This window comes from Microtus pennsylvanicus, chromosome X (genome assembly GCF_037038515.1).
Source record: "Microtus pennsylvanicus isolate mMicPen1 chromosome X, mMicPen1.hap1, whole genome shotgun sequence".
NCBI classification, from domain to species: domain Eukaryota; kingdom Metazoa; phylum Chordata; class Mammalia; order Rodentia; family Cricetidae; genus Microtus; species Microtus pennsylvanicus.
Window position 1 is genome coordinate 27,064,070 of NC_134601.1, and position 68,233 is coordinate 27,132,302.

General features: G+C 44.1%; 4 protein-coding genes across 6 annotated transcripts in view; 1 reads left to right on the forward strand and 3 right to left on the reverse strand.

The window, feature by feature from the left end:
* Positions 1-9,411: 9,411 nt before the first annotated feature.
* Positions 9,412-13,231, reverse strand: Timm8a (translocase of inner mitochondrial membrane 8A). Its single transcript, XM_075958797.1, has 2 exons — positions 13,024-13,231; positions 9,412-10,410 (listed from the first exon to the last, which is right to left on the reverse strand). The coding sequence occupies exons 1-2, from the start codon at positions 13,153-13,155 to the stop codon at positions 10,249-10,251; spliced, it is 294 nt and encodes a 97-aa protein (XP_075814912.1). The 5' UTR covers positions 13,156-13,231; the 3' UTR covers positions 9,412-10,248.
* A 707-nt stretch (positions 13,232-13,938) lies between these two features.
* On the reverse strand, positions 13,939-59,772 carry Btk (Bruton tyrosine kinase). Of its 2 annotated transcripts, none has more exons than XM_075957828.1 (19): positions 59,650-59,772; positions 51,158-51,328; positions 50,132-50,230; positions 44,648-44,716; positions 41,346-41,427; positions 32,190-32,318; positions 31,718-31,785; positions 29,448-29,635; positions 28,997-29,059; positions 27,928-27,982; positions 26,971-27,050; positions 26,668-26,795; positions 25,155-25,229; positions 24,098-24,269; positions 23,541-23,757; positions 21,213-21,277; positions 18,241-18,359; positions 17,197-17,354; positions 13,939-14,410 (listed from the first exon to the last, which is right to left on the reverse strand). In XM_075957828.1, exons 2-19 carry the CDS (start codon positions 51,296-51,298, stop codon positions 14,339-14,341), a joined length of 1,980 nt encoding a protein of 659 aa, XP_075813943.1. In that variant the 5' UTR covers positions 51,299-51,328; positions 59,650-59,772; the 3' UTR covers positions 13,939-14,338. The 2 variants fall into 2 exon arrangements, with proteins under 2 accessions (XP_075813943.1, XP_075813944.1); XM_075957829.1 differs by having other exon boundaries at positions 14,194-14,410; positions 51,158-51,323; positions 59,650-59,732.
* Positions 59,773-63,563: 3,791 nt separating this feature from the next.
* On the forward strand, positions 63,564-66,824 carry Rpl36a (ribosomal protein L36a). Its single transcript, XM_075958921.1, has 5 exons — positions 63,564-63,701; positions 64,077-64,182; positions 64,478-64,545; positions 65,916-66,038; positions 66,764-66,824. Exons 1-5 carry the CDS (start codon positions 63,591-63,593, stop codon positions 66,782-66,784), a joined length of 429 nt encoding a protein of 142 aa, XP_075815036.1. The 5' UTR covers positions 63,564-63,590; the 3' UTR covers positions 66,785-66,824.
* Positions 66,825-68,118: 1,294 nt separating this feature from the next.
* Gla (galactosidase alpha) overlaps positions 68,119-68,233 on the reverse strand; it is a 9,057-nt gene continuing 8,942 nt past the window's right edge. For both annotated transcript variants that reach the window (XM_075958918.1, XM_075958919.1), the window contains exon 7: positions 68,119-68,233. This exon is cut by the window's right edge and continues 254 nt beyond it. In XM_075958918.1, coding sequence (XP_075815033.1) covers positions 68,224-68,233 — 10 coding nt within the window. In that variant the 3' untranslated portion in view covers positions 68,119-68,223.

Sequence of the window (68,233 nt, forward strand, 5' to 3'; positions counted from 1 at the left end):
AAAGAAAATATGTATTTATTTATTATGTATACAATATTCTGTCTGTGTGTATGCCTGCACCAGACCTCATTACAGATGGTTGTGAGCCACCATGTGGTGCTGGGAATTGAACTCAGGACCTTTGGAAGAGCAGGCAATGCTCTTTACCCCTGAGCCATCTCTCTAGCCCAAACCTGGATATATCTTAATTTGGCTTGTTTTGATTTGGCTTGATTAGGATTTTGCATTGGCAGAGAGCTCGTGTTAGGAAAAATTCCTAACAATATATATGACATTTATTAAAAGTAATTAAAAATATTCAAAAATATTATTGCTTCACTGTCTTAAATCTTCCAATATCTTTCCATTGATTGTAGGAAAAACTCCAAAGTATATTCATTTTATGTGTATGGATATTTTGCCTGCATATATGTTTGTACACCCCCTGTGTACCTTGTGCCCAGCAAAGATGTCAGATCTGGTACTGAAATTATAGATGGTTGTGGGCCACCATGTGAGTGCTGGGAATTGAATTCAGGTCCTCTGGAAGAATAACTGGTGGTTTTTAACCACTGAGAAATCTCCCCAGCATTTCAAGATACCCTTTTTAAAGGTTTATCTTGGCTCACAGTTCCAGGAGACATGGTCTGTCATGCAGAAAAGGCAGAAAAGATCTGGCCACATTGCATCCACAATCAGGAAGCAGAGACCAGTGACTCCAAACTCAAAATTCTTTTTAAAAAAATATTTATTTATTATGTATACAATGTTCTGTCTGTGTGTATGCCTGCAGGCCAGAAGAGGGCACCAGACCTCATTACAGATAGTTGTGAGCCACCATGTGGTGCTGGGAATTGAACTCAGGACCTTTGGAAGAGCAGGCAATGCTCTTAACCTCTGAGCCATCTCTCCAGCCCCCAAACTCAAAATTCTTAACATAATACATTCCATTGGCTCTGGTACTTCATCAGTTAATTAGCTATTAAAGTGACTCTTTAAAGGGGGAGGGAGTGGTTAAAAGGTTTCCTGCTCTTCCAGAGCACCTGAGTTCTCAGCACCCACATCAGGGGACTGTGTAGGCATCCAGAGGCTTGGATATCCTCTTCTGACCTCTACAGGCCCACAGCCACATGTGGCCTACAGACACACAGACACACAAAGAAAAAATAGAAAATAAGGGCTGGAGCACTGGCTGTTCTTCCAGAGGACCTGAATTCAATTCCCAGCACCCACATGGTGGCTCACAACCATCTATAATTTCAGTACCAGATCTGACACCTTTGCTGGGCACAAGGTACACAGGGGGTGTACAGAGATCTGGTGCCCTCTTCTGGCATGCAGGCATGTATGCAGGCAGAATACTGTATACATAATAAGTAAATAAATCTTTTTTTAAAAAACAAAAAAAACTAAGACATACCCTCATGTAGCCTCACACTCACTATGTAACCAAAGATGAATTTGAACTTCTCATTATTCTTCTTTCATCTACTGAATGTTGGGATTGGAGACACATGCTGCCACAGCAGGCTTTAAAATGATTTCTTATTTTTCTCTTTTTCTCCCAAGCGATTACTTTGCCAGCATTATCAGAGATGCTCAGTTCTGGGAAAAAGCTACAATGGACTTTCAATAAAATTTGTCATTGAGCCACTGAGATGGCTGAGCTTACTGCCAAACTTGACGACATGAGTTCAATCCCTGGGAACTACATAGTGGAAGAAGAGAGATGAATTTTGTGTTCTCTGATCTACACTCACATACATACACACACTGTAAACGGAGACTGCACTTTCACTTCCCAGCTGCCTAGATTTGAATAATCACACAGAAACTATACTAATTACAACACTGTTTGGCCAATGGCACAGGCATATTCTTAGCTAGCTCTTACACTGTAAATTACCCCATTTTGATTAATCTATGTATCGCCACAAGGTTGTGGCTTACCAGTAATGTTCTGGCATCTTTCTCCTTCAGCAGTTACATGGCATCTGCATGACTCCATCTTCTTTCTCCCTGCATTCAGTTTAGTTTTTCCGCCTAGGTATATTCTGCCCTGCCATAGTCCAAAGCAGCTTCCTTATTAACCAATGGTAATAATACATATTCATAGCATACAGAGGAGAATCCCATATCTCACACACACAGACACACACACACACACACACACACACACCTCCCCTCTCCACATAATAAATAAATAAATAAATAAATAAATAAATTTAAAGTGTTCAGTTCTGAGCAACAGTAATAATAGTTAGCATTTATAGTATGCCAAATGCTTTTCATGTTATCTCATTTTACAGCCCTCTGAAGTAGGTTTAATAGATGAAAAAATGATGATAAAAGAGGGCTGGGTGAGAAGCTAGAAATGACTCAGAGGTTAAGAGCACTGACTACTCTCTTCCAAAGGTCCTGAGTTCAATTCACAGCAACCTCATGTTGGCTCACAACCATCCTTAATGAGATCTGGTGCCCTCTTCTGGCATGCAAGGAGACATGTAGGCAGAACATTGTATATGTAGTAAATCAATCAATCAATCAATCAATAAATAAATCTTTAAAAAGAGGGCTGAGAGATAACTCACTGGGTAAACTGCTTGCCCCACAATCATGAGGACCTGAGTTTGGATTCCTAGCATGAGCATAAGATGCCAAGCATGGAGGCATGTGCCAATTACCCCAATGCTGGGGAATGGAGATGTGCAGATCCCAGGGACTTGTTAGCCTCCCAGTCTAGCCAATATGGTGCTCCAGATTCAGACTCTGCTGTAGCAACAGGCCACTTATTGGTTCCCGGCTGCTCAGCCCCAAAATAATCACACAGAAACTGTATTATTTAAATCACTGCTTGGCTCATTAGCTCTAGCTTCTAATTGACTCTTTTTTTTTTTTTGATTTTTCGAGACAGGGTTTCTCCATAGCTTTTTTGGTTCCTGTCCTGGAACTAGCTCTTCTAGATCAGGCTGGCCTCGAACTCACACAGATCCGCCTGCCTCTGCCTCCCGAGTGCTGGTATTAAAGGCGTGTGCCACCACTGCCCAGCTTCTAATTGGCTCTTACATCTTAACTTTTACATCTTAATTTAATCCATCTCCATTAATCTGTGTATCACCATGTGGCAGTGGCTTAGTGGGTAAAGTTTTCAGTGTCTGTCTCAGGCAGAGGATCCATGGCATCTCCTCACTTTACCTTCCTCCTCCCAGCATTCAGTCCATTTCTGCCCACCTACCTAAGTTCTGCCCTATCAACAGGCCAAGGCAGTTTCTTTATTCATTAACCTATAAAAGAAACACATAGACAGAAGGACCTCCCATACCACTCTATATCTAAAAATAAGGTAGAGAATGATATGGAAAGATAATGTCAATCTCTGGCCTCCATCTGTGTACACAGGAAAGGGTATGTGTAGTGCGCGCACGCGCACACACACACACACACACACACACACAAAGTTGGGCTAATAATATAGCTAATGTAATGATGTAACAATTCTAATGATTGTTAGAATGCTTGCCCAGTACACAGAAAGTTCTGGGTTCCATCTCCAGCACCATATGAGCCCAGTTTTCATTTGTGAGTTTTTAAAAATTATTATTAATAGTAGTGGTGATGATAGTAGTAGGTCTGTGTCTGTGTGCATATGTGACAGAGAGTGCAGGTACACGTGCCATGATATCTTAGTGTTCTGTTGCTCTCAAGAGACACCATGGCCAAGGCAACTCTTATAAAAGGAAACATTTAACTGGGGGCTCGCTTATAGTTTCAGAGGTTTAGGCCATTATCATCATGGCAAGAAGCATGGTAGCACACTGGCAGACATGGTGCTGGAGAAGTAGCTGAGAGTTCTCCATCAGGATCTGCAGATAGCAGGAAGGAGACTCTGGGCTTGGAATGAGCTTTTTAAAACCTCAAATCCCATCCACTATGAAACACATACTTCTTCCAACAAGGCCACATCTCCTAATCCTTTTAAATAGCGTCATTCCCTGATTACCAAATATTCAAATCTATGAGCCTATGGAGGAAATTCTCATTCAAACCTCCGCACATGGCATGTGTGTGAAGTTTTGAGGACAACTTTTGGTAGTCTATTCTCTCCTTCCACCATTTAAGTCCTGGGGATGAAATTCAGGTCGTTAGGATTGGTGACAAGCACTCCTAATTTTACCTGCTGAGTCATCTCAGCAGACCTTATTTGGGCTTTTGGGCCGTGTTTCAGAGCCTTGCTTTGCCATATCCTGTTGTCCCTTCTATATATCTCTGTACAGCAGACTGCCATGATTATGCTGCATAGGCTTTACGTCTGTGAGACTGATTTTTGCAAGATGTAGGTTTATATATACAAGTCTATTTTTAATCAGTCCAAACATGAATTGTTCATGTGTTCAAATGATGCTCATTGATTAAGGTGCTAAGGAACCAACTACCAACCAAACTGCTTCAGCTTTCTTATGAATCAAAAGAGCAATTCAATTCCTTTATCACAGGAGCTGTCTTTTTGGTCCTGGGTATAGTAGTCAGTTCTGCTTTATTCATCCTCAGTGAGGCCTTCCTATAACCAGAGTAACTAACCTAACCCCTTCGAATATTCTTTTTTTTAAAGATTTACTTACTATGTATACAGTGTTCTACCTGCATGTATGCCTGCAGTCCACAAGAGGGCACTAGATCTCATTACAGATGGCTGTAAGTCACCATGTGGTGGCTGGGAATTGAACTCAGGACCTCTGGAAGAGCAGCCAGTGCTCTTAACCTCTGAGCCATCTCTCCAGTCCCCCTTTGGATATTCCTATCTGTTCTTTAGAGTCCCACTTTTTGTTAGGTGACAAGAGTTGGACACCATCTTGAAAGTACTGACTATTTTAAAAAGCTAATTAGGAGCACAGCACTAACCTGGATGTGCTTGATTTGGCATGGGAGCTTTGTAAGCATTTAAATGAACTGTCTAAATTGGGGCTTGGATATATTCAGCACATCTGTAGGTCCTTCCTATGTTGTCCTTTTCCTAACTCAAGCAGTAACAACCTACAGTCTTAGAAATTTTATTGGTGGCGGGCGATGGTGGCGCACGCCTTTAATCCCAGCACTCGGGAGGCAGAGGCAGGCGGATCTCTGTGAGTTCGAGGCCAGCCTGGTCTACAGAGCTAGTTCCAGGACAGGCTCCAAAGCCGCAGAGAAACCCTGTCTCGAAAAAGCAAAAAAAAAAAAAGAAAGAAAGAAATTTTATTGGTATTATCTATGGTTTTCTTTATGTATTTTTAGCCTCTTTTTTTCTATGCCTTTGGAGATGTTCCTTTTAGTTCATACCTGTTGGCATTTTGAGAATATGGCAATCTGGGACTTTTTGTTTTGTTTTTCAAGAGAGGGGTTCTCTGTATATCCTTGGCTGTTCTGAAACTTGTTCTGAAAACCTTAGGTTGACCTCAAACTCACAGAGCTCCACTTGCCTCTCCCTCTCTCCCTCCAACTGCCGGAATAAAAGGCATGGGCCACCATTGCCTGGCTGGGTAATATAGTAATCTGCTTTTTTTTTTACTTTAATAAAATGCCTCTAGCAGGCTAACTCTATAAATGTATATAAAGACGTATATAAAGATTTAAAGTGAGTGTTCAAACACATTGGCTGTGGCAAGGGCTCCCCTAGAAGCTCTGTCACTTTATGGCAGCTGTCAAAAATGGGAGCATGGATGGGGTGAAGAGATCAAAATGCCAAATAAGAAGGCAAATAGCAATCCAGGTCAGGTTTGTTCTAGTAGTTCAGTCTCTGAGGATCAGTAAGTAGCCGGTGAATGGTACCTTAACCCTACCCAAGGTCAACTTCACCAAAGACTTAATGACCTGCCCTCAGGTCCTACCTCTATTTTTTTCCCACAAGAGGGCGCCAGAGCTCAGGACGGATGGCTGCAAGCCACCGTGCGTTCAGCGGGAATCAAACTCGGACCCTCTGGCAGGAAGGGCGATCAGGCCACGAACCGCTGAGCCATCTCTCCGGACATACCTCTATTTTTTATATGAGTGTTTTGTCTACATGTATGTCTATGCATCACATGCATGCCTGGTGCCCACAAAGGCTAGAGGAAGGAGCTGGATCCCCTGCAGCTGGGGTTACAAACAGTTGTAAATCACGGTGTGGGTGATGGGAACTGAACCCTGGGAAGGTCTCTTCAAGAGCAGCAAATGCTCTTACCACTGAGCCATCTCTCCAGCCTTAAGGTCCCAGTTCTTAAATAGCCCTTTCATTACCACCACACTGGGCCAAGCTTTCAGTACCTGAATGCATGCTGAATACTATCTAACCCATACACTTGGGATGGTTAATCTGAATACCCGTATGCCTACATAGACGAATGATGTAAAATATGAGACATTGCTCCACCAGCCTTTGATTCTATTATGTGCCAATAAACAGGCCTGAAGGAAGTTCTAAGGGAACTGTGCCAGAATAACTGCTCCCTAGGCCAAGATTGTTTCAGTAGTATATCAGAGGAAAGTTTGGTATTGTGATTCTTATTTTTTGTTTTGTTTAAAGAAAGGGCTATCAATTGTTTCCTGTAAAGACTTTCCATGGGTTGACTTGTTACATTTTAGACTTCAAACTCCTTCTAAAGATGCTTGTTCTCATTTTGAAGTCCTGGTTTCCCTTCTACCATTGCTAATATTAGTTGATGGACTCGGCAGTGGATTTTAGACAGAACACTTAGGGTCTCTAAGGCAATGGGTCAGGCTCCAGTCAGTGTCTGGGCAGACAAGGCAACAGCACAGCTCCCAAGTAGGTAGTAGCATCCACATTAGAGCAGCCTGGCCTTTGTTATTACATATTAGACTTCTAAGATTCATTTTAGATTTTCCTGTCACATTTACTAAGTTAAGCCTTTTATTTCACAGTTCAGTCTTGAGTTTTCTAATGTAAACGTATCTGAAATCAAGGTTTGGAATTTCAGGACTAACAGTATTCCACTTTTAATCAAGGCGTGAAAACACATTCCTGAGACTGCCCAAACTCCCAGTGGTTGCTCATAATTACTAGAAGCAGGGGCATATGTCATGCTTTTTCTTCCCCATTATCTTGTATCTAGTGGTGCTTAACTCAGCAACGGTGCCAAAGCATAATGTATGCAGCTGGCAGAACCTTCCTCATTGTATTCACTGATTACGTGGTAAGATTGGAAGAGAAGACATGTAACTTTGTACATACATACAATGAGAATACTGCTAAGTGAGAAACCAGAAGGAATAACGATATAACACAATATTTTAAGAATGGAGAATAATTCTAGGCATAATAGTACATGTCTTTAATTCCAGCTCTTGGGAGGCAGAAGCAGGAGGATCTCTTTGAATTTGAGGCCAGTCTGGTCTATCTAGTGAGTTCCAGGACAGCCAAGACAAAGAGAAATTCTGTCTCAAAAGACAAAAATAGAAAAACAAAGAGCAAATAAAAATAAAGAACACTCTATGCCACTTGTTTTAACACATATAAAAGGTATGTGTGTCAGATACCTGAGAGCTTGAACTCTGCTCAACATGAAAATGGCATTATTTTTAGTAGTACTACTGCACCAAGCAAAAAGTTATATGACACCAAACATGTTAAAAAAAAGTCACTCACCGGGCGGTGGTGGCACACACCTTTAATCCTAGCAATTGGGAAGCAGAGGTAGGCGGATCACTGTGAGTTCAAGGCCAGCCTGGTCTACAAGAACTAGTTTCAGGACAGGCTCCAAAGCTACAAAGAAACCCTGTCTCGGGGGGAAAAAAAAAGTCACTCAAACGGCTTCCATCATGCCAGGTAAAAGCCAAAAGGTCCCAAACTGTCTTACCTTTCTCAATGGCTTGTTTCAACCTACTGGACTTTATAGTTTTATCTCGTGGCATATAGCTTCTACCCTGAGGCACCTGGACTGTTAGCTCTCCCCAGAATTCTCCCTGATACTCATAAGGCTTGCTTACTTGGTTCTTTTAGGTCTCAACTATTTGTTAGAAAATAATAAAGCTCCATAAACATTTCCTATCACCCTTATTGCACTTTTTCTTTTTTCAACTTCTTCTTAGAATTATTTTCATGTGCATGAAGACCTGCCTGGATGTCTGTATGTGTAGCATATGTGACTGGTGCACTAGAAGTCAGAAGACAGCCTTGGGGGAGGGTTGTGAATCATAAGGGTAATGAGAATTGAACCCAAGTCCTCTGCAAGCGCACAATGTGTGGGACTGGAGAGATGGCTCAGAGGTTAAGAGCACTGGCTGCTCTTCCAGAGGTCCTGAGTTTGTAGGGATAAGTCCCGCCCCTTGGGGGGCGTGTTCGCCTCAGGCTAATGTCTGCCTATAAATTTGGCAAGCGTGCTCCCAGCTGTCGCTTCTGCTTTCCTGCTCTCTGCGGGAACGGTGGTTCTGTAAGTCTATTTCTACATTAAAGCTATAGATATATATATTTTTTTACAATCTGTCTGTATTCGTTTACACCGTTACATTTTGGCGCCCAACGTGTCATATTTGTCATGCGTGCCGTATTTGTCATGCATGTCATATTTGTCATGCGTGTCAAACCCACGCTGGGCACCATTTGTAGTAATATGAGCGGCGGGGCTGCGTCCCCAACACCCCAGCCGCCTGCTCGGCTAGCTTATGCCCTAAAATAATTACATGGACACTGTATTCTTTTAATCACTGCTTGGCCCTTTAGCTCTAGCCCTTACTGGCTAATTCTGATATCCCGATCAACCCATCTCTAATAATCTGTGAGCACCGGTCTTACCGGGAAGATTCTAGCCTAAGTCCATCCTGGTCGGAGCTGGGGCATAGCGTCTCTCTGAGGCATCTGCTCCGGAGAGGAGAGCTGTGGAGTCTGAGCTCACTTCCTCTTTCTCCCAGCGTTTTGTTCTGTTTACTCCACCTACCTATGTTCTAACCAATAAAATGGGCCAAGGCAGTTCCTTTATTAGCCAATGACCTTCCTCCATCATGAGTTCAATTCCCAGCAACCACATGGTGGCTCACAGTAAAGAGATCTGGTGCCCTCTTCTGCTCTGTGCTCTCATGGAGGCAGAATGTTGTATACACAATAAATAAATCTTTAAAAAAAAAAGAGCACAATGTGCTCTCTAAACCACCTAGCAATCTCTCCAGTCCCATGCGGCTTCCTAATGGAGCTTATTACACCAAAATCTTTATGCCTATGAAGAAATGCTAGAGGTAGTATTAAGCAGTTTTCCTTTAAGTCTACACTCCAGTCTATGAGGGGAATTCACTCTAAGCTCTTCTCTCAGGGCCCTAGGTATTAGCTAAGTCTTCTAATCATATCTTAAAGTACTCTCTTCTCAAAAACTTCAGGGACCTCTAGAAGAGACTTAACTACATTTCTGTCTTGAAATGCGCCCACATGAAATCTGAGTTGCAGATAAAAACCCAAAATAGAAAGCCTCTCCATCACAAGTTGATCTTGCAGAGCTTTTATTTCAGTGACCAAAAGAATGCAGTTAATGAATTTATGACTAACGTCAGGCATGCACATCTACCTGAAACCGTTTCATTTTTGACTGGCCTAAATTGTTATCATTTTTTAGGCACATCTGTGAATGTTCTGTATCCTGCTATACAGAGTAAACTAACTTCCTCCTGCTCCAGTCTGGTAGTAAGAATTATACTCAGGAGCTAGAGTCCTTTTTAACTAACTAAAGCCCTCTGGATTCTCAGGCTGCCACTACCTTGAGATCGTGTTTACATTCAGGATTGAAGTAAACCACGGTATGGGGAGAAAGACAACCTAAAAGGCTGGATTGTATGAACACCCAGAGAATTGTTTTCAGCTCCGACAGTCAAACTTGAACTATAAGAAAGCTTGCGGTTAACAGTGTCAGGTTGTTTCCTCGCTGCTGCTCTTTCTGATGCAAAGAAATGAATCCATACAAATTGAGAGTTACCCTATGTGGTCCCACTATCAAATTATAGAAAGCACTTCCACTATGAAAATTATATAAAGCAGTTAAGGGACCTTGAGAAAGCAGAGTCCCATATACAGTAAAATGCATCTTGTAATTTCATTTATCTCTCAATTATTTTCACAGATTAGCTTTAAAAAACACAACCAAATACACATGACTCTCAACTCCTATACATAAAAATTGGTCTTTGTTCAATCTCAGGTGACAAGATGTCCCAAGAAACTTGGGAGCCAATCCCCCCCACCCCAGAACCATTTCTTCAGTTATCCCATCAACAGCTTTTCGTTTCTTGAACTACTTTTCCACAGAGGTAATGCTGAGATCAGTCAGAAAGGCTTTCTGAGAAGACTGGCTTGGACTTCTGGGTCTGTTCCAGTCGATTTAAGATGAATTGGCTTGTATCAATGAAGCGCTCAACACAGTTCACAAAACAGGCCTCAGCCCGACTGTCCAACTTTGGCCCAGGTTTATCCATGCACTTCTCCTGTTCAGAATAAGACACAGAATCACAAAGGGCACTTACAAATAAGCCTTTTGCTTGTCCAAATAATTTCATCTAAATTATCTTATTTGCTAATTTGGACCCCAATTTTTCTCTTACCCGTGACACCTAGATTTAAAATCGCATAGTATGTGTGTATCTATACATGTGTGATGTAACTAAGGAAAAGACCACGAGGAAAGAAATTGTGAGGGAGGCAAGAAAAACACATGAAAAGAACAGATATGATGAAGCCCATGACTTTTTAAGCAAAAAATGAATATAAAAAATTTCACATTTGGCATCTTACCAATTGGACACAAGCTTCTATTACATTTTTCAACAAGCCAATGGAAAACACCATTCTCCATCCTCATTTTTACCAGTGGAATCTCTGGCAGTATTTGCTCAAAAGTCAAGGAGCCAGAATATGGCACATCTTGAATATAACAGAGAAAAATGGCAAGCAAAATAACCTTTTCCAGGTGGTAGCATGCACCTTATCTCAGCAGCTGGGAGGCAGAGACATCTCTGAGTTTGATGCCGGCCAGAGCTACACAGAGAAACCCTGTCTGGAAAAAATAAAACAACAACAAAAACTACTTAGGTGCCCTAAAACCAATCAACAAAGAAAATCTATGAATGAACATTTTTTAGCCTTGTTTATTTAAGACAGAGTAGTTTGTCTTTTGAGACAGGGTCCCAAGCTGGCCTGGAACTTGAGATCCTTTGTTTTTCATCTTTGCTTCCCAAGTTCTGGGACTGTACCATCTACCCAACACGCATCAAAGGCTCTTGAATCCCCTCGGGAGGAGTGAAAAACTGGAGTTTTGTAAAGGCCCTATAGTTCACAGATTAAAAAAAAAAAAACAAAACACTGACAATGGGCGGTGGTGGTGCATGCCTTTAATCCCAGTACTCGGGAGGCAGAGGCAGGTGGATCTCTGTGAGTTCGAGGCTAGCATGGTCTACAGAGCTAGTTCCAGGACAAACTCCAAAGCTACAGAGAAACCGTGTCTCAAAAAAAAAAAGAAAAAAGAAAAGAAAAAAAGAAAAACATGGACAATTTCATACATATGACACCCATGTATATAATTTGACCATATTTCCCCATTATCTTCTCAACCCCCTCTACTTCCCAACTCCTCATTCCCAATAAGTCCTCTTCCTACTATATGCCCTTTCTTTAGGATCCATTAGATTTTGGGTTGCCTGCAAGAGCATATAAGGGTCTTCTACTGGAGCATGAGAAACTTCAGGGACTATATCATTTATTGAAGAAAAATGAATTCTCCTCTCCTGGTTCATTATTCTTAAAGTAGTTATTAACCACACCACTTTCCACCCAAACCTAAGGCATCAGAGACTTTTTCTAAAAAAAGAAAAAGCTGGGCATAGTGGTGCACGCCTTTAATCCCAGCACTCGGGAGGCATAGACTTGATCTCTGAGTTCGAGGCCAGCCTGGTCTACAAAGTGAGTTCCAGGACAGCCAATGCTGTTACACAGAGAAACCTTGTCTCTATCTTGGTGGCAAATACCTTTAATTCTACCAACCAGGAGGCAGAAGCAGAACGATCTCTATATATGCCAGGCCAGCCAGGAGTGAATAGCAAAGCCCTGTCTTAAAGGAAACAATTTAAAAACCGAAGCAAAAAAAGCTGGAGGAGGCAGGAAGCCCATTTTGAAGGTCATTTTCGGCTATTCTCAGCTATCCATTCAGTATGAAACTAGCTTGGAATACATGAAAACTTGTCTCAAGAAAAAAAAAAAAGAAAACAAAGAATTGAAGCCCTCTGATCCAAGGCAAACCAGAATTAATCCAGTATTTCTAAAGAGCATAGTCCAGCAACACATAAGTTTACAGGACCAAGCAAATCAATGCAGTATAGTTAGAAGCTTTTAGAGTAAATTTCCTTCATGCTTTATACACAAGACTTAGAGTCTCTCTAATTCCAAAGAATTTCCCTGGCCTCTAAATTCTTTAAGTTTTTATATCACAGGAGGGCAGTGTGCTTGTCCTTGGCAACCAGAACGCTTTGATCTCAGCTACAAAGGAATGCCTTCTGCCCCTCTGCCAAAGTCCCCTCACCGAGACGATTCAATTTCTCAACCTTCAGACCTTAATCTTAGTATTACACAACAACTCACAGTGAAGGCAAATAAATGTGTATGCTGGGAGAGATTATGCCGCTTTCATACTTAATGAGCTAGAGCCGCTTTTCTTTTCATCAGGAGGGGTTATGACTGGGTAACCCAGGCAAATTCCCGAGGAGTCCAGAAATAACTGTCACGGACTCTCTGGGATTCGGGCTCCCTAAAATTCCAGGACTGGGGCTTTGATTAGTCTTAGTGGCCGGCATTACTGCCTCAACCTCAGGTGCCTCTAACACCTCCTAGTGCTGGGTGGGACAGCGGTGTAATCCCTTGACTCCCAACCCTTTGCACCTACGGTCTCCCAAAGTAGTCACCCTGGTCCCTTCCGACCTGGCCTAAGGAAACCAGAGTGCAGTCCGGACCACCCACTCTGGAGTTCCCGACAACCCAGCAAGTCCCGTGGGGCAAGGACACAGGGAAAAGTAGGCACAGCGTCCAGATCCGAGCCCGGGGATCCTCACCCAGCAAAGTTCCGTCATCTGGTGCACCAGCTGCTGGAAGCGCTGTTTCTGCGTCTCCACCTCGATGAAATGCTGCAACTGCGGGTCCACGGTGCCCAATCCCGCGCCCGAAGAAGACGACGAGGAGTCCATCCCGGCGCGACCACGCGGGCCGAAGCGAGCACAGAACCGACTCGCCGACCTTCACGTGTCTGGGTGACGGAACCGGAACCACAACCTCCCCCCCCCCCGCCCCACGCCCTCCCGCGCGCGCGCCGCCCCGCCCCGCCCCGCCCCGCCCCGCCTCAGGAACCGCCCTGTGAGCGCACTGCGTCTGCGCGGGGCCCGCGGCCAGGCCGGTCCCGGAGGGATACCGCGCTGCGCTGGCTTGGCGGGCAGGATCCGCTCCCCGCCACACCCCAACCGCAGCGCTCGGCTGTGGCCTGGAGCGCCATGGGAGCGGATAGCCAAAAAGAAAAGAGCAGTGTAGAGGAAACGAGGAAATTACTTCACACCACGTGGTCCAGCAAAGGGCCAGCCCTAAAACTCCGCCCTGCCCGCTTCCAAATTGGCCCGCGCTTTCTCAGCCTTGGCTTTGCCCCCAGCAGAACTCTTCTGCGAATTAACTGGCTGTCTTGGGCCCCTGGGTCCAGTTCTGTGGTGGGGTTTTCGTCTTGATGTAGGGAAATGAGGCGCTGGCTGAGTTTGTCCCTAACGCTGATTCGGTCAAATGATAATCGTATGTCCACTGTGTGCCAAGCACGGAGGAAGACTTGTGCATTCGTCTACAATTAAGAGGCAGGCTTTAATAAGAGAGAGAAGTGAAATGTGTCGAATTCTAGATTAGGAATACGCCGCGCTAATAATATGGTTTTCTGCAATTCTCAAACAGAGAGCTTCAGGGCGGCTGTGTAATGAATTAAAATAGGAGATACCTTCACTCTTTCTAGTAATTTTATTTTATCAAAACAACCCCTCCCATTTAATGGCACCATTCCAGTCTGTCCTGCCTCCAAACTCTTAAACTTACCCAACAAGCTGTTAGACAACTAGTGGAGCTATTTACATCTTTCCCTCCCCCAGAATGTTCCCATCCCAAATCCAGTCTGTTAGGAGTCTTGAAGTTATGGTCAATACCAGGCACAGAAATCCCTTGGCTTTTGCTCAGAAGCGTTATGCCAGGGACTGGAAGAAGAAAGGCGTTCCTAGATGTCTAGGGGCCTTTATGCATTCAGTAGGAGCATGGAAGGCTAGAGCCCGGGAGCCTGGGAGCCCTCAGAAAAAGTGGAATTAGGGCTTGAAGGAGAGAGGAGATCCACGAAGCTTATCAGCCAGTTCAGGATTCTTCATCCATGACATCTAGAATGTTACTCAAGAGAACTTTGAAACTAGGACGTTCATCTGCTTTCTAAAACCAAAGAAAACAGACAGTGTTACAGTGTAGAATCCAGAATCCCCAAGGAACCTGTATTAATCACAAAGCATTAAGCTGATTAAGCATATCCTAAATACCTAACTGCATACCTTCTTGCTACCATGAAAAGCAGAAAAATAAAAAAGCAGGTCTCCAAAATGTGCTTGTATGCTTTTCATCTCAAGTTATTTTTCATAATTTACTTTTATGTGCATTGGTGTTTTGCCTGCACGTATGTCTGTGTGAAAGTGTTAGATCCCTTGGAACTAGAGTTATAGACAGTTTGAGTTGCCATGTGGGTGCTGGGAATTGAACCTGGGTCCTCTGAAAGAGCAGCCAGTGCTCTTAACCACTGAGGCATCTCTCCAACCCATCCCTTGCATCTCTTTCCAGAAATCAGACATAGACTTCCCATCCCCACTTCCACCTGGTTGTTATACAAACAGTTCTAGAATTGCTCTTTATTTGCTTGTTTTCCAGACAGGGTTTTTCTGTGTAGTCCTGGATGTCCTGGAACTCACTCTGTAGCTCAAGTTGACCTCAAACTCACAGGGATCCTCCTGCCTCTGTCTCCTGAGAGCTTGGATTAAAGGGGTGCACCATCCACCACCACTGATCAAAACTGTGGACACATTCATTGCAAATTTATACACACTATCTCATTATTTCAGAGCTTGGAATGAAGATGGCTATTGAGTATGCTTCACTGGTTGGCAGAACAGAATTCCTACAGGCAAGGAAAATGTTTAGTTTCCAAATGTACTTCCTGTCATCGCCAAGCTAAACGGACAAAAGACTTAACTTTGCAAAGGCCTGAAATGGACCCTGAACAGCCAAGGGTTTTTGTTAGTCTGACTTTAAGATTACAGCTCTTTTGGAGATCCATGGTCAGATTAAACGCTGGAAAGAGACCAAGTTGGCCTCGAACTCACAGAGATCCATTTACCTCTGCCTCCCAAGTGCTGGGATTAAAGGCATGTGCCACCACACTTGGTTAAGATTTGGTCTTTTTTAAAAAAGAAAATTTGTTTTAGTTTTTTGTTGTTTATTTTGAGATAGGATGTCACTCCATATCTCAGGTTGCCCTGGAAGGCAATATATAGCCCAGGCTAGCCTAAAATCATGGAAAACCTTTCACCCTCAGATTCCTGAGTGTTGGGACTACTTTAACCTTCTTGCCTGGAAGTATTTGATAATTCAGGAAGGATTCATGACAGAATGGCTTCCGTCTGTCAGAACCAAAGGGTCATCAATTTCTTAGTATTCAAATCGTGGTTTTCAGAAATAGACAAGTATCAGAAGTTCTGGGGAACACAAAAGGCTCACTGAGTTCCACCGCAGATGTACTTAGCCAGACTTTCTGGAAAAGAAGCCCAGTAATTTCTGTTTTTGAAAATGCCTTAAGAGGCTGGACATGGTGGCACATGCCTTTAATCCTGACACTTGGGAGGAAAAGATAGGTGGATCTCTGTGAGTTCAAGAATGGTCTGGTCTACATAGTGAGTTCCAGGACAGCCAGGGCTATGTAGAGAGACTCAATCTCAAAAAAAAAAAAATCTTTAAAAAATCCTTAGGAGTACGGCATAAAAGTATATGCCTGTGACCTCAGTGTCTGGATGGTAGAGGCAGGAGAACCAGAAGTTGAAAGTCAACCTTGGCTACATAATGAATCTGAGGCCAGCCTGACAATTCGAGACCTTGTCTCAAACAAACCTCTGAACCACACACCTGGCTTGTGAGGTGCTGGAGACCAAAGGAAAGCTTCATTCATGCTAAGTAAACACTCTACCAATTGAGGCACATTCCCCAACCCCAGCAAAGCATTTTTAGAATAGTGAAACCTGACCTTATTTCTAAAATACTACAAGTGCACCGCCTCCAAATCTATAAGATGTCATTTTTTTTAAAATGACCTAGAAAGTTGTCACAGGCATTTAGAGCACCGAGTGCTCTTCCAGTGGACCCAAGCTTGATTCCCAGCACCTACATGGTGGCTCCCAACTGTCCAGAACTCCAGTTCCAGGACATCTGATGCCCTCCTCTGGCTTCTATGGGTACCAGGCATGAATGTGGTACATAGACATACATACAAGCAAACACACACATACATGTAAAATAATAATTTAAAAATATTTTAGAATCAAAACCCAAAAATCAAAGCAGACAAACAAAAGCTATTTTAGGTCGTCCCTTCTGAGAGACAGGGTTTTTTTTAATGATTTATTTAACTTAATTTTATGTGCATTGGTTTATTTATTTATCTCGTGGAACTGCGTTTTCAGACAGTTGTGAGCTGCCATGTCGGTGCTGGGAATTGAACCTGGGTCCTCTGGAAGAACAGTCAGTGCTCTTAACAGCTGAGCCATCTCCCCAACTCTGAGACAGGGTTTTAAATGTCTCACTTAGACCCTCAACCAGAAAAGGTCGGCAGCTAGTAAAGTAGAAGAAGGGCCAAAACTCCTAGGTGAGGCCCAGATGATGATTATAGAAACTGTAACCCCCACTGTCTCTCCTGAGTGCCTTTTGGGAGACGGCATGGTCCTACAAACTTCCTGCTCTTAAAGCTGATATAGGTATTAGGGTGTGGTCTGCTCGTGATACTCTAGCGAGGTTTAGGGTAGGCACAGAGAAGCCATCAGAAGACTAGGACACAGGGCAGAGCGAGAAAGCGTGTGGAGCTACGTCTGTACCCAGGCGACAAGTGACCATGGAGAGAGGAGACTGGCCAGCTAACTGAGACATTAAGGGAAGAGTTTAAGCGGGGACACTACAACACTTACCTCATGCCAGCAACTGTACATGATGGTATATACCCTTTCTGATGCCAGATGAGGCCGGTAGAGGCGTAAGCCTTGAGCAATATGTTCTGCTGTCTCACTGTTAGTAAATCTCTCATACGGCATCTTCCCCAGGGAGTAAATTTCCCACATCAAAACCCCTAGAAGATAAAAAGGAGAAGTGTATTCAGTCTTGTTGGGATATTTGGGCCCTAATCCTTCTGGATGAACCCTAAAGATTAGAATAAGTCGATTTCCTCCTCTGTGAATTTTGCATCTTTTCAGACATCTGCCATGGTGCTGGCTGCACTCTGGCTATGGGGAGTTGCACTATGCTAGACTATTAGTCACTCTAGAAGAGAGACTGGGACTTGTTTGTGTTGGTGGCTTCAGGGTCTGGCAGGGTGCCTGGTACATAATCAGTATTCAGAAGCCTTTGAATAATGAATGGTTTGTTTTCCGGGATATACTGTAAGTTCTAAGAAAACACGGATTATGTCCAGTTTGCTGTGGTTGTCCTCAGAAACCCCCATGGTTCCTGACACATAAGAGGCACCCAAGGATCAGATGAATGATGACAAGAGTGCAGATTTGTACTGTCCTGTTCTGTTCTTTTCTGAGCTATATAATCTATATTCTCTCTTCTCCCCCCCCAGTGTGTGTGTGTGTGTGTGTGTGTGTGTGTGTGTGTGTACGTGCATGTGTGTACATGCATGCCCATATACATCACAGCATACAGTGGAAGTCAGATAACAACCTTGGGTGTTGATCCACACCTTCCTTCTTGTTAGAGACAGGTCTCCCTTGCCGTTTTTCTGGTAGATTCTACAGGCTGTGTGGCCCATGCGCTACTTGTGATTCTCTGGTCTCTGCCTCTCTGCTGCTAAGGGCATACTGGGATTACAGAAGCCTGTGCTCATTATTGCTTCCAGGTTTTATGTGGGTTATGGGGATCTGAAGTCAGGTTGCAAAGCTTACATGAAAAGCAATTTGGTTTGCCCACTGAGCCATCTCCTCACCTTGACCAATATGTTCATATCTACTTACCAAAAGCCCAAACATCAGATTTGCTGCTGAACTTGCTATACATAAGCACTTCTGGTGGAGACCACCGGACCGGAAATTTGGAGCCTACCGAGCTGGTGTATTCATCATCTAGGACATACCTGCAAGGGATTCGAGATTTGTGGCCATGAAGATTTAAGCTTGAAGTGTGCCTGAGTCTTCTCAGCACGTGCAAACAGCTGCACAAACATTTACAGTCTTTCTTGAAAGTTTCTGCTAGCCAGCCATGGCATTCTCCAAATATTACTTTTAATAAAACCTCCGTTTTTATTTCTTTTTCTTTAGGAAAGTATTGATTTGCCTTCTATGTGGTTGAACCCAGAGCCTTGCATATGCTAGGAGAATACCCTATAGTGATATACACTTCTGGCCCTTTTTTGTATTTTCAAAAAATTGAGACAGTGTCTCACTAAATTACCCAAGCTGGCCTTGAACTTTTTTTTTTTTGACACAGGCTTCACAGTGTAGCCTTGGCTGCCCTGGAACTCACTCTGTAGACCAGGCTGGCCTTGAACTCACAGAACCTCTGCCCCTGCCTCCAGAGTGCTGGGATTAAAAGTGTGCGCCACCACCACCACCTGGCTAATTGTGAGCCACGAGCAGCCAGGGTTCTTATCCACTGAGCCACATCTTCAGCCACTTGAACTTTCAGTCATGACACGGCTTGAGCCTGCAGAGGAGCTGGGATTCCAGGCCTGCACCATCAGGCTCAGCTCCCATATTGACTTCTGATTTAGCTTTCCTGATCCACAGGGGTTACAAAGAATAAACAACAACAACGAAAAAAACTAATAAGGACTTCTTTCCTTTTTTCCACTCCACCTTTTTCTTTTTTTCTGCATTTCTTCTTCCCCTTTTCTTTCATCCTGCAGTAGGCAATCATGGTTAGACCAAGAAAGGAGTCATGGAAGAAAGTCAGCAGATTTAGTATCAGGACAAGATACCTGGGAAATAGAGAGATGAAGAGGGAGGGAGGATGCAGAGGAAACTGAGGAAAGGGAAGAGGGTTACAACAATAAAGGAAAGGATGAAGCTGGGCTGGTGGCGCATGCCTGCAATCCCAGGACTGCAGAGGTTGAGTCTGTGGAAGCACAGAGGTCCTTGCACCCATAGATCACTAGGGAAAACTGGAATGTTCAACACACAGGGCTCTTCTCCAGTGAAGGGGATAAAATACCTGCTTTCCTTCCCGGAAAGCTGGGAGTGGATTTTAACAACTGGTGACTTTGTTACCTGTGGAGGCAGACCTCACCCCAATTCCCCAGAATGGTTATCCCAGACTCCTCCCTCCTAGACCATTACCCATCCTTAGGGGAGAGGTCGCACACACTTTATGCTCTGCTGACCTCTATGCTACCAGGGACCACACTAGATTCTAGGCCTTTTAGCTAGGAACACACCCTCATGGTCACACGTACTGTGTAAGTCTTTCTTTGGTGGGGCAGGGAGAATTCAAGGTAGGGTTTCTCTGTGTAGCCCTGGCTGTCCTGGAACTCTGTAGAAGGCTGGTCTCAAACTCAGACATCTATCTGCCTGCCTCTACCTCCTGAGAGCTGGGATTAAAAGTGTGTGTGACCACTGCCCAGTGATGTAAGAGTTTCCATGCAGTCACACCATAAACTTTATTGTGCACCTAGAATTGAACAATTGTTGCCTGGAAATCTTTCCCTAAATTGTGCTGTGTTTTGAAATATGCTAACAGTGAACCGCCTGGCATTAGACTTCCCAAAGTCTGATACAGGTTCACCAAGTCATTCTGCACTGGGTTTCAATCTCATCTCTTCGAGAGTTCTCTTCCCTGCCTGGATATCTGCAGGGTCACCCTCATGAGTCAAGACACTAAAGGAGGGGGCTGGAAAGATGGCTCGGTGATTGACTGCTCCTCCAGAGATTCTGAATTCAATTCCCAGGAACTATATGCTGACTTACAACCATCTGTAGTAGGATCAGATTCCTTCTTCTGGTATGCACAAAGACAGAGGACTCATATATATAAAATACATGAATAAATACATCTTTTATAAAAGACACTAACGGAGGGTAATGTGGGAGGATAGCTGTGAGTTCTAGACCAGCCTGGGCTGCCCAGTGAGTTCCAGACCGGCCTGGGCTGCCCAGTGAGTTCCAGACCGGCCTGGGCTGCCCAGTGAGTTCCAGACCGGCCTGGGCTGCCCAGTGAGTTCCAGACAAGTCTGGGCTGCCCAGTGAGTTCCAGACCAGCCTGGGCTGCCCAGTGAGTTCCAGACCAGCCTGGGCTGCAGTGAGTTCAAGACCAGCCTGGGCTGCCCAGTGAGTTCCATACGGGCCTGGGCTGCAGTGAGTTCCAGACCAGCCAGGGCTGCAGTGAGGTCCAGACCAGCCTGGGCTGCCCAGTGAGTTCCAGACAAGCCTGGGCTGCCCAGTGTGTTCCAGACCAGCCAGGGCTGCCCAGTGAGTTCCAGACTGGCCTGGGCTGCCCAGTGAGTCTGGGCTAGTCTTAGAAAAAACTAAAAAGATAAGAAATATAACCAAAGAGAGAGAGAGAGAGAGAGAGAGAGAGAGAGAGAGAGAGAGAGAGAAAGGAGTGAACTAAATAATTCAGAATATGCAGCTATTACAAGACAGTATAATGAGAACAGAAAGCCCATGCATGATGGTGCATGTCTTCAATTCTACCTGCTCTATATAGTGAGCTCCAGGGCGGCCAGACCTACATAGAGAGACCATGTCTCAAAACACAAAAACAAAAAAATAAAACAAAGAGATTGAAAATTATAATGTGCCCTTGTTTGCTGTGTGTTGTTTTTGCATTTAAAGTGGATGAAAAAGTCAGGTGTGGTAGCAATGCCTGTAATCCCAGCAGCAGAGAAGTGGCAAGACAGCATACTGATGAGTTTGAGGCCACCATGGACTACACAGCACAATTGTTTTTCCAAAAGAAACAATAAACAGGAAGATGAAAAAGACACACTCACCTAGACAGGCCAAAGTCGGATACTTTCACAACTCCTTGATCGTTTACCAAACAGTTTCGAGCCGCCTGCAGTACAAGAGATACCAGTGAGCCCTTGGCCCCAGGTTAAAGACATGATGCTTCTGCCTACCAGCAAAATAAAACTGGGAAGACTGATGGACTTCAGCTAAAGGCACCTCCCACCTAAAGGAGTTACTTGATGTTACTGAGGTGTGTGTGTGTGTGTGTGTGTGTGTGTGTGTGTGTGTGTGTGTGTGTGTATGTGTGTAGTCATACATATACATGTATGTGTGTGCATGTGGAAGCCAGAGGTTGAGGTCAGGTGTCTTCCTTGATCACAGGGTCACTGAACCTAGAGCTCACTGGTTGGGCTAGGCTGGCCAACACGCTTGAGGCCATCTGTCTGTCTCTGCCCAAATCCCTAGTGGTGGAATTACAGATGTGGGTTGCCACACCGGGCTTTTACAGGGGTGCTAGGGATCTGAACTTGGCTCTTTTCTTACCTTGAAGGTACTTTACCAACAAAAATATCTCCCTTGCCCTTAATTTTGAGGTTTTTGTTTGTTTGTTTTTTAGCAAGAGGGTCTTAACCTGTACTGCAGGCTGAACTAGACCTCACTACGTAGCTCAGGCTGGCCTCAAACTCATGGGACGCTTCCTGTTTCAGTGTCGAAAGTGCTGAAGTTATGAGGGTGAGGCAGCCTACTTGGGCTGAGCCTGAGAAATTCTGCCGCTTTCTCATGACACGGAGAGCAACCCGCTCTGCATTCCTAAACTAAGCGTGCAGAACAGTTTCATTCATGTGGACCACTCCGCTTCATTGAGCCGATAAGAGAATTCAGAAGGAACGCTGGGCAAGCGTGTTTTGTCTTCTGGAAGGGAGACTAGAGTAATCTGAGTCTCCATCTGGCTGAAAGAAACAGAGGTACAGACTGATGCCTGCAGGGGCTAAGCAGGCAAGCAGAGTGCAGTGGAGTGGGCAGAGAGTGCAGGAGCACACAGGCCTGGCATGAAGGCGACAGCTGCAACCCAACTCCAAGTGACTCTTAGCACAGACAGTGGGATTGTGGGTCCTGCCTTCTCAGATGGTCTAGATGTTCAAGAAAAACTACAAAGCGCACTTGTGTTTTAAATGTAGAATATGCCTCTTTAAGTATTATAATATGTTAAGTATAATAAAAAGAGTTTAGGGCTGGAGAGATGGCTCAGTGGTTAAGAGCATTGCTTGCTCTTCCAAAGGTCCTGAGTTCAATTCCCGACAACCACATGGTGGCTCACAACCATTTGTAATGAGGTCTGGTGCCCTTTTCTGGTCTGCAGACATACACACAGACAGAATATTGTATACATAATAAATAAATAAAAATATAAATAAATAAAATAAAAAGATTTTAAAAATCACGAGAGAGGGCTGGAGAGATGGCTCAGAGGTTAAGAACACTGGCAGCTCTTCCAGAGGTCCTGAGTTCAATTCCCAGCAACCACATGGTGACCTGCAGTCATCTATAATGATATCTGGTGCCCTCTTCTGGTCACAGGCATAACACTGTATACATAATAAATAAATAAATCATAAAAAGGGCCTGGTGGTGGTGGCGCACGCCTTTAATCCCAGCACTTGGGATGCAGAGGCAGGGAGATCTCTGGGAGTTTGAGGCTAGCCTGGTCTACAAAGCAAGTTACAGAACAGTCAGGACTGTTACACTGAGAAACCCTTTCTCAAAACAACAAAAAATAAAATAAAAATAATAAATAAATCATATAAAACCATGAAAGAACTGGAGATGTGGTCAGTTGGTAGAACGCTTGACTAGCAAAGCCCTGAGTTCAGTTGCCAGTACTGCACAGACCAGGTGTGGTGATGTCCACCTAGAATCCTAGCACTCGGGAGTAGAGAAAGATCAGAAGTCCAAAGACAGCCTGGTCTACATATAACCCTGTCTCAAAAATAGAATAAAATAGAAAGAAAAGAAAAGGTGGATCAGAATGTATCCATGGGTCCTCTCTGTGACTCTGCTGTAATCAAATGGTAGCCTTGTACCAGGAGTGGCCCTAGTGGGAAACACAGGACTGCTCTTCTCTTCCAGGTCTAGAATGGGTAGTGTTTCCTCACAGGTAACAGAGACTCAGGGCAAGTGGCAAGCCTGGAGAAACTGAGGCTGGAGACAACTGATGGGCTCAAAACTGGGCCAGATGTACACTGAATCTGTGATGTTTTCTAGAGAAAATCTAAACCTTGGGACTTGCAACCCCCCCCAACATTGTATGCTATATCTTCCAATGCTCGTCCCACCCACTGCTCCCCACCCCAGTCCTTCTGAGGTCCCACCAGGTCTCGGTGAAGGAACTGCTTCGACTCCAAGTACTCCATTGCTTCACAGACATCTTTGCACATCTCCAGCAGCTGCTGAGTCTGGAAGCGGTGGCGCATCTCCCGCAGGTAGTTTAAGAGACAGCCGTTAGCCATGTACTCAGTGATGATGAAGATGGGGCGCTGTTTGGTGCAGACTCCATACAACTGCACCAGCTTCTCATGGAAAAGATTCCTACAAGAGAGACAGGGAGCTAGTCCTCCATTTTGCCCCTGCAGACCAGTTATAAAAAAGGGAGGGGAGGGAAGGGGTTGGCCTAGCATAGAACATCCAGTAAGATAGCACTCGAACTCACAGAGGTCAGCCTGTCTATGCCTCCCGAGTGCTGGGATTAAGGTGTGTGCCACCAGCGCCCAGCACCTCAGGAGCTCTTTAAGGTAACCCACCAAAGGGCCCTCATAACAAACCTCAGTTCCTGTCACTGTAAGTAATATTAGGCCACAGTGTGCGGTCTTTATGGTTTCTAGATTCCTTCTACAACTGGACGGAGAGTTGAATTTAATATGTAACTCACATCATGACTTTGGCTTCTTCAATGAATTCATCCTCAGACATGGAGCCTTCTCTGATCATCTTGATGGCCACGTCATATTGGCCCCTCCATTTCCCATATTTCACTACACCAAATTGTCCGGTTCCAAGCTCCTTCAAGAAGGTCAAGTCCTTTGGATCGATTTCCCATGATCCTACCAATAAAGTCTTGTTGTGATTCTTTAGGATCTATATATTGCCTATACTACTATATAAGATCCCCAATTAGGGAACAAATAGGAAAAACAGTAAAGGGTGAATTCTCAGGAGTACTAATCTACCTTGCTTTACTCAGGTAACTCTCAAGGGGAGGGGATTACTGGTTGGAGAAATCTGGGGTTTTTAGGTACAAAATGGCCAAAAGGCAAGAAGGTAAACCAAACAATCTTCCAAAATCAGTTATGATTAGGCTAATTATGACAGTTAATAAACTCATGAATGATGTTGAAATTATTTTACATACTAAAATAGAGCTGGTGAGACGGCCCTGTAGGTAAAGGTGTTTGCCACCAAACTTGAAGACCTGAGTTCGATCCCCTGAACCCATATGTTGGAAGGAGAGAAACAACTACAGGTTATCCTCTGACCTATATCTGTGTGCTAATGCACATTTGTGTGTACACACACAAATAAATAAAGGTAAAAAGGTAAACCATCAACAATAAATCCTTTCCTGAAGCTGCTTTTGCAGTTCCAGAAGAAACCACTAGAGGGAGAAAACTGTTAAATATCTAGAGACAGCTGGCACAGAACAGTATATCATTTTTTGTTTTGTTTTGGTTTGGTTTTCTTTCTTTTTTTCTAGACAAGGTTTCTCTGTGGATGTCTGGCTGTCCTGGAACTCACTCTGTAGACCAAGCTGGCCTCAAACTCACAGAGATCTGTCGGCCTCTGTCTCCTGAATGCTGGGATGAAAGGCGTGCGCCACCACCACCCAGCTAACAGAGCAGTATATCTTAAGAACATTCCATAAGACAAGGTCTACTGAGGCAATTCTTATAACTGCCAGTCCACCCAACTCAACAGAAAGAAGCCGTTACCATAGCCCAGGCCTGCAGTGGACGGTGCATTCTTGTTTTGTTTAGACACGGGATATTTCAGCCTCGATATGAGTCCTGAAAAAGAAGTTACAGTGTCAGCATAGGGAATAGGAATCCCGGGCACATCATCTTAAATTCTCCCAATTCTAGCATGAATCTTTCTAAGTCATTTTGAATCCAAGATCTCAAATAATCCACATTGTCTTCTGAAGGTTTCTTTCTTCAAAAAAGTTTTTGAGGACAAAAAAAAAAAAAGAAAATGATAACTGAAATATATTCCTTATTGTTGGGTATGATGGCTCGCACCTGTAATTTCATCAGTCTGGAGACTGAGGCAGAAGGATTACTGTGCGTTTGAGGCCATCCTGGGCTACATGACAAGATAGCAAGACCTTATCTCAAAACAAAATGTGAAAGAAAAAAAAAAGACAGAAAGAAATATCCTTCTTACTGAATGACTGAATGTATCCCCACTTGCCAGCCTGGGCTTAGTTCACATCCTGCTTTCTCAAAGATGGCAGAAACATGAGTAATTGCTAGTGAACACTTGCTGACTCGTTCGTCATTAGGCTCTCCATTATGTGTCCTTAGCAGCAAATAAGAAGCTAGTCGTGGCCTGGAGAAGTGGCTCAGTGGTAAGAGCACATTCTGTTCTTTTTGTTGTTGTTGTTTGTTTGTTTTTTGTTTTGTTTTGTTTTTCGAAACAGGGTTTCTCTGTGGCTTTAGAGCCTGTCCTGGAACTAGCTCTGTAGACCAGGCTGGCCTCGAACTCACAGAGATCCACCTGCCTCTGCCTCGTGAGTGCTGGGATTAAAGGCGTGTGCCACCATCGCCCGGCACATTCTGTTCTTATAAAGAAACTGAATGCAGGCCCCGGAATACACATAACTATAGTTCCAAGGGATCCAGTGTCTCTGGTCTCCACAGGCACCTTCTCTCATATACACATAACCATACATACACACACACACACACACATTAAATAATGAAAATATGTTATGAATGAGGAGGGAGAAAAGTAGTCTTGCCAGTCCTGGTGTGCAGGCCTGTAATCCCAACTCAGGAAACTGAGGCGGGAGAAGCATGAATTCAAGGATGGCCTGAGCTACAGATTAAGGTTCCAGGTCAGCCTGAATAACATAGCGAGAGCCTGTGGAAAAATATAAAAATGTAAAGCTGGACATAGTGGTACAAGCCTGGGAAGCAGAGACAGAGAGGCAGCTCTCTAAGTTCGAGGCCAGCCTGGTCTGCAAAGCAAAAGGACAGCCAGGGCTACATAGAGAAACCCAGTCTTGAAAACCAAAAGAAAAAAATATAAAAACAAACAAGACTGGGAAAATTGCCTAGAATGGCGAGTTCGATTTTCTGGCACTACATTAAAAGAAAAATCATTCCACTGGATGCGAGGTATGATTCCATCTTAACTGGTACCCTAGCCAGCATCCCAGGGATTAGCTTTCCTAACTACACTGTGTGACCACACTTCCTCCATCCCTCTGTCTTGGGCACTCACCTGCAGAGTTATGCTGATGGTAGTTAATGAGCTCCGGGATGGTGCTGAAAAGGTGTTTCTCAGCCAGGTAATACTGGCTCTGCGGTGTTGAACACACAACGTAATGGCGTATCACCCCTTGTGGGTCCCTGAATAAACGGTATTTAGTCATTAACTTGAGGACCAGATACGGGAGAAACCAGAGAGTGAAGTGGGGTGCCTTTTGAGTTTAAGGCCGAGGAAGTGAGAGAGGCAAACCATCAGGAAGTGTTGAGAGGCTACCCTTGTCCTTTGTCCTCATGACATTGGAACAGTAACACTTACCCTGTGGATTTAGCAAATACAGACACGGTGTATTTTCCAGCTTTGCTGGAGTCTCTGACAATGAAACCACCTTCTTTTCCCTGAAACAATGAGAAAGCAGTTCACCATAAGAGAAATTCGTGCTTATGCCTGCATCCTGCCTGCCCAAACACAGGAGAAATGCCCCTGATTTTCCCCTCAAGGTCCAGGTTGGAGACACAAGCTCCTTGCTTTTATTTATTTATTTATTTTTAATTAATTAATTTATTTATTAAAGATTTCTGTCTCTTCCCCGCCACTGCCTCCCATTTCCCTCCCCCTCCCCCAATCAAGTCCCCCTCCCTCATCAGCCCAAAGAGCAATCAGGGTTCCCTGTCCTGTGGGAAGTCCAAGGACCACCCACCTCCATCCAGGTCTAGTAAGGTGAGCATCCAAACTGCCTAGGCTCCCACAAAGCCAGTACGTGCAGTAGGATCAAAAACCCATTGCCATTGTTCTTGAGTTCTCAGTAGTCCTCATTGTCCGCTATGTTCAGGGAGTCCGGTTTTATCTCAGGCTTTTTCAGACCCAGGCCAGCTGGCCTTGCAACTGACAAAGGTCTGATCTCCAAAATATATAAAGAACTCAAGAAACTAGACTGTAAAATGCTAATCGACCCAATTATAAAATGGGGCACTGAGCTGAACAGAGACTTCTCAACAGAAGAAGTTCAAATGGCCAAAAGAAACTTAAGGTCATGCTCAACTTCCTTAGCAATCAGGGAAATGCAAATCAAGACAACTTTAAGATACCATCTTACACCTGTCAGAATGTCTAAAATAAAAAACACCAATGATAGTCTTTGCTGGAGAGGTTGTGGAGCTCCTTGCTTTTAATGAATTAAAAGGTAGAACTGAGATCCCAGTTGAATGGGGACCCAATCCTTGGCTTGTATTTACTGTGTACGGAGAATGCCTTTTACTTGTGGCCCACACTCACCTCTTGCTTTAGCAGTTGCTCAGCCTGACTCCGAGTCATGTGCTTGGAATACCACCTGTGAAAAGGGAATACTCGATTGGCTGCTAGGCCATGTCTAGTGCCTTGAAAGTGAGAGCATCCTCAGGTCTTGCTGGTACTATGAGCCCATCATTTCATTCCAACACTATCAAGGATCTATCAGTATAATCCACACAGCAAACTCTAGGTCTTTCAAAGCTCAAGCTGACCCCGAGAACTGATGCAGAGGGTGGAGGGCAAGCAAGTAGCAGCATTTATAAGTATTAGGAATGACTCTCTCAAGGACAATCCACTTCAATGGTGTAGGAAAAAAAGGCCACCAGTTCGCTTTTGGGGTTTTTATGCTTGTAAATCTTTCCTGTGAGAGTTTCAGTGCCTTGAGTGAGATTCTTCTGTATTATGGAGTATGAGTGAGATTCTTCTGTATTTGGGAGTATGAGCGAGATTCTTCTGTATTTGGGAGAATGAAAAAACTTTCCAGCATTCATAGGGATAGGGATTTGCGGGTGAGCATCCTAACAAAATATAGACACTAACTTTGCATGGTGGCATCATTTGACTGAGTTGGTACTAATTTTGATATCAATCTTTAAATAAACAAAACTCATTAAAAGTATATATATATGTATTATGTATAAGTGTGTGTGTGTGTATGTGCGTATTATTCCCAACACTGGAGGCAGGCAGATCTCTGTGAGTTCAAGGCCAGCCTGGTCTACAGAACAGCCAGGCCTACACAGAAAAAAAAACCTTGTCTTGAAAAACAAAAAAGTATAAAAAAGTATATACTGGGAGAGACGGCTCAGCAGTTAAGAGAACTGGCTTGTTTGCCAGAGAACCTGGGTTCAATTCCCAGCACTCACATGGCAACTCATCACTGTCTGTAACTCCCGTTCCAGAGGATCCTCACCCAGTATCCTCACACAGACATATGTGCAGGCAAAACACCAATGCACGTGAAATAAAAATAAATAAGTTATTTTAATGTATAAAAAGCATGCACTGTGCCATTTCCTGCAAGTCCATGCGCTGAGAACCTAGGCATACTCACTCGTACATCTCTATGGAGTCTTCTGCTTCAGTGACATAGTTATTAGGGATGTAGCCTTCCTGCCTGTAGAGGAGACAATATGGTCACGCAGTGCTTCTTTACCCTCAAGTAGACAGACTCCTGTACCCACTTCCCTGAGTTCAAACCAAATCTCAGAGATATAAATATAACCTTAAAGAAGACTATATCACTGATACATAGTTAAGCCAGTGAAGGGTGGAACTTCTGAACTTTGGCATTGCACTGTGTGCATCACTACAGATGTTCTTAAAGGTGACAGGTGCTGCATTAGAGCTGTACACTGGGAAATACTTGAAGGGAGAGTGAACTCATTGTGTTGTGAGAAGAATACGCTCTGGTCCAGACACAGCACAGGAGAATCCTGTTCGCAGCATTTTGTGTGCAGGTGGAGCAGGCAGGCAAAAGCTCAGGAGGGGCTGCACACACTCACCCATTTTTATCCCGTGCTCGCCACCATGTTTGGCTGCTTTCCTCCAGGATAATGTACTCCTCGCCCTTTAGCAATTGCAAGTCATTTGCATTCATTGGCATATAATCATAAAGGGCCACGACCTTTTTCAGTTCACTCGTGGCGACTGGTGCTGCTGTTGGCTCAGGGGGGAGTGGCTTTTTCAAGATCTGTGCAGTTGGGAGGAAAAGTAGAAGGGGAGAAGGTTGGCTAGTCATCAGACATTTTCCTCTCCTCCTTTCTAACTCTCTGGATTACAGGAGGAAGAAACCACTCTAACTCACATCAGGCACAATGAATATCTTAGTCAACTTTCATTCCGTGACCTTTTAAGTAAGCCCCAAGCAGGTGTTCCCAGCTGCAGTCCACGTGAAGATCACCTAGGGAGTGTTTCAACACTCCTATCTCCAGAAAGTTTTTAACAGACCAACTACATCGCATTTTCTGCTTGCGGGACCCAAACATTAGCATTCTCTATCTGCGACCAGGAAACCTACTTGATACACTGATCCACTAACTGATTCAGAACCTCGGGTTCCTTCTTTGCAAAATGATCATGATAAAACCTAAAGTCAAATGGAGCCCCAAATCAAGCTTTTTAACTGATATTTCTTCCCCCACCGTGTGTGTGTGTGTGTGTATTCATGCAAGTGTGCCACAGTGAACATGTGGAAGCCAGAGTACAATTTTTCTTTAACCACGTGTATCCCAAGGATCAAACTTGGGTTGTCAGACTCAGTGGAAGACGTCTTTACCCGACAAGCCATCTCAACAGCACCCCAAAGCACTCTGGAGTCAGAGGCAGGGGGATTAAAAGTTTGAAGTAAGTCAAACATGATACCACATATGGCAGCACTTGGCATGAGGACATAGAAAGATTAGTAGTTAAAGACCACCTGAAACTAGATATTAGTTTGAGACCAGTTTTGGCTACCTAAGACCATGTCCTCCCCCTCTACTCCACCCCAAAAAAAGGAAAAGAAAGAAAGATTGAGGCCACCTTGGATTACATAGTGAGACTCTATCTCAAAATGCAAAGGAGAAAGCAAGAGAGAAACAAATGGAAAATGGCAGTGGCAGAATCTAAAAATGTTCAGTGCTAAATTCTTTTCTTTAAGATTTATTATATATACAGTGTTCTGCCTGCATGCCAGAAGAGGGCGCCAGATCACATTACAGATGGTTATGAGTAACCGTGTGCTTGTTGGGAATTCAACTCAGGACCTCTGGGAGAACAGCCAGTGTTCTTAACTACTGAGTCATCTCTCCAGCCCAAGTGCTAAAGTCTTTTAACGTTACTGTATGTTTGAAAACACTTTTAACTAAAAGAAATAAGTTGGGCATGGTGGGGCATGACTTTAATCCCAGCACTCTGGAGGCAGAGGCAGGCAGATCTCTGTGAGTTTGAGGTCAGCCTGTCTACAGGATGAGTTCCAGGGTAGCCAGGGCTAAATAGGGAGACGCTGTCTTATCCTTGTTAGAGTTCTATTGATGTGAAGAGATACCATGACCACGGCAATTCTTATAAAGGAAAATCTTTAACTGGGGCTGGCTTACATTTTCAGAGGTTTAGTTCATTATCGTCATGGCAGGAAGCATGGTGGTTACAGGCAGACATGGTGCTGGAGAAGGAGCTGAGAGGGCTCTACATCCAGATCCAAAGGCAGTAAAAAGGGACTGCACCACTAGGCCTGGTTTGAACATCTAAATCTTTAAGATGTATTTATTATGTATACAGTGTTCAAATCCCACCCTCTAGTAACAACACAGTTTCTCCAACAAAGCCACACCTATTATAGCAAGGCCACACCTCCTAATAGTGCCACTCCCTAGGAGCCTATAGGGGCCATTTTCTTTCAAATTACTGTGTCTCAAAACATTGAGACTAAATACATTAAATAGCTGCCAAGAGCTATGTGATAGCCCTCCTCTCATGGAAGAGGAAGTCTAAGTAGCTGGGCAAACCCTTTTGCTCAGTGTCAACAGCAATGGGCACTTCCAAGTTCCAGGCAAGTCTAAGACTCTAATGTGTGGTCAGCAATTCACAACAGTTTTCTGTTGTTCTGTTTTTTGAAACAGGGCTTCCCTGTGTAGTCCTGGCTGTTCTGGAACTCGGTCTGTAGAGCAGGCTAGACTCAGTTTGGAGATTCTCCTGCCTCTGCCTCCTGAGTGCTGGGATTAAAAGTATGGGCCACCATGCCTGGTGACAAGTTTACATTTAGCTTACAGCTGTACGTAACTTCCCATTATACCTGATCTTCCTCTGGAGTGGGGGGAAGAGGCTTTTTCGTTTTTCGATGAGAACTCCCAGGTTTTAAGCCTGTAAAACAAGAAGCCAGTGGCACCATAAGATGCATTTTAGGGGAGGGCCCAGAGACGGGTTTGGATTTGTTGCTGTATACACCGCATCTGGCAAAGACAAAATGAGATTCTGGGTGCTCAGCCACTCATCTTCGAATAACACCAGCTGAATTTCAGCCCGCATTAACTAATACCCCCAGCAGTCAAAATGTGCCAATTTGTGCCATGTCCTTGAATTTGACAGGCCCTTGAGACTGTGATGGAAATAATCTCAAAGGAAGGAGAAATCAGAGTGGGGACACAGTTGTCTGAAGCCTTGGGTTCCATCCCAGGCAACACACACACACACACACATTCGCGCGCGCACGCACGCACGCCTGTGCACACACACAGGAGAGGAGTTGTATCGATCAGATATCTTACTTCCGTTCCTGTTCTCCAAAATTTGGCAGCCCATGGCATTTTTGGCTGTCTGAGAGCAGCAGAGATACTGTCCGTCAATCCAGAAGCAAGGGTGGTATTTCTGTACCAGGTCACTATTGTAGCGGATTACTGTTGCGAAAGAGAAGAGAGATCACACAGAATAGGCCAGAGAATATGCCATCTGCCTGCTTCCTCTTTGCCAGAGGTAAGTGTTGATCATCAAACAACGCCTCTCTCTCCTTAACCACCCTGAAGGACACAGACAGCAAGGAGCCAGACTGGTTCACAGGGGTAGCCTGGCCTGTCTGTTCGCACTGATTTGAATTATTTCCTGCACACTTGTCTCCTTTTTTTTGGGTTTTTCAAGACAGGGTTTCTCTGTGTAGCCTTGGCTGTCCTGGAACTCCCTCTGTAAACCAGGCTGGTCTGGAACCCACTGAGATTCACCTGTAGCTGCCTCCCCAGTGCTAGAATTAAAGGCTACACCACCACGACATAGCCACAGTTATCTTCAGTGGCCTGTCATAATGAGTATTCTCCAACCAACACAATAAAACTGGCGGATGCCTCCAGAACCCAATGACAAAGATACGCGTGTTTTCCCAGTAGTCATTATAATTATCGTACCAGGCAGTTGTTAACTATGATGTTTGTTTTTCAGAAGAGGGAAATACATGAGCCTAGGTCTAACTCATTCCATATTTTACTATACCAATTTCCTGGTTCCCAATTTCTGAGTCATCTTTGTTATTGTTTGTTGAGATAGAGTCTCACTGTACAGCCCAGGTTGGCCTGGAATTCACTATATATCCTAGGATAGCCTTATACTTAAAATTAACGACTACTGCCTCAGTCTCTCTTATCTTGAGGTTCCAGGTGTGAGCTACTCTGCTTGGATCGTAAGTCATATTTTAGGGACACCTGCCTTAGGGAGAACTTGCAGTATTTGGTTTTCTGTGTGCATAGAGAGAATAGTCACCAGAACTGAGCTTGAGAGAAATTGTGTGTCTGCCTTTAGGAAAAACCAAACACACATATAAACCAAAAAACCCCACAAAATTCCACTCTTCCTTGACCACTGAGTAAGATAAGTATATACAATCATATATGTATGAGTGTGTGTATAAATATATATAAAGATAATTATATACATAAATAATTATATGTATATAATCTTCTTATTGCCAAAATACACATGCAGTTCCATTTCCCTTACAGGGCTGGTAGGCAGGCTCTAAAACTCTTCTAGAAATCAAAGTAATTGGCAAATAGTGGTTTACAGATATGTGCAATTATTGTTCATAATTAATTAACTCAGTGGCATCTCAAGAACCTTACAGTTGGTCAGGCGATGGTGGCGGATCTTTGTGAGTTTGAGGCCAGCCTGGTCTACAAGAACTAGTTCCAGGACAGGCTCCAAAGCCACAGAGAAACCCTGTCTCGAAAAACTGTTTAAAAAAAAAAAACTTACAGTGAACTCAATTTCAAAACTTTTTTTTTGTCTTAGGGGTTTTTCTTGCTGTTTTGTCTTGATTTTCATTTTTTTTTAGAGAGACAATATAAAGCTGGGTAGGAAGATGGGGAAGATTATTCTAGAGTCTAGGAGGAGTTGGGGGAAGGGGAAACCATGATCAAAATATATTGTATTAAAAATAGTTTCATTTTTAAAAAAGGATCCAGGGCAGGGCAAATAGACAGATGGTGAACGTACTTATCACTGAAGCCTGACACCCTGAACTGGATTCTCAGACCCCACTTAGAAAACTTAACTGCGGTCTGCAAACTCTAACTGAGATGGATGTCAGAGAAGAAAATCAAGGTGGGAGGTGGAGGCAGGAGAGTCCCCTTTAAAAGGCGTCTAGGATGGTGTGGGATAACTGAGAAAAGTCAGACAGTGGAAACAGGAGGTCCTGAGTTCAATTTGCAGCAAGTACATGGTTTCGCAACCATGAGATCTGGCGCCCTCTTCTGGCCTGAGGAGATACTTGCAGGCAGAACACTTTGTACATAAAAAAATAAATAAATCTTTAAAAAGTGGGGGTGGGGAGTGGACAGTGGAAACAGCTGACAACAGTGGGCACTGGGACAAAGACCCAGGCTGCTCCAAACACATGCACACTACTGCCAAGAAGACTCTTTTATAACATGAGATCAAAACCAGAACATTCCAGTGTAGAAAATACCTTAAGTTCTGAGAGCTTACTAGTCATTCCTTACTCATTTAAAGCTGTGGGAAGAGGCCTAGAAATCTGAAGGGCCATTTGTATTTTACAGGTGAACAAGCTAAAAGTAACATAAAAATAAAAAGTGCATGACTATAATCCCAGCACTTGGAAGGCTGAGACAGGAAAATCAAAAGTTCAAAGTTTGGCTAGGCTACATACAATACAAAACCTCTAAACAAGCCAGGTGGTGGTGGCGCACGCCTTTAATCCCAGCACTCGGGAGACAGAGGCAGGTGGATCTCTGTGAGTTCGAGACCAGCCTGGTCTACAGAGCTAGTTCCAGGACAGGCTCCAAAGCCACAGAGAAACCCTGTCTCAAAAACAAAACAAAACAAAACAAAACAAAAAAACCCTAAGCTGAAGATGTAGCTCACTTGATAGAGCACAAGCTTAGCGCGCACAAGACCCTGGGTTCAATCCCTCATGAAACAGGTGTAGGGAGCCAGGTGGTGGTGGCAAATGCCTCGGGAGGTAGAGGCGGGCAGAGTTCAAGGCCAGCCTGGTCTACAGAGTGAGTTCCAGGACAGGCCCCAAAGCTACACAGAGAAACCCTGTCTCGAAAAACAAAACGAACAAAATAAAATGAAACAAGACAAAAACAGATGTAGTTGCATGCACTGGTAATCCCAGGACTCAGGAGTAGAGGCTGAAGTTCAAGGCCATCCATTCTTAAGTACGTAGCAAGTTCAAGACCAGTCTGCGCTACAGGAAACCCTCTCTCAAAAAACAAACAAGCAAAACAACAAAAAAAGGTGTTTTCACAACATGAACGAGGGGTGCAGCATGCACTGGGGAAGGGGTGCATGCAGTGCTAGGAACTGAGCACACTAGGCTAGCGCTGTACTACCGAGCCGCATTCCCAGTTCCTCATCACGACCTTTGAGACTTTTACCCGCTTTCCCCTGCCAACTTCTCAGGGTTCCTCTTCACATTACCACGCACAGTGTGGTGGCAGTTGCATCACCTATAGAGACTTGAAAAATACTAATGTAATACAAGTGACCAGCAGTTCATCTACCTGTAATTATTAGCAGGCGCTGGTATTTCTAAATAATGCCACTGAAACTCCAGCCTGCCTGGGCTAATTGCTCTGACCACAAGCGCCCTCTGTTTCTCCCCCCCCCCCCTTCACCAAGGGCTTTAAGACCTCCAGTTCCTCTGTGCCTTGTGGAGCACAGGCACCGATAGACACTGCTAGAATACTTAACACTGGGCCACTCTGACAAACCAGTCTATGCATATAGGCTACTGGGGTGGGGGTCGGATAAAGCTTCCTACTTTCTCCAGTTTCAAGGCACTCAGTATCCTCTCAGTACGTGCGGACTGTGGTGGTGCAGCCTTTAATCCCAGCACTCGGGAGGCAGAGAAAGGCAGGCGGATCTCTGTGAGTTCAAGGCCAGCCTGATCTACAAAGGGAGTTCCAGGGGAGGACAGTTTCAAAGAGAAACCCTGTCACAAAAAAAGAAGGAGGAGGAGGAGGAGGAGGAGGAGGAGGAGGAGGAGGAGGAGGAGGTGGAGGAGGAGGAGGAGGAGGAGGAGGAGGAGGAGCAGGAGAAGAAGAAGAAGAAGAAGAAGAAGAAGAAGAAGAAGAAGAAGAAGAAGAAGAAGAAGAAGAAGAAGAAGAAGAAGAAGAAGAAGAAGAAGAAGAAGAAGAAAGAATCCTTTTGCCACCTGGTATAGCGGGCTATGCCTTTAATCCCAGCACTCAGAAGGCTGAGGTAGGCAGATCTCTGAATTCCAAGCTAGAACTATCTACAAAGGGAGCTCCAGGTCTTCCAAAGCTGCATAGCAAGTGAGACCCTGTCTAAAAAAAAATTATAGGTCCACGTCTGTAATCCCAGCACTTGGGAGTCTCAGGCAGAAGTTCAGGGTCAACCTGGGTTACAAAACAAGTTCCAGAGCAGTCGGGGCTCTGTGGTGAGACTCTAGCCCCAAAGGAACAACAAAAAGGAACTACTTACATTCCCGAATAGTATCTGTTTCTTAAGAAGTCCCTCTGGGAGGGAGGGCTGGAGAGTAGGCTCAGCTGTTAAGAGCACTTGGTGCTCTAGCGGAGGACTTGGCTTTGATTCCCAGCCCCCACATAGTAGGTCACAAACATATGCAACTCCAGTTCCAGGAGACCCGATACTGCCTTCTGACCTCTGTTGGCACCCAGCATGCACAAGGTGCACATCCATACATAGAGGCAAAACACTAACATGCATAAAATAAAATAAGAAGTCTCCTGGGATTGGTAGTTCCATGGTAGAAGGGTTGCCTAGTCTGTGGCCAGGCCTGCTGCATTACGGCTGCCTCAGCACTTGGAACTTTAAAGTAGGAAGAGCCACGAGTCTGAGGCCAGCCTCAGGTGCACAGTGAATTTTAAACTAGATTGGTCTACATAGTGAGACCCTGTCTCGAAACGAACAAGACAAAGCCAAAGAGCACAAGGACAACAAAAGTTTGAAGACAGCATCCCTACTTTTGTTGTACATCGAGGCCTAGCATTTCCAGCGACTTAGAAACGAATTATAAAAGCGAGTGTTCCATCAGGAGAACTTAGGGGAGACTGATAGCTTCAGTAAGCTCAATGGTTGGTGCTTACTCTCTGAGTACTTGAAAGCCTGATCTATGGCACTCACGCTACCAGAAGACTGTCTAAAATTCTGTTTCAAACAGGCATAATTCGCTGCCCTTATTTGTTATTGAAACTCTGCTTGTGCCATCGCGCCGTCAATTTTGATGAGATCAGGGCGGTTGTATCGGAAGGTCAATTAGGATAGGCTTTGTTGAGCTTGACCAAACAAATTCAAGAATAGATGTGAGACTGAGGTGTATAGTTCAGCAACAAAACAAGTGCCTAGCATGACCAAGGCCCTGGTTTTCTGTCCTAGCACTAAAGAGGAGGAGGAGGGATAGGAGAGAAATGCTTGTTGTTTTAATGTAGAAGTACCCATTGTTGTGTTCAAGAACAACGGAACGAAAGAGCTCGTGTCTAAGTTCTCGTGATATGGCTATTTTATGGAAGATTCCATTGAGAAAGTCACCATAAACCTGGTGTGGTGATTCACGCCTGTAATCCTAGCACTGATAGGGTTGAGTCAGAAGGCTGGCCCTAAGTTTAATACCGGCCTGGGCTACATTATGAGATACGGTCATAAAGTAAAATAAAAATAGAAAGAGGCAGGTAAAGGCTCCTACCAGCAAATCTGCTAACCTGACTTCAATCCCCAGGATCCACATGATGAGAAGAGAGACTTGAATCCCACAAGGCAAGTTGTCCTCTGACCTCCAGACTTGCTGCATGGTGCTCATGTTTGTACACACATGCTCTCAAATTTAATAAAAGGTGGAGGAGGAAGAAGAGGAGGAGGAAGGGGAAGATGCGCTGGTAAAGGAGGAAGAGGAGGTGAAGGAGGAGGAGAAGAAAGAGGAAACAGAAAATACAGCAGCTGGATATTAGGTCCTGCTTTAAAAATTAAGGTACAACGTACTTAGGATAAAGACGCAGACCTATGGTGTATAGCAAGCCACTTCTGTCCCTCAGTGCTTCCCCTCACTGAGATCGAATACTTTGGAAGGCGCCTCCATGCCTCTCTACGATTAATACCCCTCAATGCTCAGATGAAACCTCCTTTGGGCGCACCAAAGGAACTAACGGCGTGCCCTACCACAAGCAGGACAGCTCCCCTTTCCCCCCATCATTAGCACCAAAGACTATCCTGAGATTATTAAGACTTCCATCTGAATCTCTCAGCAAGAAAGCAACAATACAAATCGCTAGAAGCTGCTCCTGCTTTGTCTCCTCAGGGTGACTCAGGCAACTGAAAGCCTAATTGATTCTAAAAGACGTCACTGTTCGGTGAGCTCTGGCTGCTGTTTCCATGCAAGCCAGTGACACACCGTACTCGTCCTTAGCCCAGCTTTAGCGCGTGGGACTACTTCCACAGTGAAGTTTTGCCTTCGTATTTTAATAGTCTAGGTAGCAAGGCCCAGGGCTTGCACATGCTAGGCAAGCCCTTGACCACTGAGATACATCTTCAGTCCTGTAGGGTTTTTTTGGGGGGGGAGAAGAAAGAAAGACCACAATTTAAAAATAGCAAGCAATGAAACACGGTTTCTCATATAACACCTCTGTAACATTTTTTTTGTGTAAAGTATGTCCTGAAGATATCTAAAAATAATTAAGGACAGTAATAAATTAAGCCCAATTAAGTTGCGAAGAAGGAGAAGAAGCAGCAGTTTCTGCTTTGTCCCCTGTGGGATGGCCAAAGAGGTCTGACAAGTTATACCGGGCGCATCTTCAGCAAAGCAGAAGGGAACGCAAAACTGCACCTAGGTACCCTGACCTAGGTCTACTGACCATTAGCAAACCAGCTGAAGAGACAGTGTTTTTGTCGTCTTGGCTTTAGGCTTAGCCTATTGTAATTTTGGTTAATGAGCTTGGTTTGGAAATTAATGTTTGAAGTGTAAAAGAACTGCCAACTCACACATTTCTCCCTCGCTTCTCCTCAGATAGGCTGCCTGTGGCTTCCTGTTTCCTAACTCACTGTCAGCCATTCGTGCAGAGCCTAAATTGGTGGCAGGTACTTACTCCCATAGAAAAATCTATTTGGGTATCTGTTTATCAATGGCTTTCTGTGTGCTTGAATGCAACACTGTCGAAGAAACCAAAGAGGTACAAATCTCGATGCCTCGGTAGTTCTTATACCAGTTGCTAGGAATAGTTCTCTGGCCTGGCGAAAGTCTATTTGTTTTGCGAATCGAATCTCGAGCCTGTAGCCAGGCTTCACCACTGACTGGTACATGCTCATGAGCGGGTATGTCGTTTCTTTGAGTCTCGGTTCTTTCACGTGGAAATGGGAGAGAGCTAAATCAGAAAATTATTGTGAGGATTGAATAAGCCGACACATTTGAAGCACTTATCACAGATCCTGATACACAGTCATTGCCTGTAACGTGCTGGTTATTGTTGCTCTTAGTCCAAGATTACTGTGAGAATGAAACACAGTTAATCCAGATAAAGTTACTTAGCTCCGTGTCGGCTACACAGTAAGAACTCAATAACTAAATGGTCCTTCTCATCCTTTTCTCCTTCAGTTTGAAAGAATTGGTGATTTCCATGTGTACTAAGTATACTTTCAAGGCAAACCGCTGAGTATTGGAGTCTAAATGTTCGTGAAGACAAAGGGCTGTCGTGCAATAACCCAACTGTGCCGTTATCAGGCTGCCCTCCTTCCTGTTTCTCGAGGCAGCCTTTCCTGATGTCAACTCAACCAGTTAATCTCTCAGTCACTTGACATGTCGCTATATATACACACGAGACTCTGTGCATGCATCCTGTGCTGCAAGCATCTGCAGCGCAACTTATCTCTACCACTGTGTGGTGAAGCCCTGAGGAAATATTCAAGTTTACGTCTTCCCAAAGCAATGACTACAAGCTAGCTCCTTCAGAGATAGTGCCCCACAGTGAGGAGATGCTTGCCCCATTCTATCTGGTGCCTTATGGTTTTTCTCACACTTTCACACGTGTTATTATTTGTTTGATTCTTAGGCAACTCTGGAGGTGGGTATGGCAGGCATTAGCATCATTGCCATTTGGGAGGAAAAGCTGGACCACCAAGAAGCCCATGGCTTACTTGCCTAAAGTCAATAATAGAGAGTGGCTTGAAACTGAACTCTTTGTCTCTGGCTTCAAGCACTGCCACACCCCAGCTAATTAATTTCTAGAGCTAGGTATTTCATATCCAGGACTTGAAATATTGGATAATCACTGAGCAACATATCACCTTTGTAAATGGTGCAGCATTTGCATGATATTGTTAGAGAAAGTTTTATATAAATAAGAAAATGAAGGTGTTCACAGTTACAAAACTGCATTAGAAAGGGCTGCTGAAGCTTTGTTTGTCATAGTCAGAACCTGAAAACAACCTAAATGCCCCTCAGTCGAAGAATGGATAAGGAAAATGTGGTTCATTTACACAATGGAGTACTACACAGCAGAAAAAAAATAACGACATCTTGAATTTTGCAGGAACATGGATGGAGATAGAAAACATTATTTTGAGTGAGGTAACCCAGACACAGAAAAACAATTATCACATGTACTCACTCATAGACAGTTTTTAAACATAAAGCAAAGAAAACCAGCCTACAAAGCACAATCCTAGAGAACTTAGACAACAATGCAGACACTAAGAGAGACTTACATAGATCTAATCTACATGGGAAGTAGATAAAGACAAGATCTCCTGAGTAAATTGGGAGCATGGGGACCTTGCGGGAGGGTTGAATGGGGGAGGGTAGAGGCAGGGAGGGGAGCAGAGAAAAATGTAGAGCTCAATAAATTGTAATAAAAATGCATACATATGTATTTAAAAAGAAAGGACTGCTGAGATGGTTTCCTGGGTAAAGGACCTTTCATATGCAATGCAAGGAGAAAGCCAACTACTGAAAGTATCTCCACATACATGTTGTGGCAGAAAGACACACACATCATCATCATCAACATCATCATCATCATAATATAATAAAGCACAAAATTGCACTGGAGAGATGACAGGACTAGGTTACAATTCAGTCTAGTATGTCATCTTCTGTTCATATGTTGAGGCAAACAGTCTCGATCTTTCTCTCCCTCCTCTGAGTCCTTTCTCTTCCGTTAATTCATTCTTCCTTTCTCTATACCTCAATTCTCCTTCTCTCTCTCACATCTCCTCTCTTTTTTATGATTTCTTTCTTTTACTTTTGTTGTTGTTGTTTTTTAATCAGGGTTTCTCTGTAGCTTTGGAACCTTTCCTGGCACTAGCTCTTGTAGACCAGGCTGGCCTTGGACTCATAGAGATCCACCTGCCGCTGCCTCCCCAGTGCTGGGATTAAAGGTGTGCTTCACCACCACTCAGTTCTCTTTTCCTTTTTAAAACTAGTTTACTTTCCAAGTAAAACTCACCATTTTTGAGCTGGTGAATCCAACGCTTTCTCAGCTCTTCAGTTGGGGAGAAAACATAGAGAGGTCCTTCATCATATACAACCTGGAATTATGAACATACCACATTTCAAGGTTAGGGATCAGAAAATAGAAGAAAAATCTTAAAGCAATAAGTGAATCTTAAGGAACAACATTGTATATCTGTTGTATAAAAGAAAGAAAACCAGGGTCTTCAGTTAGCTGTGGTCCGGGGGTCAGGTAAACCAGTTGAAGAATTCCTGAACACTTAAGTCCAGGGATGCAAGACCTCAAAGCCCTTGGCTTTTCAATACTCTTAAGCCCTTTTGATGTATATTTTAATTTATGTGCCTATTTAGTCCACAATATCTCACTTAGCATTTGGTAGAGTTTTTTTTCTTTAACAAGGGATATTTTAGCCGGGCAGTGGTGGCGCATGCCTTTAATCCCAGCACTCAGGAGGCAGAGGCAGGCGGATCTCTGTGAGTTCAAGGCCAGCCTGGTCTACAAGAGCTAGTTTCAGGACAGGTTCTAAAACTACAGTGAAACCCTGTCTTGAAAAACAAAAACAAACCCCAAAACAAACAAGGGATATTTTATTATTAAATTTTGATTTTTATGGAAGAAATTTGAAAGGCAATATACCTAAACTTTGATTAGTATTTGTGGGTTTTTCAAATTGGAAAAGAGGAAGTAAATTTTCATTCATGACTATTAACAACCCTTTCCAGGGGCTTTCTCTCATTATTTGCCAAAAAAGTTTAGAGCTACAAAGTTACTTCAAATTGAGTAAGTATACTTCAGGGACTATCATCAAATCAGTATTGTTTTTTAACACTTAACACATTCATTTTTTAAGTATTTATTTATTTATTATGTATACGACATTCTGCCTCCATGTATGCCAGCATGCGAGAAGAGGGTACTAGATCTCATTACAGATAGTTGTGAGCCACCATGTGGTTGCTGGGAATTGAACTTAGGCCCTCCGGAAGAGCAGCCAGTGCTCTTAACCACTGAGCCATATCTCCGGCCCATCACTTACCACGTTCATTATGCTGGGCATTACACAGACGCATAAAATATAAAAGATTTTATTTTGGAGTCAAGCATGGTAACTTACACCTGTAATCCCATCGCTGGGGAGGCTGAGGCAGAAGGAGGCTAGCCTAGCCTGAGGTACACAGTGAAATAGTGTCTCAAAAAAAGAGCTAGGTCTAACCCTCACAGAGTTAGTAGGCATCACGGAATGAATTCTAAAGTCAAATACAAGTTATTTTGAATTATGAATTAATGTTCTTTATATAATTCATCATCATCGGCTCATGCAGCCAAGTGAGATCATCGGTTAAAAGACAGTGGTAATAAAAACTATGTCACAAACACCCTTCCCTCACGAGTTTTCTAACAGTCAGCCACGAAAGAGATCATTTTACATTTTTCTTTTTGCTTGCTGGTCTTGCTTGTGCTCATACATCCATGACAGAAAGCCCCCTCCCCTGAGACTTTCCACTTCCTTTTCTGGCTTTCACTGCTGCCGAGGCTGCTACATTCACTGCGTGTTGCCTCCACAGTTCTCAGGATACAAGCAAGCCGGTTTGAAGGCCAAATCGTACTCTTTGCTACGGCTTATGCTCTAGCTATCAAAGCAATGTTCTTGACCTGTTTCAGACTAGACTGGAGCATAGGTTTACATCTCATAAGCCTTCCCCACACTGCACTTCCTAATACTACCCCTTTCCGCTCTGTTTTGGTCTTTTCAACCCACGTGACCGCCAATAAGTAGACATGCAGAGCCAGAGGGAAGTGACACGAACAGTCAACAAGCAGAGTGTCTCTTTTAATTCAGCCGTCATAAACACGACATAGCAGAATAGGACTGGCGTTGATTTATAGTATTTTTGAGGTGTAAATATAGAAAGAAACTGTGTAGATGCGGAAAATACAAAATCAAACATGCTTGTCAATCTCATACATTGTAAAATTTTTAGATGGAAATAAACAAACAATCCTTTGCTGGATTGCCAAGAGGCTTCTGCTGCATATTTAATAAGTGAAGGGCTTCCAATAGTAAACAGATCTCATTTGCAGCTCAGAAGCATCTCGTGGGGACCTGAGAGCCGTTCTCATGAATGTTAGCATTCAAAGAATAAGACCTCTCTCTCTAAGACTCTATGGAAAGCCAGCATCCTAGCTTCTGTTGTTCCCAGCCAACAAACACAGCTGGCCTAATCTCATGTACACAAGCCTATGTTTTGTTGCTTTTATTTGACTTCAAAAGAAATCATTAATCCTGCAAGTGACACAGCTGGGGTATGTATTAGCCAGCCCGAGCTTTGCTGTAGATAAGACCTCTGACATAGAGTTAATTACAATAATGGTTTCCTAGGTTACCTTTCAGAGGCTGCCAAGATCTCTTAGCAAGCAGTATCACCAGTTCTGACTAGATGTGGTAGCACTAGTTAATAAACCTGTAATCCCAGCAACTGGAAGGCTATGGTAGGAGGTTGTAAGTTTGAGATCTGCTTTACAGCTCATAAAGAGACCTCATCTTTTTAAAAATTGGAGGAGACAGGAAGAGGAAGATTAAGATGGAGAGTTTAGAATAGAGACAAAGAGGACTAAAAAGAAGATGGGGGTTAGGAGGGAGAGAAAGAGGGTTATGGCAAATGCGGAGAGGCTAGGAGAGGGGGTTAGAAGGGACAGTGAGTGGGAGAGAGAGAGAGAGAGAGAGAGAGAGAGAGAGAGAGAGAATGAGCGAGAGAGAGAGAGAGAGAGAGAGAGAGAGAGAGAGAGAGAGAGGAGAATTAGGAGAAAGTAAAATGGAAAGAGATACGAAATTAGGAGAAACCATTGACTCCTCCCTTGGGCCTGTGCAGATTCTCAAAGAATGATCTAGTAGAGCTGAAAACACCACCCCCATATTATGCCATTTTCTGAACACAGGTCCCATGAAGAGCTGTGACAATTGACTGTGCATTTGCTGATGACTGGTTATCTTTAACCCTGTCTCCACACCTTAAGAAGCCCCACTTATTTTTCTGATAAATGCCCTTCAACCTTTTCAGGAAAGACACTTTGAGACTCGTGTCTCCTATTTCCACGAGTGTCTTCCTTGGAGATAAACTCTTACTCTGCTGAGAAAACTCATCGCAGTGACAGCATACCATGCAGGGGCCTGGTTCCCTAACAGGACTTCCTTGACTACTTCAATTTCTGCTCACCGGAACCTAGTATCCTTCACCCGATTCCTAGTGACTTCATTACAGAGGCTTTTCCGGAGTGGGTTACACAAAATAACTCACCTGGAATGGGTACGGGAACCTTTCAATGATTGAAATCTGTTCCATTTCACTCGACTCCTCACCCCTCCTCTGTAATGAAAGAAGAAAGGAAATATGGTTACCTGTGGATGTTGTGGTGGTTTGAATGAGAATGGCCCCCATTGGTTTACACATATTTGAATACTTGGTCCTTGATTGGTGGAACTTCCGTGGGGAAGGATTAGGAGGTGTGGTCTTGTTGCAGGAGGCGTGTCACTGGAGCGAGGCTTTGGGGTTTCAAAAGACTCATTCCCAGCCTCTCAGTTTCCAAATTGTGGATCAAGATGTAAGCTCTAGGCTGTTCTGCGGACATGCCTTTACTCTATCATCATGAACTAACCCGCTGAAGCCAAGCCCCAAACTAAACATTTTCTTTCTATTTTTGTTTTTTTGTTTTTCTATACAGGGTTTCCCAGCAGCTATGAAGCCAGTCCTGGAACTCGCTCTAAGACCAGGCTTGTCTTGAACTCAGACGCCTGCCTCTGCCTCTCGAGTGCTGAGATTAAAGGTGTGCACCATCACCACCCGAACACTTTCTTTATAAATTGTTTTTGCCATGGTGTTCTATCACCGTAACCAAAAAATAAGTAAGACAGAAGTGCTGCTCTTTTCTGAATTTCTTTAGGTTTGGGGGATATTTTAGCATGGATGCAGAAAACATTTGCAAAAAGCTCTTATTTTTAAAAAAAATACTTATTTTGTATGTGTGTGTGTGTGTGTGTGTGTGTGTGTGTGTGTGTGTGTGTGAAATGTCTACTGAAGCCAGAAAAAAAAAAGCATGGTGTGCCCAGGAACTGGAATTATGGTGACTGTGAGCCGTCCACTGTGGGTGCTGGGAATTGTACTTACGCTCTCTGCAAGAGCAGCAATTGCTCTTAACTACTGAACCAACTCTCCCGGCCTGAAAAGAATTTCTTAATGATTATTTCCCATAGACCCATAGATATTCCAAATCATTAGCAAAACTGTAGCTTCTCAATAATTGGTGCTAGGAATTGGATAGCCACTTCGCATGATACCCCAGTGTAAAGTTCAAATGGATTTAAGAGCAGACAGTGAAAGTAGAGCCATGAAGGGATGGGGCCGCAGCGCAGTGCTAGAGTGCTTGCCTTATGCGCAAGAAGTTCTGGGTTCAATTACCAGCAAGGCAAAAACATATAAAGAAATTATGATCTGGGAGTGATAGAGTGCACCTGTAATCCCAGTGCTTGGAAGCCTGAGGCTCCAGAGGGAGATCAAGCCAATCTGGGTTATACCCGAGCTGTAAAAACACCCACAGAAAAAGAAAGACAGAAACAAAAAGAAGACAGAGCTGGGTGTGGTGGCACGTGCATTTTATCTTACCACCTGGGAGACAGAGGCTGCTCTCTGTAAGTTCAAGGCCAGCTTGGTCAGGCAGAAATACATAGTGAGACGAGAGAGAGAGAGAGAGAGAGAGAGAGAGAGAGAGAGAGAGAGAGAGAGAGAGAAGACTAAGGGAAAGAATGAAGGAAGGAAAGAAACCACTAGGTGGGCAGAATAAAATAAACCAAACCAAATTTAGAGATTTAAGAAAAACTGGAAGAATATTTTCAACACACTAATATTGACAAAGGACTCTTATATCAAGATGTCTTTGAAAGTGTTAGAAACACATTAAATATCTCAATAAGAGTGGGCTAAAAGATGAACATGCAATTCACAAATGAAAAAAATAGAAATGAGCAGTAGACACATTGTTTAGTCTTATAAGTAAAATTAAGTCACTAATGAAATATTTTTCTTCTCTGAAAAATTAACTAGTATTTAAAATATTTCAAGTTATAAAGATGGAGAAAATACCACCCTACATAGTTAACAGGACTGTAAGATACCACAATTCCACTTCTAGAAAATGAAATGAAATAGAAACACAAATAACAAAAGCATTGGGGCCAGAGAGATGGCTCAGCAGCTAAGAGCACTTGCTGCTCTTGCAAAGGAGTTTAACTCTCAGGATGCAGGCCACAGCTCACAAACACCTATCACGTCAGGTCCAGTGGATCCGACACCCTCTTCTGGCCTCTAGTCTCCCCAGGCACACACACACATGCTACGTTTATATACATGCAGGAAAACACTCTCAAGCATCTTCAAAATGTTGGGACTGAAGGTGGCTCAGCAGTTAAAAACACTTGCTAATCTTCAAAGGACCCAGATTTGATTCCCAGTACCTACATGGAGGCTCACAATTGTCTGTCACTTCAGCTCCATGGAATCCTACGCTAGATCTGAGGCAATGTTCTGACCTCCACTGGCACCTGGTACTAGGTATGTATGCAGGGCACATACATACATGCAAACATTCACATAATAATAAGCCTTAAAAAAAATAAGGGCGGGGTGCTGAAGAGATGGCTCAGCGGCTAAGAGCACTGGTTACTTTTGCAGAGGACCCAGGATTGACTCCCAACACCAACATGGCCGCTTACAAATGTCTGTCATTCCAATTTCAGGGAATCTGACTCTCTCTTCTGGCCTCTCAGGCACTGTAACCATATGGTGCACATACAGTCAAAATACCCATATACATAAAATAATAAAATGGTTTTTCAAAATAAGGTGGAGAGGGCCAACAAAATGGCCCAGAGAGTAAAAGCACTTGTCACCAAGCCTGATGACCTGAGTTCCATCTCCAGGAACTCCGTGATGGAAGGGGGAGAACTGATTTCCTCAAGCTGTCCTCTGGTTTCTTTACTCATGCTGTGGCACGTTGGCCCTCAACCACTTACCTGCAATAGCAAGCCAGCTAGATAGCTAAAAATAGAGATAGGTAAGTATAGCCAGGCATACTGGTACATGCCTTTAATCCCAGCACTCAGGAGGCAGTGGCAGGTGGATCTCTGAGTTTGAGTTCAGCCTGGTATACAGAGTGAGATCCTGGCCAGCCAGGTGTCCATAGTGAGAACCTGTCTCAAATAAATAAGTAGACAGACAGATGGATAGACACATATAATGAAAACCTTTCAAAGGGAAAAGGAGGAGGAGAATGACAGAGAACGGCCCCTGACTTGGACCTCTGGCTTCCACATGCACACAAGCAAGTGTGCACGCATTTGCATACACTTAGACCACATACACCCAGAAAAAAATAAATTAAAAAATCCAAAACACCAACTCCTTCCCAAAGAAAATAAAGGTAAATTGCAAAGCAAGGTATATAGTAGTATTGTGTTCTAATTATATAATATATATTAGTGCATGTCTGCTGTTAGTAGAGAAGATATATTAAAACCTGTATGTGCCAGGATGGTAATTATTATTTAAGTAAATAGTGGGATTATACATCATTTTTCTTAGTTTTCTTATTTCTATATTTTCCAGTTTCTATACTAGATAGGCATACTCCTATAAACAGGAAAAATAAAATGATAAAAAAAAATCAGCTCAGGGCTGGAGAGATGGCTCAGTGGTTAAGAGCATTGCCTGCTCTTCCAAAGGTCCTGAGTTCAATTCCCAGCAACCACATGGTGGCTCACAGCCATCTGTAATGAGGTCTGGTGCCCTCTTCAGGCATGCAAGCAGACAGAATATTGTATACATAATAAATAAATAAATAAATAAATATTAAAAACTCACTTAAAAAAATCAGCTCAATAATCAGCACGTGCTATTCCCTGGAAAGAGCCTGGGAATTCAGGGAGAATAGATCTTAAGATATTAAAGAATCTAATCTTGGAGATGGAAAGATGGCTCAGCAGTTAAGAGCACTGACTGCTCTTCTAGAGGACCCTGGTTTAGTTCCCCGCACCCATATGGTGGTTAACAAGCATCTGGAAGTAAAGCTCCAGGTGATCCAATGCCTCCCCTGGCATCTTCAGGTAGGTACAAGGCGAGAATGTAGTGCACAGACATACATACAGGCAAAATACCCCCACACAAACAAATGATAAAATAGCAATTGTGAAATTAAAAAAAACAGACTCTAATTTCATGCTTGTGATTACAGCACTTGAAGGGCTGAGGTAGAATTGCAAAGAATTAAAGGTCAACCTGAGCTGCATGGTGAATCCCAGACAGCCTAGGATACAGAGTGAGACTCACATACATACATACATACACACACACACACATACATACATACATACATACAACTCTTTAAAAATCAACTCTCCCGTGGTTCAGCCTTGGCATGGAGACTTCCTCAAGCCATAGCTCTGACACTGACAGCTGAAGGAGGGAAGTCAGTCCTCTTTGCCCCTGTGAGAGGGCAGTCCAGCAGTATTTTATGTCGGGGGTTGTAAAGTTTTCCAGGTTAAGTGTGTACCTGCTAAGAAGGAAAGATGCTGACTTGGTATCACCAATTTGTGGGAGACCGAAGACCTTTCAGGCTGGAAAGGATGGCTCAGTGGTTAAGAGCACATAACTGCTCCCCCAGAGGGTCCATGCTTGTTCCCAAAAAGCCATGCCCACTCATAACTGCTTGAAATTCTAACTCAGGAATCTGACACTGGCCTCTGGGGGTAAACACACAAACACAAACATGCACACGCGCACGTGCACGCGCACACACACACACACACACACACACACACACCACATAATTAAAAATAAAACAAATTTTTTTAAAAAATGCAAGCAAGCCTGGTGGTGGTGTCACACGCCTTTAATTCCATCACTCGGGAGACAGAGGCAGCAGATCTCTGTGAGTTCGAGGCCAGCCTGGAACTAAGAGATACTTCCAGGACAGGCTCCAAAGTTACAGAGAAGCCCTGTCTCGAAAACAAAACAAAACAACAACAACAAAAGCAAGCAAATTCTCTTTTGGCAAATTCTTTTTTAATCTCTCTCTCTCTCTCTCTCTCTCTCTCTCTCTCTCTCTCTCTCTCTCTCTCTCTCTGCATGTGTGTATGTCTGTGGAGGTCAGGGCATAGCCTCAAGTGTCAGTCCTCATCTTTCACCTTCTTTGAGACGTGCTCACTTTTTTAGCTGTTGCATATGCCAGAGTAGTTGTCTCCACCTCCCTTACCATAGGGGTGCCAAGATTACAGATGCACTGCTGGCTGTGGCTTTAGGATTCTCAAGTCCTCCTCGGGCTTGTCTGGCAAACACTTTACCACTGAGCCATCTCCCAATCTGAATAAAAAACTGACTTTTCTTTCCTTTCTTACATTCTTACATTCTCTCTGTTTTGTGTGTGTGTGTGTGTGTGCACGCATGGGGGTGTGTGTGCATGTCCACACTCGTGCCGCAGTTCTCATGTGGAGATGAGAGGATGATTTTCAGGAGTTGGCTCTCTGCTTCCACTATGTAAGGTTTACGGATAGAACTCAGGTCATCCGGCTTGACAGCATTTTCCCTTACCCACAGACAAGCTCGCTGGCTCCCTACAGAAACAAAACTGTTCTACAGTGCACGACAACAGTGCCATTCTATTTGGAGTACTTGGAAGTTCCAAATGCCTTCCAACCCCGTAGCTCTCCCTCCTTGACCCTGACTTCTTCTTACCGGAATCTGTCTTTCTGGTGGAGGATTTTTTTCAGGAACCACTGTTTCAACGCAGGTGATCTTCTCCACATCTATTGAACCTTTCTTGCTGCCTCTTCGCTGAAGGAATGAGGAAGAAAATGGGAAAAGATTAAGAATGTTCAGGCAATCAGGCATTTACACATTGTTATTTAATCAGTCTCTGTGGCGGGGTGGCACATAAAGCCTAACAGAACCCTGAACCCATTTCTGTTTATTTTTGGGATGGGGTCTCACTATGCAGCCCTCGCTGGCCTGGAACTCACTATGTATACCCAACTGAGTGCTGGAATTAAAGGTGTGTGCCCATGGCAGAACCCAACATCTATCTAACCTTTAAATACCAAATTGGAGACACATTACATAGAAGGATAAACAATTATGTGCAATTTTGTCACAAGAAATAGGCAATGATAACTTCTTGGATTTTATTCTCAACAAGCATATGAATTGTGGGTTTTTTTTGGGGGGGTGGTTCGAGACAGGGTTTCTCTTTAGCTTTGGTGCCTGGCCTACAGAACTCAGTCTGTAGACCAGGGTGGCCTCAAACTCAGAGATCCACCTGTCTCTGCCTCCCCAGTGCTGGGATTAAAGGAATGCACCACCACCGCTTGGCTCATATGAGTTATTACCAACCACAAGATTCTATCACCTTCTTCTGTTTTGTTTTGTTTTGTTTTGTTTTGTTTTTTGAGACAGGGTTTCTCTGTAGCTTTGGAGCCTGTCCTGGAACTAGTTCTGTAGAACAGGCTGACCTTGAACTCACAGGGATCTGCCTGCCTCTTCCTCCTGAGTGCTGGGATTAAAGGCCTGATTTTTTTCCCCTGGCATGATTGTACCTAGTCCTAGGCTAGGAAATACTTGTCAGAGTTTGTTGTACTTAGGTCAATTTTATTTCTACGCCCTCCTACCCTGACCATGGAAGACCCATCTCGTGTCTCACATAAGGCCGAAGATGACTAAATCCTTGAAATGGTGAATTTCAGACTTCACGTTTGGGAAACTTACCCCACGTTCAAAGTCATACTCATAGTAGGAAAGTTTCTGCACAGTCAAGAGAAAGAGGCGCTTCTTGAAGTTTAAAGGGGATGTTTTCTTTTTCTGTTGGGAGCGCTTCAGAAAGATGCTCTCCAGGATCACTGCAGCCATGGTTTCCTCTCGCCGGGACTCGCTGCTGTGCTATGGATAAGGACAGAATGTGAGGTTTTAGCACAGTCATCTCTATCCCTCCTGGGTCCTCCTCAGCCCTACCTGTTTGAAATGAAACACGCATGCGCAACACTAGCAAGGCGCCTTCTGTCTGTCTGATCTCCTCCTTCCACAGTCCCCAACTCTGTCAAATTTCAGGTTCAGTGAAATGAACACTGAACCACGCCTGGCTTCTTGTGTAAGGGAACTGAATGCTCTAGCTAACCAACAACATATACCAGGCCTTTGGTAACGTCGAGACACCACTTTACACTGTTTATCCTTTTCTGCCAAGTCGCCAGAATCTGTAAAAGGCCGGCATTTCTGTGAAACTCTTGACCCGGATATTCTCAGAAGGGATAATTCGGGCACCAGAACTTCACTATGGCAGATACTGGACTTTCCGTTGCCAGTTTCCTGAACAATAGATATAATTTTTCAAGAGTTGACCCATTCAGGTTTGTCACCAAAAGGACACCGGAGGTTTCACCTGTACTTATGAACACACACTAACTGCCATTCGACTGATTCAGCTCATGCCCTGCTGTCTGGGTTACAAAGGAGAGAAGTTTTGTTTTCAAGTTGAGAACAGTTTTACTGCAGTGGATTGGTGCTTTGGCCTCCCCTCCTCTTTCCTTAGTTTCTTTTAGACGGCAGGCAGCAGCGAGGTAACTACGGAGCAATGGTTAAGATGGTTAAGAGCACTTGTTGCTCTTGCCGGCATCCAGCGTTCCATTTCCAGCGCCCATACAAACGGCTCACAAGCACCTGTAACTGCAGTTCCAGGATATTTGGTGCTTTCTTCTGACCTCCACGAGCACCAGACACTCAGGTGGTGCATATATGTAATTGCAGGCAAACCACTCATAACCATGCAATAAAATTTAAAAAGTAAATCATCTTTTTCTTTAAAAAAAAGTAATGTAACTATGTTGCTTTTAAGAATGTCATTTGTGCTCATGTAGGAAGAACAGTATGCTTAGAACACTCCAGAAAATTTCATGAACCACTAAAGAGTCTCTGTGGTGCTGAAGATGAAACACAGGGCCTTGCACGAGGGAGACAAGGACTCAGCCACCGAGGTGCATCACTAGCCTATTTGAAATTTATATTATATCTCTGAGACAGCATCTCCCTGTGTAGCTCATGCTGACCTTCAGCTCATTTGGTGGCCCAGGCAGGCCTAAGCTTGCTGCCTCAGCATCTAGAGTGCTATCTAGATGATAGGCCTGCAGCATCAGGCATGGCTCACCGATGGCTTCTTTAGACAGACAGATGGAGAGACAGACACACATACACACACCACATCAATCCATCTCAAGTTTATGCACAATTTTATAAATTCTAAGTTTTTATTGGAATCATTAATGAAAAGATGGTAGCCATAAAAATGGAACAAAAACAATTCATCAGCTCTCCCCGGAGCTTTGGGAGGAGCAGGGCACTTTCCCTGCAAGGGTGTGGAGCTTTATTTCTTTAATTTCACCAGATTCCTTCTGATGGCACCACGGAAACCAAACAAGTCAAGTGTCAAGTCACTTTCCTTTTTTTTTTTTTTTTTTTTTTTTTGGTTTTTCAAGACAGGGTTTCTCTGTGCCTTTGGACCCTGTCCAGGAACTAGCTCTTGTAGACCAGGCTGGCCTCGAACTCACAGAGATCCGTCTGCCTCTGCCTCCTGAGTACTGGGATTAAAGTCGTATGCCACCACCGCCCGGTGCACTTTCCTTTTTTTTTTTCACTGATAAACTGACTTCTTTTTCAGTAGGGAGAGAAAGGGGCTGTCTTTTTTCAAAGCCCAGTGCTCTCCACAGTTATTTGGTGCTGTCTTGCTGTGCAGACAGTCCTATTATTATGACAGTAAGACAAGAACGGATCCCAGGAATGTCCAAATGCTCACGATGATCTTCGCCATCTTTCTACTGCAGAGCTGCTGCTCTCTTCTGGCAGTGGATCGACCGGACTAATGTTCTGTTGGTGATCTTTAGAGAGAAAGGATGCAGAAATGCAAACCTTTCCCTGCACCTCGCTGCATTAGTCTCCTTCTTGGCCTCTGCCTAAAATGGACTCCCACCAGAGTGACAAGCTGGCAAGATTATGAGCAATCCGTCCTACCTTCGGTTTCAGCCCAAACACCTAAGAAGTTCCTCTTAGAGCACTGCCCCCCATTTCCTAATGAGTAGTGGTAAAAGCGCAAGCATACTCCAGTCTTCTTAGCTGTTAAGTCTTGGAGACCTTTGTAATAATAGCACTCATGCATCATGGTGAATGACATCAAGCACCTTTTTTAGAACGCAGACCCAAATTACAGAAGACAAAATAAAACCCTAAGGCAAGTGAGTAGCAAAAGCAGTACAGAGGATCAAAAGCATTCCAACAAACCACGCTGTTTGTGTGTGCCAGAGAGGAGAGGTCGCGGGACCTTTGACCTTCAATTATGTTGTGAATCTTAGTGGACACACTCCCTGGTTAGACCCAGCATTGTTTTCAGTCCTGATAATGTCTTCGTATGTCCTGTAAGACATATGCTGGGTGTCGCCTCTGCCTTCCTTCCTTCCTTCCTCCCTTCCTCCCTTCCTTCCTTCCTTCCTTCCTTCATTCATTCTTTTCTTCAACTCATCTAATTCATACAAGAGGAAGCCTTCTGTTTCTCTCAAATGCCTGTGCTGAGGTAAAGTTTACTGCTGCAGTATGAGGAAGTAAGCAACCATCACCCCTCTGAGCCAGGAGTGAGATGGCCTCTAGCGCTAGACCATTGAGCTGCAGAGTTATTGCAATTTCCATAGTTTGTTGTTCCCTTGACTGTTTCTCTCCCATTCCTTAGAGTAAAATCCAGACTCCCACAACCTCAAAATGTGGCAGTTCTTCCTTAGGCTCCTCTGGTCCTTTAGTCAATAATAGAAAAGGAGAAACATCTATCTCTGCATCTCCCAGAAGGCTGGTATAGTGTAGCGGACTGCTCTGTGTTAGCAGGTAGAACCTTGTAGCTACTCATTGTGGGAAACTCCTATTTTGTCTCTAACAATTCCATTGGCTAATAGAAGTGATCCAAACACAAAACATGCATGATGAGGGCTGCCCCTGCTCGTGTTAATCAAGGGGTGGGAGACACGGTTGAAACAGAAGAAATGTCACATATACTGAAAGAGGATCATAGAGATGATGCAAAAGAAGAGGGAGAAAAATGACAGCAAATCTGAGTTGTTTGTATGACATATGGTTTCAGTATTATAACATTACTGAAGTCTGAATACAAGGAATACACAAAGCCACCGTTTGCATCCTTCCAGCTCTATAAGCAGCAGTGGAATTCAGAAAGAGGAAGCCTGTTTGTAAGAGTTCAGTCATCATACAAACTGCACTATGCCAGGGAGTTAATATAAATAACACGTGAAGAGTCAATAAATAAAAGCATCTGTGGCAATCATCCTCACTTATGATAAGACAAAACACTGCCAGGGACAACACTGGAGCGACATTCCATAACTACACAGCTTGCCTGTGGTTGAGGAGAGTTCATGAGACAGATGCGAATCAATAGTATCCCAAACAACTCCTTAGCCACAATATTCAAGAGGTATCATTTTCTCATTATTTCTCCTTCTGGTCATTTTGATTCTCTCTATAGGGATATGGAAGAGAACTCCTTCTCCAGTGTCATTCACCTGTCAGGCACTTTGGTTTTTTTTTATTATTATTATTATTTCTGGTTGTGGTGCTGGGAATGAAGCTCAGGGTCTTATTCCTACTTGTCTAGAGCTCTCCCACTGAGCCATATAGCCCAGCTTCTGATCAACATCTTATGTGTGTTATTCCAGCTGTTCTTCACAACAGACACACGGGCACTAATATCTGTAGGCTGTGTGACTTGTCCAGCGCCATCCCTCTATAGCTCTGCTGTGTAGCTCTTGCAGTTTGTGAGCATGCCATTACTTCCCAGATTGATTTAAATTGAATTCTTTTTTTTTTGACACAAGGTCCCATGTAGCCAAGGTTGTTATCAAATTTTCTATGTCGTCAAGATAGACCTTGGGCTTCTGATCCTCTCCTGCCTCTATCCCCTGAGTGTTGGGATGTGTGCACCCCCACACCCAGGTTATGTGGTGATATCAAACTCAGTGGCTTTGCCTTCCTTTCCCTTTCCATCTCTCCTCTCCTCCCCTCCCCTTTCCTCCCCTCCCCTTCCTGTCCTTTCCCTTCCCCTTTATTTCCTTTTCTTTGAGGCAGGGTCTCATTATGTAGCCCTGGCTGTCCTAGAACTCACTACGTAGACCAGACTGGCCTTAAACTCCCAGAGACCCTCTTGCCTCTGCCTTCCAAAGTCTAGGATTAAAGGCCTACTCATCATGCTCAGGTAGAAGAAAGGTCTTTAAAATGTCATCTCCATAGTAACAAAGCAACCCAATTAGGAGTGGTAAATTCCCAAGGAACGCTGTTTAGACTCTACTGAAACATTGTTTAGACTCTACTTATTTTGTCAGCATTACAGGCGACCAAATTCATGGTAAAGCCTAACACTAACACTAGCAATTTTTAATTGAATTTTTGTTTCCCTTTGGTTAAACGTTTACTTTTCCTTATTATATCAAAATAACACAAATTCATTGTAGGAAATTTCTGCAATTTCAGGGATATTAAAAATTTAAAAATCAGTTATTAACCTCATATATAGATGTGTTAGTATTTTTGGCATCTTCATTTTTTCTGTGCACATTTCTTATTGTAGTTGCATTCATATTGCACATATCATGTATAGTTTGCTTATGTTTAAAATTATCTATGTATCCATTCATCTATCCATGCAACAATACTTTTGGTGAAAACAAAGTTTCTAAGATTCTTGTTTACCATTATTCCTAGCCATGCCTGTGAAGTAGGCGTGTTATCTCAGCCCTCCGGAGGCTGAGCTAGGAGGCTCACATAGTGAGTTTAAGGCCAGTCTGAGCTGCACAGAGAAACCCTACCTTAAAATCTAAATAGCAAGAGCAATACCAACAACAATAATTAATAATAATAATGAGAAAGAATCGGAGCGATGGCTCAGCAGTTAAGAAGAGGGCTTTCTACTCTTCCAGAGGACCTGAGTTCAGTTGCCAGCATCCACATCAAGCCTTTCACAGCTGCCAGGAACTCCAGCTCAAGGGAATCTGACACTCTCTAAAAGCATCAGCACACACTTATGCACACACACACACACACACACACACACACACACACCACAGACACCACACACACATGCATGCACACCAGACACAGACCCATACACCATATACACCCTGACACACACACACACAGATACAGACACACACATACACACCACAGACACACATCCATCCAGACACACACATACCACACACAATGCATAAAGAAACGTGAAAACTGTGTGTGCACTTTGCATTTTGATACTCATTGCCAAAATCCTTTCCAAAGAGCAGGTTTTGAGAGCCTGAGTCCCCTTTGCCCTCCAGTGTTACCTCATTTCCACTTCACTGCCAGGCATTTTCTAGTCTGCCTTTATTGTCCACTAACTTTTTCACTGGGCCAGTGGTCTCAAATTCTAGTTTGTCTTAATCTCCCACTTGCCTACCCTTCAAGTCCTCAGAACTCTCCGAACTTTCTTTCGAGGAGTGAGACGTCATTTTCATTTTGATAAGGGTCAGCAGTGAGAAGAACTGAGGCTCAGATAACCAGTGTCACCCAAAGTCTTTACGTTTTGTGGCTCATTGGAAGAGGCCTTTCAAAGAGTGGGGCGTGGGGAGGAATGCCTGTGGTTAAATGGTCCAGGTTTATGAAGCTCTCCCGATCATACTCAATTGCTCTATATGAACCTCTGCAACAAACTGAAAGTTACACGTGGCCCAATTGTTTCAGGCTCCTCAGAGGCGTGTTCCCCTCCCCCTCCCCTGACGGCTTCATGCATAACCAAGCAGGTTTGGAGTAAAATAAGTCAGTCTCCTCCATAACAACAACTACTTCTTCCTCCTCCTCCCCCTTCACCCTCCTCCTTCTTCTCCACATTTGTGAAACAAGGTCTAGCTCTGCTTTTCAGGTTGATCAGGAACTCCAGGTAATCCTCCTGCTTCAGCCTCCTGAGCGCTGGGATTACAAGTATGTGCCACCACACCCAACTCTTCTTTAACCGTTCCTTGAGCTTGGTTACACTCAAATGTCTAGGCCTCCTTTATCTTCAGGAATTAGCAATCAGACCCCAGCATTGCTGAGGGGAACGTAGGCACGAAGACATGGATGACTCTTGGGAGAAGGCCCAAACTTTGGTTTTCAGCAGCCATATCTTCCCCGTCTAGACCACTGACAAGAGACTCTATGGGAAATTTGCTCAAATGGAAACAACAAATCATAGTGACTATTTAAATTGCATCAAGACCCTATGAGAAGATGGAAAGTTACACTAGTTCTTCGCCATAAGGCATTTGCAAAGTGTCTGAACAAAACATCAACAGCCATAAGCAACAAGAACCTGGATTTTTGCACAAGCAAATAGATTAAACAGCCTGAATTTTTTTTTAAAAAGTCAGGTCAGGTGTGGTAATGTTCACAAGCAATACCAGCACACAGGAAAGTAAGGCAGAAGGAGCACAAGTCTGAGACTAGTCTGGGCTACATAGCCTCGGCTAAATGGGTAAAACTTTAGTTCCAAATAAAATAAATCAAAAAAGTCAGAATAGAGTGGATAAGGCAAGTCTTAAGGGATACTGCACGAGTGTAATACTTCAGGTTTCTATGAGAATTTGCATTTTGTGGCTTATTTCAAATAATTGAAAAAGGCAATAGTCCACTTGCTTCAGAAGTGTGGCATGCAAAATGAGGGAAGGAGCAGAACTAAAATGTTCATCTAACAGCAAAGAGGACAGCCTCTGAGCTGCCTGCAGTGTCCCCTGGCCAGCCTCTGAGCTGCCTGCAGTGTCCCCTGGCCAGCCTCTGAGCTGCCTGCAGTGTCCCCTGGCCAGCCTCTGAGCTGCCTGCAGTGTCCCCTGGCCAGCCTCTGAGCTGCCTGCAGTGTCCCCTGGCCAGCCTCTGGACTGCTGCTACTCCTGCCTCTGGAATTGCAGGGCTTGGGATCAACACCCCAGCCCCACCCCCACTGCTGCTCTAGAACCGCATAGCAGGGGGGGGGAGGGGGGGGATAAACCTTCCAGCCTTGAGAGCTGGGTAGTAAGGAAAGTACCGGTTCATTTGGAGGTCTAACCACTCACTCCAGAATACCTCTGTCGCCTTGATCAGAGCAGCAGTCTGAATCTAAATCTCACACCATTTGCTCCAAGGCCAACCCTATGAGGCGTGGTGCTGGCAGGGCTCGGGAGGAACAAAACTAGTAAGGACCGCTGAGATACAACACTTACTTTGGCCAGGGGCCTGTCTTAATGACTACGTTTATTTACACACATAGTCCTGGCAAGAATGCCCAAGCAAAGCAACAGACAGGTGAAAAGGGGGAAGAGAAAGGAAAAATAGCTTGAGGAGAAAGTGGCAAGATAAATTTTATCCAATTTAAAGGCTATTAAGTGCTGCTTCTGGATCAGGGGATAGCGGCCAGGAAATGAGAGGAGAAATAATGAAGGCAGGAGAAAAGGCAGCCATGCACATGGTAGGCAATGGTAAGAGGAAAAACTTTCCCGGAGACCTCAGGGGTTGGCCACACTGTCTCAGCTGGGGCGGAGGCTGCTTTGCGCTGGCCCTGTCTCCTACCCACTGTTACCACGAGGTTCCCACAGCCTCCACACAATCCTTCCTAGAAGCCAGCTCTCATCCTCGTAATATTTGGTCTGTTGAAGGCCAAGCCAAGTCGCCTCCGCCCCATGCAGCACAGGCCTTTCCCCGGTTAGTACTGCCATTTGAGACCCATGAGCTATTTTAGAGGTTTTGCAGCTTAAGCGGCCTCTTAGAATTCCTTCCTCTAAGGGTCTCATTGATATGAGAACACATTTCGGGTCTTCAAGCAATATCTGGTGAAAACGGCTTGCTTTCACCCTACGGCTGTCTGTAATGTTGCTTTCCCACCAAGAGCTGCAGAGCTCCATTTCCAAGGTTGGCTACCTTTTCAGATGGTCACCTCATGTCACTGTCTCCTCTTCCTCCAGCCACCCCACCACACTGGCCCTCTCCAGAAGACCTTTACATTCCCTTCCATCATTGGAAGGGCATGCCAGGGTCTTCTGCTGGTGACACTCCCACTCTCCATGAGTCTCCTCTACCAGCAGATACATGGAAGCAGCCATGTTTCCTGTCTGTCCTTTCAGGGTCCCAACAGAAGTCCTTACGGCTGCTACCCCGTCTCTGCGTCACCTCAGACCCACCTCAGTTCTGACTTAATGCAGGCAGCTTCCCAGATGTAATGAGATGCCAGGACTTGGAAGGTGGGACTCGCTCTCTGAAGACACTGGCCCTGGAGACATATTCTTACAGTCCAGAGAGGAAGGACAGTCTGAACAAACCCCACCCTTTTGTAGCCACTCAGTTCCCTTTTTTTGTTTCCTGACTTAAACCAATGCCTTTTTTTCTTCTTAGCAATATGGTCTCTGGTTCCGTGCTGCTGTCCCCATTCTGCTCCCCCCAACTCTCCCCACCCTCATTTGCCTGGGACCTCTTTCGCTAATAGAGTCCAGCTTGGAGAGAACCTTACCTTTACCGGGGCTGCTGAGTCCCCTAAGATTACGGGGCAGGACCGAACACACAGGTCATCAGGCTACCCTCCCTGGGGTAAAGGGAAGACATACCTAAAGAGCTGGGGGGGGGGGTGATCAGCACAGGAAGAGAGATGTCCAAGCTGGCAAGACACAAAACCAAGCCAGTGTCTTCAAGGTCTCTTGTCCCCTCAGGAGGGGAGACTCAGGGTCAGGCAGTTCAACTTGAAGGATGAAGAAGGCTCCCTCAGAGACCCTGAAATACATAGCCTGACAGAGGTAGAGACAAGACTTCCCCTGCTGAGTCATTTTCTAAGAAAGTTTTTTTTTCTACAGATAAATATGCCTGAATGTAAGCCCGCACAAAGACTTGTGCCCTTCCCCATTCTTTGGTGAATGTTCTTTCGTGAATATTCTTCCTTCAAGATTCAACCTCATGACGAAACACACTTCTAATCCAGTTGCTAGGGTGATGCAGGTAGGCTGGTCACAAGTTCAAAGCCTGGACAGCATAGGAGAGTCTGTCTCATTTTTTCTCTCTCAAAGATAAACAGTTTACAGCATTTTCTTTGATTCTGCAAAGCAGTAAACAAGACATGTTATTTGAAACCTGCATGTTACGTCAGCGGGCCCCTAGTTTGTGTTCCAGCTTCTGTTTTCTCCCCAAGGATTCTCTAAAGAAATGCAGGCCACAAACTTGAAGGTGTCAGAGCCCCCAGTGACTGATTTTCTTGTCCGTGTCATGGGGCACCTTTGTATCTCCTTTCCCTGAGATGCTATACTCTAATATGGAAACATATCACTGATTCTAAAAACAGATCAGAATGTCGAAAGCACCGGGAGTTTTTAAAAAAGCATTTATAAAATGGCAGGTTGGGAAATCATTGCATTGGTATAGATGGATGGGCACCAAGTGTCATATGGCTCTCTCTACTGACAAGTTATGTCCTTTCCCTGGTCACATGTAGTAACTGTTCCAGTCACCAATGGAGTGACCACAGACACTGACCACCCCTCCCCTTTTCTTTAGTCCGATGCTCCCTGTCACATGCCCCATCCTTTCTAAAGGTCCGTTTGCGATAGGAATTGCGAGTTCATAGGGGCACCGTGGGAAAATAGACAGGGAGGCAAAGGGGAAGGGCAGAAAAAGCTACTTCTTCACCCTTGGCTCCCAGCCACTCAGCTAGCACACTCATTAGTACCAACAAAACCATGCCCAAACGGAACAGTGCGGACAAATAAGCTTATAGCACAGATGCAAGTGACTACCACCGGATAGACTGGTGAGAAGGTCCAGCAGGCAAAAGCACTTGCTGCCAAGCCCGATGACTTGTGTTCAATGTCCACCGAAGGAGAGGAGGTGGCAGTAGTGCTTGTGAAAATGGTACCTGGGCTTTGCTGACAGCAGCTAAAAGAAATGGCAAAGCAGAAACATATATGATTGAGAATCGAGATGACATGGGGCTTTTTTGTAGAAGTAAAATATCTGGAGGAAAGTGAATGTCTCACACAACTGTGCAATGCCCGACTATACCTAGATTTTTGTCTTTGGTTCTGAGTGTTTCATTTTAGGAAAATAATGAGCAGAGACATGTAGACTATTGCTAAACAAATTTTGAACTATAGGATGAATAATTTGGGGGGGTCTAATTAATATTCTATTGTTTATTTGAAATTAGATAAGAGAGCTGACTTAAGTGTTTTTACACACACACACACTCACGTAGGCAATATTGGATGGTGATGGTTGTGTTGACTGTGGCATTTATGCAAGATAAGTGTATATCATCATATTGTATACCTTAAACAGATGCAATTTTGTCAATGAACTATTTCAAAATAAAAAGTTCTGCTGGGCAGTGGTGGTGCATGCGGAGGCACGCGAATCTCAGTGCATTCCGGGCCAGCCTGGTCTACAAAGGGAGTTTGTTACACAGAGAAAGCCTGTTTCAAACAAACAAAAAAGTTCCCCAAACCACATCATATGGGGAATGAGTCAAGAAACAAAGTTTAATTAGATGAAGAAGGCTAATTGTCTTTTTATCTCCAGATTACTTACATGGACAACAAAAACAAGACAAAACAGAAAAACAAAACAAAGAATAACTTTAGAAACTCCCTAAAGGCCAGTGAGGTTTTTAAGAGTCTAGACAGAAGAAAATACTGCTGGACTTCAGGTTGGCAGCTTGGCAAAGAAATGCAGCGGGCTATGGTGGCGTTGTTATCTTAGCCCTGGGGACCACCCAACAAAAATGTGGGTGGAGTCAACTTGTTTCTGGAGCATCATACAAGCAGATGTCCCGGGCCTCCTAACATCAGCTCCTGGGCCACTGCTGCCTCCTCTTGCATTCTAGCCCAAACATCTACCCTGTAGGTGCCTCTTTCCCTGGGCAATATACTGGTTAAGACTAGGAATTATGTGTTGTTAAATGGCCGAAGGTTGAATTCCAACTTCCAAAATAACCATGGGTGTGACTTTGGATAGGTCAGGTGCCTCAGTTTCCTCATTTGGTAAATACTAGTCATAGGAAACAGCTGCTGAAGATTGGCAGGATTCAAGAGGCAGGCATCTAGACACGGTGGCACATAGCACATACATGTGGCCCCCAGCACTCAGGATAAGGATCAGGAGTTCACAGCCATCGTCTGCTGCGTAGGTGAGTTTAAGGTCACCCTGGGATGTCTGAGGCTCTCCCCACCCCAAAGACAGCTGTTATAATAGGCAGGCCATATATTATATGATCATATTATAATATTATGTGATAGTAAAGGAAATAGAGTTCTGGAATCACAGAACGCATGGGGGTGAGGTGTGCTTCTACTACTGTTGACGGTGGACCAAAGCTTTCACATGCTACTGGATGAATGCCCTCCCCCTGGAAAATGGAAGTAGCATTACCACGTTCCTCCTAGACTCACTCTGAGAATCTATTTTAAAACTCAGCTAGCTTCCTTCAACCTTTCTCGGTTGGACTAACTTGAAACTTCATACATGTCCGCTGCCAAGTACTCAGGGAAGCTGAGGTATGTTTTCTTGGTTGGCCCAACTATCTCAGAAGCCGGATACATTCATTGCTAGTTTTCATAACTATTTAAAATCAGCCAATTTACTTCCTCAGCTAAAAGGTACTGCTTTCATTTTTTTTTTCTTCAAAGTACTTAGCCTGAGATTGGACAGTAATGAACATAATCAATTACTATGTCCTGCTCCTACAACAGTGCCTGAAACAGAATAGACATTAACTAAATGAGCTGAAGCGACTGGCTACCTCCCAGGGCTTCCATGAGCCACATTTTGCTGTTTAAGATCGTTTCATTTTCCTTGAAGTGGAACAAGAATGTTAGGCTGAGATGGAAGACCCCTCCCACTTGATCCTAGTCCCTGGTCTGCTCCAACACGGGAGATCAGAGTCTGGGAAGAGCATCGCTTAAGCTACTAAATTGCAAAGTCCGCCAAAAGGGGTGGAGTAATGAAAGCTGACGGGCGCTAGGCGGGAGGAAGTGGAGGAGAGAGCCAAAGGCTTAAGGCGGAGCCTTGGCTGAAGCGCCTGTCTGCGGCTGAGGCAAATCATCCAGCCATCCGAGGGCGCTGCGCTGGGATCCTTACAGACTCTATGGTAGCTGTCTCCCACGGCTCTGAGGAAGTGCACCCAGGCACCGCCTATAAACTTCCGTTGCTGGCCTTCCCTCTTTCTTTCTGTGCCGATATCGCACCCGCCAACATGGTATGATCGCGTATCGGGGTTTCGTAGTATCCAGCACAATCCTTGCAGCCGGCGTGGACAGTATTGTCCCAGATTGCGTCAAGGCTCTGTTAGGACCTCGATGTACCTAAGAAATCTAGCATTGCCGAGAGCGACACACAGGGAACGCAGGGAGCGAAGTTCTGGGCGGAGGAATTGAAGTGGTGGGGCGATTTAGCTGCGGGTGGATACAGTTTGGCGCGTGTGACTGAACCACCTTTTAAATCTACGTGGTGGTTGTGTTTTACTGAGTAGCTGTAGTTAGCTTCATCTGGATCCAGGGAGGGTGCTGGGTCATTGCGGTCCGGTAGCTGCACATTCTGAACACTTTACTTACTTTTTTTTTTTTAAAACTAGGTGAACGTTCCTAAGACCCGCCGTACATTCTGCAAGAAATGTGGCAAACACCAACCCCACAAAGTGACCCAGTACAAGAAGGGCAAAGATTCTTTGTATGCCCAGGGTAAGCTGCTTATATGTAATTTGATGATGGCTAGGGGATAGGGATGGGGAGTTGGTGGGAGATAAACGCCAGCTATGTAAAGCAAGCTGGTCCGGAATAAGCAATCCTACCTCAGCCTCTCAAGGGTTGGGGCTGTGCCTGTTTCCTGCATGTAAACTGGTTTTGATGTGACACTTGTGAGAAGTATTAACAAGTCCAGGCATTCCCCCCTCCAATTTAAACTTGAGACTTTTACTTGTGGCTGTTTTGACAAAGGATCTGTGTACAGCATACCATAACAAATAACTTTTTTCAGGAAAGCGGCGTTATGACAGGAAACAGAGTGGCTATGGTGGGCAGACTAAGCCTATTTTCCGCAAAAAGGTTAGTGATTCCCAACTGACATGTTTCTTTTTTTTTTTTTTTTTTTTTTTGGTTTTTCGAGACAGGGTTTCTCTGTGGTTTTGGAGCCTGTCCTGGAACTAGTTCTTGTAGACCAGGCTGGTCTCGAACTCACAGAGATCCGCCTGCCTCTGCCTCCCGAGTGCTGGGATTAAAGGCGTGCGCCACCACCGCCCGGCTTGACATGTTTCTTGATTATTGTGGTAAGGACCTTGGCATTTGCCATCTCTAGTCTACAAGCATTAGTAGAGTGTTCCAGCTAAGATATCCCCCTTAGCGGCAGGAATGTTTCCAAGGCAATGGAGCTGGGAGTCAACCCAGATCTGACTATAGTCTTGAGTATAGCATCTCACTTTAAAGAGGCAAAAATGAAGGAATGTGTCCTGCTTTCCTAAGAAGGGAATGATGTGTGTACCCAGCAAGATCGTTCATTCGTTTATTGTCATGTGTGACTCCTAAGCTCTTTGTTGCTGGAGGCTCAGTGGTAGAGTTTGAGGGCAACCCAGGTTCGATTCCCTGTATTGCCATGAAGGGCTCTCTGGCTTTCTCAGTCTCATGAAGTCTTACAGTGCATGTGTAGGCCTTCCACTGGCTGAATTCTAGATTCTTCTCCAGTTTCATGAAGTTCCTTCTTTAGGGAACCTGCATTTATTCATCTCTTTGTTCCTACTCTGCCAGCCTGGTTGTAGAAATTAAATGAGTTCTTTGGGTCCTGGAGTGGGTGTCGTGTAATGGGAATGCTTGTTTGTTTAAATGTTAAACCCATTTTGTACAGAAGAGGGAGGTGTTTCAGCTTTCAGACTGCAAACTAGCAACAAACCTATCACTAAATTAGTGTATTTTTAAAAGTTGATTATTAGCCAGGTGGTGGTGGTGCATGACTTTAATCCCAGCCCCCAGGAGGCAGAAGCAGGTGGGTCTATAGAAACCCTCTATTGAAAAAAAGTTGATTATTAGTGGGGAGTGGAACTGATTTTTTTAGGGCTAATTGAAGTCTTGAGAAAATTGGTGAATCCCAAAAGTTCTATTTCATATTTGCATAAATTTGGCTGGCTTTTATTTGACTTAACCACTAAAGAATACAAATAGCCTGAAAGGGTACAAATTTTAAAGTAGCTTTTTTCGGGGGTAGGGGGCGGCAATGTCATGTAGCCCAGGCTGGCCTCAAATTCCTGTGGTTGCAGCTTGTCTCCACCTCCAAAGTGCTGGGGGTGTGCACAACCAGATCCACCTTCAGTTTTCCTACTGTTTAGCGCAAAGTGATTGGCTTCTGGATCTTTTTTCTCTCCATACCTGAATACAGATTGTGGCAACCTAATTTTGTGAAGGATTTGACTTCATTTCTTTTGTAGGCAAAAACTACAAAGAAGATTGTGCTGAGACTGGAATGTGTGGAGCCCAACTGCAGATCTAAGAGGATGCTGGCTATTAAGAGATGCAAGCATTTTGAACTGGGTGGTGATAAGAAGAGAAAGGTACTCTCCTTTGAAATTGGCCTTACTTGTAGAGGAAACTGTTGTGAGCTTACTGTGCCACAGGGCATCCTCAACAGTAATTGTTCACAGCTGAAGAAACAAGTTCCATAGCCCACAGCTGAAATGCTTGGGACCAGTTTTTTGGGGGATTGGTTTTTCAATACAGAGTTTCTCTGTAGCTTTGGAATTTGTCCTGAACTTGCTGTGTAAACCAGGCTGGCCTCAGACACAGAGATCCCTCCTATCTCTGCCTACCGAGTTCTGGGATTAGAGGTGTGCACCACCACTGCCAGGAGGATGGTTTTTTTTGTTTGTTTTTTCGAGGCAGGGTTTCTCTGTGTAGGCCCAGCTGTCCTATAACTCCCTTTGTAGAGCAGGCGGGCCTCAAACTTAGATCTGCCTGCCCTTGCCTCTCGGGTGCTGGGATTAAAGGTGTACACTACCACCGCTTGGCAAGTATTTTATTTTTAGGTTTTGTTTTTCAGGTTTGTGAGCTTTTTATGTGCCTTACTAGCTGAAAATCTAACACTAGTATATCTGAATGGCTTAAGGATTTTAGTGTGTGGGCAACAGGGTCTCCTTAGAAATGTTTTGTGGTCTTGGATTGAAGCCAGGGTCATGGTAGGCAGGCACCCAACTACTAAGCTACGTACTGAGCCCATGGATAATGGAAGGTTCCTTAAAAACTACAAGCACACCACTTTGTTCTTCTGTTCTGTTTACAGGGCCAAGTGATCCAGTTCTAAGCTGACCTTGTTATGAAGACAATAAAATCATGAGCTTTCACTCAACCTCGTTTGATTGCAGTTGGTCTTTTGGGAGGGGGAAAAAACTGAAGCTGTCAAGAAATTCCCTCAGCTTGCTGGCTGAGTGCTACTTTAGGATTGAACCTTGTTGAGCTGGTGTGAAATGTGACTAGTCATTGGGATCCCACTTACAGCTTAAAATACACGAGTTACTGGTTATAAAATCCTAAATACTTTTATTTTAAGGTATAGGAGTCTTTTGCTACTTCTGGCGTATAGTGGGGCAATTTGGCACAGTTCTCCAGACAGCATAGTAGACTCCCAATACACATTACTTGCTTTAGATTATGTTCCTGTAAACACCTTGACTTATCCACATACCTTTTAGGTGAGACTGTTGAAGTGCCCCCCAACAAACCCACCTCTTGTGGGTGCTAGGAATTGGGTCCTCAGGAAGAGCAGCAAGTGCTCTCAATCTGCTGAGTTAGCTACTACAGCCCATGTCTGGGGTTTAAATTTTTTGGTGTGAATGTAGGGGGTCAGAAATCAGCTTTTGAAAGTTTCCTACTAAGGGTTCCAGGGTCAAACCCAGGTCATTAAGACTTCCTGAAAAAATTTATCTGCTACCTTTAGTATCTTAGGTGGGCGATTTTAATACCGTTTTTGTGGATTGAGAATATCGGGTATATATGCTTGCTCATCGTGTGGGCAACCTTGGTGGTCCTCCAGCCTTCTGAATGCTGTGGTTATGTGTATGCACAATTGCTTTGTGAGAGTATAGTTAAATGGATGGCACGGATTGGCACGTCTGCTAATTTGGTTGAAACTGCCTGAACAGTTTGTCAGGGCAGTCCATCATTTGGTTGTCTTTATTTGCAGTGCCTCCCAGTACTGGGATTAAAGGCATGCTACCACACCTGACCATCAACTGCCATCTTTCTACCGAGGAAGCTGATTTCATTTTTCCTTTGCAATAAACTGTAAGCAAATCATACCAAGTGACTCACCTAGTGGTCAGCGTGTGGTTGGCAAGTCTTTAAATCCGGGCTCTAGAGCTAGTGAAGTAATCAAGAACAATCCGTTATTCTGGTTCCTGAGGACCCTATACCCTTTTGACTTCCTGGGCATCATGCATGCATGTGGAACACATACATGAAGGCAAGACACTCAAACACAAAAAATAAATGTAGATTTTTTTCCCCTAAAATCCTGGCATTATGGATTCTTACTCAAATATGAACCAGAACACCTGAAGCATCTGTTAGCAGCGTCTGACACAAGAGTACCCGCTTTTGTTTCAAAAGCCTTTCCAAAAACTTACCAGGGCAAGTAGCTTTTAAAGGCCATGACTTTGGGATACTTTATTAAAGGGATCACAGGAAAGAGGCAGGGAGCGTTTTGTCTTAGTAACACTGGCCATTTAATGTACATCTCTGCCTTCAGACATAG

Bases quoted from the DNA above. Each gene is read 5' to 3' on its own strand.
- Timm8a (XM_075958797.1), bottom strand. From the start codon at position 13,155: ATGGACTCCTCGTCGTCTTCTTCGGGCGCGGGATTGGGCACCGTGGAC. The intron at 10,411-13,023 runs GTGAGGATCCCC...TATTCTGAACAG, and splicing joins AGATGACGGAACTTTGCTGG to GAGAAGTGCATGGATAAACC.
- Btk (XM_075957828.1), bottom strand. From the start codon at position 51,298: ATGGCTGCAGTGATCCTGGAGAGCATCTTTCTGAAGCGCTCCCAACAG. The intron at 27,983-28,996 runs GTGAGTATGCCT...CCCTTTTCACAG, and splicing joins GACTCCATAGAGATGTACGA to GTGGTATTCCAAGCACATGA. The intron at 27,051-27,927 runs GTGAGTGTGGGC...TCATTGTTTCAG, and splicing joins AGCAACTGCTAAAGCAAGAG to GGAAAAGAAGGTGGTTTCAT.
- Rpl36a (XM_075958921.1), top strand. From the start codon at position 63,591: ATGGTAGCTGTCTCCCACGGCTCTGAGGAAGTGCACCCAGGCACCGCC. The intron at 64,183-64,477 runs GTAAGCTGCTTA...AACTTTTTTCAG, and splicing joins AGATTCTTTGTATGCCCAGG to GAAAGCGGCGTTATGACAGG. The intron at 66,039-66,763 runs GTACTCTCCTTT...TTCTGTTTACAG, and splicing joins GTGGTGATAAGAAGAGAAAG to GGCCAAGTGATCCAGTTCTA.